Source organism: Argopecten irradians, chromosome 13 (assembly GCF_041381155.1).
Source record: "Argopecten irradians isolate NY chromosome 13, Ai_NY, whole genome shotgun sequence".
Classification (NCBI taxonomy): domain Eukaryota; kingdom Metazoa; phylum Mollusca; class Bivalvia; order Pectinida; family Pectinidae; genus Argopecten; species Argopecten irradians.
In genome coordinates, this window is record NC_091146.1 from 13,900,110 (window position 1) to 13,972,198 (window position 72,089).

General features: G+C 35.6%; 2 protein-coding genes and 1 long non-coding RNA gene across 3 annotated transcripts; 2 read left to right on the top strand and 1 right to left on the bottom strand.

The window, feature by feature from the left end:
* The first annotated feature begins 1,000 nt into the window (after nt 1–1,000).
* Nucleotides 1,001–10,377, top strand: LOC138305470 (peroxisomal membrane protein 11C-like). The gene is made up of 4 exons (XM_069245710.1): nt 1,001–1,232; nt 3,325–3,503; nt 4,953–5,033; nt 6,606–10,377. The coding sequence occupies exons 1-4, from the start codon at nt 1,011–1,013 to the stop codon at nt 6,850–6,852; spliced, it is 729 nt and encodes a 242-aa protein (XP_069101811.1). The 5' UTR covers nt 1,001–1,010; the 3' UTR covers nt 6,853–10,377.
* Nucleotides 10,378–37,352: 26,975 nt separating this feature from the next.
* On the top strand, nt 37,353–41,612 carry LOC138306042 (uncharacterized). Its single transcript, XR_011205764.1, has 3 exons — nt 37,353–37,883; nt 38,579–38,708; nt 39,324–41,612. It is a non-coding gene; the product is annotated as an uncharacterized lncRNA (long non-coding RNA).
* Nucleotides 41,613–53,638: 12,026 nt separating this feature from the next.
* LOC138305491 (uncharacterized) lies at nt 53,639–54,910 on the bottom strand. The gene has a single exon (XM_069245741.1). The coding sequence runs from the start codon at nt 54,840–54,842 to the stop codon at nt 53,643–53,645; it is 1,200 nt and encodes a 399-aa protein (XP_069101842.1). The 5' UTR covers nt 54,843–54,910; the 3' UTR covers nt 53,639–53,642.
* Nucleotides 54,911–72,089: the final 17,179 nt, after the last annotated feature.

Below are 72,089 nucleotides of genomic sequence, written 5' to 3' on the forward strand. Positions count from 1 at the left end.
GACAGTAAGGTAAAGGTCAAAGTGTAGGAAGTAAGGTAAAGGTCGAAAGTAGAGAAAGCGTAAGGTAAAGGTCAGAGTGTAGGGGAAAGTAAGGTAAAGGTCAAAATGTAGGGGACAGTAAGGTAAAGATCAAAGAGTATGGGACACAGTTATGTAAAGGTCAGAGTGTGGCGGACAGTAAGGTAAAGGTAAAGGTCAGAGTGTAGGGGGCAGTAACGTAAAGGTCAAAGTGTAGGGGACAGTAAGGTAAAGGTCAGAGTGAAGGGGACAGTAAGGTAAAGGTCAGAGTGAAGGGGACAGTAAGGTAAAGGTCAGAGTGTAGGGGACAGTAACGTAAAGGTCAAAGTGTAGGGGACAGTAAGGTAAAGGTCAGAGTGTAGGGGACAGTAAGGTAAAGGTCAAAGTGTCATAAGTAAATGTAGTGTAGGGGCAGTAAGGTAAAGGTCAAAGTGTAGGGGACAGTAAGGTAAAGGTCAAAGTGTAGGGGACAGTAACGTAAAGGTCAAAGTGTAGGGGACAGTAAGGTAAAGGTCAAAGCGTAGGGGACAGTAAGGTATAAGGTCAGAGCGTAGGGGACAATAACGTAAAGGTCAAACTGTAGGGGACAGTAAGGTAAAGGTCAAAGTGTAGAAAAGCTTAAGGTAATGTCAAAGGATATGGGACAGTAAGGTAAAGGTCAAAGTGTAGGGGACAGTACGGTAAAGGCCAAAATGTAGGTGACAGTAAGGTAAAGGCCACTTGCGTATGCGTAACAAATCGGATTAAATATGCAAAGTGGCCTGACTTATTGTCTTAGTCTCAATTGTTATAAAACCACTCAACTTTCTCTACGCCCTCCGTTAATTGTTGAAAAATGAGATAGTTTGTAAATTATCTTATAGAAATAAGCTAACCAGTCTTTGATTGGTGTTCATCAAAGCGTTTTACTAACATAGATTATCTTGCCGTGTTTTCTGTTGGCAGCTTTCAAACGCACGCATGATCAAGAACTTTGACCAGACGTAAACAAGATGGAGAGGTTAGTGTCGGTCCTAGAGTCCTATCGTGGAAAAGACAGAATCATTCGATTCACAGGTTATGTAGCCACATTTCTTGCTGGTACAACGAAAGGGAAGTCAGCCCTCCATTTTAAAACGATTGCCACTGAACTCTCGGCATGTCGTACGATCCTGCGTTTGTTCGATGACACCTCGATGCTGGCTCACAATCTAGTTTACGGGACTGGATCAAAGGTACAGTATTTAGCACGCTAGGTGGGTCAACATGTGGGTCGCTGAACTGTATCTGGGTCAGTCAGTCACGTCAGGGGATACATTCTAGGGTAGTAGAAAAATGGGTTATATTCCCACTGACATTACTGAAAAAATCTGAAATATGCAACACGAATAATCTGGAGAAAATACACGTAGCCCATTAGATTTCTTCAGGTCATTCATATATAGGCAATGTATATAGTTTGTCTCATCTAGGACGGTGACAGTTGTCTGATTCACAGACAGCCTGATAAGAACAGATAAATTTTATCTAGAATAAAGTTAGCATTTGCAATTTAACAAGGTTGCATTTCTTTTGTCAAAAATATACATGTTTGTAACCTGTATCAAGTGTTACATGTACAATGCAGGACTTCTTTGTGATACTCCTGATCACAACTTTATAGTATGGTATTTGGAGTTTACGGAATAGATCTGTGATGATATCAGGGTTTACATTTACACAGTCCTCATATCCTTTCAAGCATAAAGTAAATTAAAAGGACTCTTTTTTTTCTGAAACTATTTTGCACACTAAATTTAGTTCTGGAATTAAAAGGACATGGTATTTGTAATTTTAGGAAGTAACTTACATGGGTCCAAAACAGATAATAGTAAATTAAAAGGACTCTTTTTTCTGAAACTGCTCTCCTAAATTGTTCGCTTTATGCTTCCACGACACTCCAGGGGTTACAGTACTATCACTGACGTTATATCCAACCCTTGACTATCTCATAGTAAAACTGGAGGCAACTGAAGACAAAGTTAATGTCGTAATCAAATGACAATGGTTAAGTGTGTGGCTCTGAAGTCGGGTGTCACTCTCTCTGTTAGGAAGTCTCTGCAGGCCAGTGATTGGTCAGTTGTTTTCTCCTGAACTGCCTTCAGTTTTACTATGAGATATAGTTCAGAGGCTGATATATCATCAGTGATAGTAACCCCTGGAGTATTGAGGATGCCTTTATGGAACAATCACCACAAATGCTAGCTGTGATATCATTACAGTCGGTCACTGATCACCCCACCACCTTCACTATGTATTTGTCATCATCAATACTCCAGGAGTTACTTTCACTGCAGGTGTATCCACCCTGAACTATCGCAAAACTGATGGCAGTTTACAGAAGAAAAAAAACCAATGACCACATCAAAAGAATTGTATAACAGTACACTGTGGTTGACTGTGTTACAACTTACCTTGAAGTTGGGCACAGCTCTAGCTCTACTTGTCATCTACATCTTTGCAGGTCTGTTATTGGTCAGGTGTTTTCTCCTGAACTGCCTTCAGATTTACTATGAGATAGTCTAAAGGTAGATATAATGTCAGTGCCAGTAACCCCTGGAGTATCGAGGATGTACATTATATGTAATTAGTGGGATGACTTATTCCATGCAGTTTAGAGAGTATAATTAATAGTGAAGCATTACAATCCCTGGTAAACATGAAATCTCTGTTGGGGTGGACATCAATAGGATGGATATCAGACATTTATAAATAGATCTATCTATGTACGTGCATCTAGGCTCCAATTTCTGGGAAACAAAAGTGCAGACTTAAGTCAAAACTGACATTTTTCTCCTTTTGTAACTTATGTGAAAAAAGTGGCCAAAGTCAGTTTTTGATTTACGGTATGTTTGTTTCGACGGTGATTGGATGATGCTAAACGATAATTCCCACACTAAAGTCAATACAGCGGGAACTTATTACAAAGACTTATGTTCAATAACCAATGCAGATTGTGGTACCTAAATTAGTCCCATTAATAATAATTAATCTGATTAAGTCTCAGTCAATATTCTGATGTTTTTAAAGATGCTCCACTTCCGACAGAGCGTAAATGATATCATTTCAATGGTAGGCCTAGTAACGTTATAAAGTAAGTAACTTTTGTAACTGAAAAAAAATCCTTCTTTCATTTGAAGAGAAAAAATACCATTACCATTCCCCTGAGGTGTATCATCTTGATTAATTCTAGGAGCAATTTGGGGTGAATACTACATGTATCTACGTAATGTATCTAGGATTTCATTCACAATATCCTAAATATCTATTTTTCCTCCCTTATTTTAGGAGCCTGTGACTGTACTTAGAGTTCTCCAGTTAATCAGTAACTTTGTGAACCAGCTTTACTATCCTGTTGAACACATCGCGTGGCTCGGAGACAAGAAAATCCTCAACATTGAGACAGGCAGAATCTGGTTGTTAGGATTAAGGATCTGGGCCACCTCACTGCTGACAGAAATCATCAAGTACACAAAACATTTATTACTGCATATTTTAATATTTGTGTTTCATATGTTACACTCATTTCTATTGGATAGATCTTTGAGGTTATTTTTCCATAGACCAAAAGAATAATACGTCGTCAATTATTATGACGTCATACAAACAGAACATTTCGCGGGGAATTTTAAAAGCGGCACAGTCATTGAATTGGCCAAACTGAATTATTGGATAACATATCAATGCGCCTCAACTCCATTTGTTTTATTGTAAAAATGAAAAAAAGTCACGAAAATTTATGCCTAATAATTACCTGATTGAGTTATCTTAATTAAATTATAAGCATTATTCTCAATATCTTCTGGGGTTATGAAGACATAGACAAAAAATGGACGGATATTCTTGTTCATAGATGCTTTGCGTCTATGAGAATGTCCTTCCGTTTTTTGTCTATGACTTCATAACTCCAAAAGATATTGAGAATAATGCTTAATTAACATAATCAGCACCAAGGACACTAGAAAAAATGTAACAAAGGGGGCACGCAGGGATGTGATTCGTCCTCTTTTCAGAGAATTTCCTCTGAACAATATCTATGGGAAACAAATCATGTCAGATGACGTGATCTGGAATGATCTGGAACATCTTAAATTGATCATTTAAAACACTAGGGGGAGGGTTTTCTCTCAAAAATAGAGATATTTCCTCCCTAATTTATCTATCAGATAAATTACATCCCTGTTATAGATAATGAATATGTAAGATGTGGATGAAAAACTCCTCCAGGAGATGGGAGAGGGGCGCTTATTACGGCAAATACAGTATCAATTACAGATACAATGTATGTTAATCATTGACAGTTTTACATCTTTAAGACTATTTTACTTAAGATAAGACATTAAATGTTTATGAATTAAACCATCTCCATTCTATCCTGGCCGCTCTGTTCAATTCTGGTCCTCTTGATCATATTTTGATAGTTCAAGATCACAGGCTCAGAATTTATGATTTAAGACAATAGATCATTGTAATACATTGTATTTTGGATTATCAGTAATTAACCATTTTAATATACATACTGTATATGTTTTAAACAGTACATACTTCTCTTCAAATTTGAACACACATTTAAATATACATGTAAAATTTGTAACTCTGCATATGTGTTTCAGTGCATTCTTTAATATTTTGTCTGTAAGAACTTATTATAAAGATCGAGTTAAACGTGATATAGTGATATTAATTGACGACTGCAGAGGTCAACTCACAAGACAAGGGAAATAACTACTAGATACATACAACTGATCCTGAACTTTCTGTTAATTTTTAAGAGTTATCTCCCTTCCTTAACTAAAACTTACACTTATATGCAGACAGAAGTTCTCTTTTTAATTTATTATTTGTCTGTAAAATAGAAGTAAAAAGAATTTAATCATTCTGTTCATCATTGAATTAAATTCTTTTAAAAATTACAGGAGTGTGATTAAGATTCGTTTGGCAAAGATTGAAAGGAAAGGTTTGCAGAAACAAGAATTTTTGGAGGATTCAGCAGAAAGGTAGGTGTATTTGTATATTTTAGATCAGTGAAGGATTTTTTTTTAAATTTTATTTAACACCATCTGTGGTACATATCTAAATGATATATACAAAGAAAGCAATAATCTGATTTAATATCCCCATCCTTGATACTGCAGGGGTTCGGTTCATATATAATCCCTAAACCCCTTATATATATATGAATTATCCAATCAAATTTTCACACATCCTCGATGCTCCAGGGGTTCTGATCACTTAAGATCATTACACCCCTGGACTATCTCATAGTAAAACTGTAGATAGCTCAGGGGAACAAATCTGAACCAGTGTACAGGCCTGCAAACATTTTCTTTGAAGACTACAGAGAGAGCAATTCCTAACTTCAAAGCCACGTGTAGTCAACCATAGTGTACCGTTATATACGGCTCTTTTAATGTGCATCAAAAGGACTAAATTATCTGTTCTGTTCTGTTGCATCAAGTTTTACTATGAGATAACATAGTTGTCCGCATTACTGTTCGTATCTTATTATGTAATCGTGTTCGTTTTGTTTGTATTGATAAAAGGGCAGATCGATCGTCTTGAAAATTTGACAATTTTGTTTTGTCCACACTGTTGGAATTACTTCCTTGTCCCATATAAATCAATGTGTACAAAGAGTGGAGTTCTAACCTTCAATAGAGATCATTAAAAATGTCTTAAAAATGAAAGATGAAAAAGAACAACATGTTGATAGGACCCTTCAGACCAAGTTGATAATTTATTTTACTTCCAGCTTTTTACTTTTTTTGATAATTTGATTTTTTTTTTCGACTTGTGCTTGCATTTCTTGAAATTCCATATTATCAACTGAATTCAGTTTAAGAATTAGTTTTTTTAATGGTTTCTCTTAAAATATATCATTGTCTGTTGAATTCACAATAAATACAAAAAATAAATAGTCCTTGATATTCCAGGGTTACATTCAGTTTCATCATATCCACCCTTAGACTATCTCACATCAAAATTGAATGCAGCTCAGGAGAAAAAAAACCTGACCAATTCAGGCCTACAAAGTCTTTGTTTTAATAGTATGTAGAATATTATATAGAGAGATTGACACCCAACTTCAAGGCCATATACATGTATGTACAGTCAACCTCAGTGTAATGTTATTCAATTCTTTTAATGTATATCAAAGGAACAAAATACCTGTTTCATTTGTTGTCACACATGGCCTTCAGCAGTTTTACTATGCCAAAAGTCTGGGGATGGATATAACGAAAGTGATAGCAAACCTCTGGAATAATTATACTACATGCAACATGTTAAAGGGGGGGTGGGGGGTGGAGGGTATACTGGAATACTGGAATACTGGAATCGGTCCGTCAGTCTGTCTGGCAACCTATGTTCTGCAAACTCCTACACAGCTTGACAGATTTTGAAAAAAAAATTGGTACACAGTACCCTGACATAAAGTGGAGTTGAGTAAACTATATAGGGTTCTACAATCCCCCCAATAAATGGAGTTATTTCTAAATTTTTGTGCAGCGGGGGTATTAGTCGTCCACTCTGGCGATAGTTATTGCTATTTTTCTCTCCTTTCATTTCAGAAATGGTTTAACTGAGCAGTCACAAGCAATGTCTGAACAACTCAAGATTGTGAAAGCCAAGACCAGCGAGGCATATCTAATTCTCTTTCAGAGTCTATTTGATTTAATCAATGCAATTAGCTGGATGCCAAGTGGGCTACTATGGGCTGGTAAACTGTCCCCAGGTCAGAACGGAATCTGTGGGATGATCTCTACCGGGATTATGCTTTATAGAAGTTGGCCAGCGAAGAAGGAAAAGAAATCCTGAATATCACTGGTGATCTGTGTAACTGTAGGCTTTAATGTTACCTACACAAAAATTTTGTGTTGGACTTTAATTAAATCAGTTTTCAAGAAATACATAAAATAGTAAACCAACGTCTTTCGCGTGTGATTTATTTTTGCAAATTTCGCAATCTAGGTAAATTCGCGAAAGTTTATCTCAGCGAATCAATATCTTCAACAATTCTTCCATCATTGAATTCAAACGTACTTCCATTTAATTTTAAAAATCTGTGAAATTTGATCTCCGCGAAAACGTTTTGAAATAGAAATCACGAAATTTAGTAGCCGCAAAAGAAAGTTGGTTTACAGAAAGTGTAAGCTTTGATTTTACCTACACAGAAATGAGTGTTTGACTCTAATTATTTCAGCTTTCAACTTGTCTAAAGTAAAAACAAATTAAGTATTTTTTGTTTTGTTTTTTTGAAAGTGAGAGTGCAAATTGTGCAAACAGAACGAGGTTGGAGTACCACAGTCTTTTGATTGGTGTTGATTTTGGTGCAATGGAAGATTTATGCCATGTATACAGTGTATAACAATGATAATGTTATGTGCCATATATAATTAGACCACTCATGTATAAATCATTTAAACTTTAATTGCTTTTATTAATTAAGTTGTGGTCAAACCACATGCTGCCCGCTGTTTAATTGTCGAAATATTTCATTTGATATTCATTCAGTATTTGGAGAGTTGTATGATTGATAAGTTTGCAAAATTGTGTGTTAATGTGACTGAGTTGGTTGTTCTGCTGAAAGTACATGTACATGTATAGTATTTAATGATAGTATGATTCACTGAGGTAAAGCTATATTTTCAGCAGTTATTCACAAAGTGGAAGAATTGAAAAAAAAAAATATCCACAAGGTGGATAGGGTATGTTTCATATATGATGATTACACACAGGTCAATACCCATCCTCAATATTCCATGGGCTACTATCACTTATGTTATATCCATCCCTGGACTAACTCATAGTAAATCATGTTGCCTCCAGTTCTACTAGGGCATTTAGTTCAGGAATTGATATAACGTCAGTGATAGTAACCCCTGAAGTATCGAAGATGACCAATAATCTTAATTCTTGCCAAAAATATTTGTTCATGTTTCTTGTTTTCCTACTACATACTTTATTAAATGGGACCGACAATATACTGACCAGCACAAAGGATTCACTGAAAGTATTTAATTTCATTTGTTTTGTATATTTTTAGTAGAAAAAAAACAGAAATATATGAAATCAAAATAATAGAAAATTATTAATATGAAGATTTTGTGTATTTCAGATTAAGGGAAATAATTTAAAATGCTCAGCACAGCCCTTATTAAAAACATTTTTGCTATTACTTTGACACACTTTTGTAATATACAATGGTATCTGAGGGTACAATTGGTCAACAAAGTATTACTTATTAAGTTAAAATATGAAAAGTGAAAAGGATATCTTGAGCACCACAGAATTGCCTGATATAATAGTTGTGTAACAAATATGATTTCACAATCATATGTAATAGATTCTTCATTATAAACACAGTATTTTTATTCGGTCTTTGCATATTACAGAGTTACTTCCCTTGTCCCTCTATGTGTGATGTCATCTTTTTGTGAGAAAAATTCAAACTATTTTCTTTGAAAAGTACTATCAGATATAACGCTTACAAAAACATGATGTCAAAGGCAATACCTAACTCGGTGCAAATGTACAATCATGTAGTGGAAAGGGCAGATAACTCTGTAATAGCAAACAAAGAATACTAAGATATGAAGTTGGGATGGGTGCAGGTGTCCCACCCTCTCTTATTGGGTCCCACCCTCCTCCCATCCTGTTTTATTGGGTACAAGCAAGATTTCATATCCAGTTGTAGGTGCATTCATGTCTAACAGATATTTTACATATTTTGTTACAATACTCATAATTATTATTAAGTATTTCCATTAAAGCTTGTGTGCCTTAATTATCTTTATCCTTAGCTTAAATTTCCCCATAGAAAAGCATTACAAAAGTAAAGGAAAAAATCCTAAGTGATGGAGCCTTCTTATTTGAAATGCTTTCCTATAGAGAATTTTGAAGTTAAGGAATTCCTTAAAAAGGAATGTTTGTGAAACCGTGCCCTGGAATGGCACAGAGGAGAAAATGGTCAATTGTGTTATATTATACTAGCTTTTATCTTTTTGATTATTACCACAATGTTATTATGCACGTAGATTCGCATACATTAGCTCATTAAGACGTGTTCAATTTTATGAATAACGTTTATCACCTATTTAGAATATGATATTCATCTTTCAGTTATTTGAAAAAAAAAATATTGTAATACAATGTAATATCAACTGAAACTTGCTGTTAAGACTAATTGTAATGTTCTGTATTTGTATTTAACGCAATTGTCTGCCCCTGTACATATATTGGTGGTTATATCATGTTTTTAGTAAAGACAATGATGTCATAATCAATACCTACTTGCAAAAGGACAGATAACTGCACACACAACTTGGATGATATTTCAGGCAGTTTGCCTCAAAAAAGTATAATTTGATTTTATTTCAGAATATATATGTAATTGTTATGAACAGAATTACAGTTTGATTGTAAAGACTGAATTTATCAATCCACTTTAAATGATCTTTAAAATACTAGTGTATATTATATAAAAAAAATTCAATGGGATTGTGATAACTAAAGAGAAAACCTGTTTTTAACTTTTTTTGTTTCATTTTTGGGTCACTGACGAAATTTGCATAAATGTTTTGCCTTAGAGCTTTTCGCTTTCCAATGTAAGGTTTTAATCTATGTGTGACTTGAAAAGATGAAAGAATGTAAAATAAGAATAGTGACATTTACCCGTACAGTGGTAATGCTGATAATATATTTTATCCATTTGCAATTGACCCTGTCTTAAGGACCACCTCTGTATAAAGACCACCTCTGTATAAAGACCACCTAATTATAATAAGACCACTTTTTTAGGCTCCCATATATATGGTCAATTACAATATGATTTACCCTGTGTATAAAGACAACTTGTCTATAACAAATTTTTTCTTGATCCCAAAGATGGTCTTTATAGACAGGTTTGACTTTAAGTATCACTTTTTAACATTTCCACAAATGTCGGGTGTGCCACTAAATCATGAAAAGACTCTATAATTGATGTGTTAATCAGTTTCTATGGTAACTGCCTAATGTGTGATTCATTATCGACATTGTTCTAATTAATGCACTCTAGCACCTTTGATGGTGTTTCAGCCTAAGCACTATTTCAGTTAACGCAGTCTTAAATAATATCGTGAACAACCGGTGTGATTATTATAATTAGAATTAATTTGACTTAAAATGTGATTGAGTAACTACAGGTATATTGTATCCAAGATGGAGATTGTGTGTTGTACTTTGATTTATTTATGTTTATTACCTGTGCATTCTAATATCATTCAAATTGTTGTCTGTTGTGAATGGATGATTAAAACTTATTTTTTATACTATGCAGAATAAAAGAGAAATTGGAATTGATTTTCCCACTGTCTTATTTCTTATTTCTTTATTTGTTTCTTGGACAAAGGCATTGTACTGTACTGTATCTACCTTTACCTTTCCTGCGGGATCTATCTTAATTTTCATGTGATGACTCTCCTCGTATTATAGTCATAGATATTACATTTTAGGTCCAATCTGTCAATAAGATAGTAGACAGGCAGCCATCTTAGATTTAGATAATTACAGTTTTGTTACCGTTATTTATCAGAAAATATTGAAAAGATCTGTCTCAAAGAAGAATCGCGCTATATTGGCCCGTTTCGACCTAAATGGACCCTTTCCAAAATAAAAAAAAAAGAAATAAATACCGAAATATGAAGTTTTTGAATTGATATGCTTTATACCTTATACATAAATGATCTTGTTTGAGAAAATGCAGTAAGTTAATTGCGGTAGTATAAGCTAAGTCTCTTCCATAAGTAGATATGAAGGATATAGGGATGTTTTACCAGAGGGTCAAAAAATGTAAAACCCGAGGCTTGCCAAGGGTAGAATATTCCTGTCCTTCATATCCACGTATGAAAGAGTATTTTTCTCTCATACTTCGACGTTGTATTGCAGTTTTACTACTATGATTTTCCGCCATTTTGAAATAAATTCGGGAAAAAAACCATGACTGCAAGTTAATATTCCATACATGTACATGAAAATTGCGTGTTATTTCGTTGTTTTAACGTAATCCAGTATCGTTTCAGAAAAGAAAAATGTTAAAAATTATACCGATCAAACATGCATGCTTAATGCAAGCAAAGAGTGGATGAATATGTTACATGTAAAGTGATATTTAAGATTTACATTTTGTGTATATATATTTACAAAAGTTTAGAAATACAGTACTCTTCATTGAGATAGTATATATCCTTTAACATAAGGCATGTCAATGGCTATTGATAATAAGATTTTGACATTTCTCTGAGTTTGTCCATATATATATCATTTAAATCGTATTCAACCTGACCACCAACTAAAATATCCTTTTCCGGAAGAGAGTGTAAATACACATTTAACATAATACCAATACATTGTATGCATGCGATGGAACACCATAATCTCTTTTAGCTACAATTTAAGAAAACATGAATTAAAATATCGATGTAAAACTTGCCGCATTTGTGTCATAACTCTGTAATTCACTGGACAAATTAGAAACAATAATATCCATTAGATATAAAACAGATTTTCTGCAATGTAGATATTTCATTGAAATATGCCATAATGTATGTGGTTCTAATTTCTTATGAATAACTTTAAATCTCTCGAATTGGCTATCGCTATGCATTATCGCTCTCCACTCTTTTTCCTCTTTCGACATTATTGAGTTCTTAACTGATCTCAGGCGGAAAATTAATTATATAAATGGATGTTCTAATGACATCAGTCAGCTGGTATTTCTTTATAACTCTCATAATATCGTTTGCAATGTCACAGTTACTTTCAACAGTTCCACTTAACATATGCGCATAACATCTTCTTAAAATATTTTGAATGTTAAGGTATGTTTGTCTAAGCGACATATTCTACCAAAGAACAATGATTTCTTTAGATCCCTCTATGGAAGTTCATCCGATTAAACCTAAACATGTATACGAGTTCTAATATCAAAACATTGGATAGCTTTAGCAATGAATCTGCGCGCCCTCTCTAACATTAATTTTTGTCTTTAAAAGAATCCAGATTTCACATCCATTCCGAGCTGATCAATATACAGTTTTACATAATAAGCTTGCTAGCTATCACTGGAGTAAGTGCGCTAGGATGGGCACCGCTCCTTATTAAACACATTGTTCCACTTTTTCATTTAAAGCTGATAATGTAAGTTAAAACATATATATTTGAGATTAAAATATATAATAAAGTTTTTTTTTTCAAAATTCGATTCTGAGACAACCCTTTCTGTTTGTAATGAGGGGCAGTCACTATTTTGTTTCAACTCAGAAACGAGTTTTGAAGATTTTTTTTCATCTCAAATGTATATTTTTAACTTTTAACTAAAAATGTCTGATAGCAATTTAACGAATAATGGATTTTATGAAAGCTTTTCACAGAGGTTTCTAAAATTTCCGTCTAATGCAAAAGAATCGCCTCCGGTACGAATACTGTTAAATGGATAGAAACCGATTGACATTAATGGGTGGTTGTGAATGGATCCACGTTAAAATCACAGTATGTTTTAAGCGGGATTCCTAATGGTAGTGTTTTAGGATCTATAGTATCTGTTCTTTACTGTATAATAATGACATGTCAGGGAACACTACCTCGTCGTGCACTTTATCTGTCGACGTTACGAAATGATACAGCACGATAAGTAACAAAAAATATTTGAATAATCTCTAAATGTGACCCGTTGATTGGTGTATTACGTTTCACCCGAATAAACGCAAGGGATCATCGAATAATGATAAAAAAATAATTACCGCTTAGCAAGTCACACTAGTACTGGATAACTGGAAAAATCGTTAGTGAGAATGATTCAGGAGTAAACGTGGACGCCAATTTGGACTTTCGAACACACATTCAAAAATCAATGTTTTTGTTCACTTCTAGGCCAGATTCGGTCGTGAACGTAGAAACAACGAAGTATTTTTAAAGTCTGCTGTACAGCCATCAAATGGGGCAATGTGTACAACTACAATTACTAATATCTCAATTTTACTTAAATTGGCATAGTCTGTGTGATATGTCGCGTATAAAATGGGCATAAAGTCTATCCTACGTTCATATTTTTTTTCAAATAAATTCAATTGAATTAAGCTGAATGCCAGAAATTTTTAAATGACTTTCACCAATACCCATGTAATAAAGATAGGCAGCAAAAAGTACAAAAATATAAGAAATTCACCACAGAATAATGTATTCATGGTGTATAACAGATTTCAATATCTTAGGCATTGAATATGAAAATAGTATAGATAAGTTTTGACAAAAAAAAACTTGTTCAATTAAAAACTTTAATAAACTCAGAGAAAAGAAGAAATGGATCTTCAATTGGCAAGATAACCATCATAAAAGATATCCATATTTAATCTTTATTACTCTTTCAACTCCCTATGAATCTGATATGAATTTTTTAATGCAACGGAAAAACATATAAAGTTTTATGTGATCTTATAGATAAATCGTGCAATAAGGGTGGTTTGAAAATGATCAATTTTAAATATTTTATAAAACCTCTTAAGGCAATATGAGTAGGAAATATATATAAAGAGGGGGCTAGTCGGGTGTGCATTTTAGACCAATTTATTGATAGGTTATCATACTCTAATTGTGGAAAATAAATGGATTTTCCAATATATTTAGAATGGCGTCCTTGACGCATGGACGCCCACGATAGATTCATCCAAGATATACTATATGATGAACTCATATGTAAAAATCAATTATGGTGTAATCAGCATATCCAACTTAAAGGCCCACTGTATTTCCGAAATAAGCATTAAAAAACAATGATAACATAAGAAAAGACATATTTCATTTCAAAATATTTCATTAAATCGAAAAAAAAATGAATTTTGAATCGAGCAACAAGCAAAGGCTACATACGCCCTCTCCACCTAATTACATTCATGTACTATATAGAACCATGGTTTTAAGAACATATCTTTAAAGCATAATTGCATTAGACTGGATCTTTAAGATAGCATTCAATGATTGTTAGAATTAACACAAATCGTGCATGTTAAGAAAATATATACCGATGACCTAAGATAAGGGTACAATAGCAAACAAAAGCAACATTTCCTGCGTAATCTATGTTGAAAGTGAGATTAATTTCGCTTACGTTTGCGACTATTAAAAAATTACCAATCTCTTTTTATATTTACATTGTAAAACTTAAAATTCATTACGGGACGGTAGGGGACCTTTAATTTTAGTTTTTTAATGAATTGTTTAAAAAGATGTTTTATTCATATTGATATTATATTAAAGAAGCTTCTTCGTTTTCTGGTTTTGTGGATTTCAAGGATAACTATAATATTAGATTAATATTTGACGTTTTATAACATTATTAGAGTCAAGCAAAATACATGAACAACAAACAACAATCATTTCACTATAAAAGCCTACATACAAACACATCAACATATTGCCTACATGATGGACCGTCCTTAAGTAACTATGCCTATCTACTAAACAAAAACAATCTATCTGTTTACTTAATATACAATTTGAAAACCATACTGAGATGATCAAAGGGTCATAAGTTACTGTATATACATAGAGTGTTGTACATAATATGTATTATATTAAGATAAACCTACATCGCAAAGGAATTGGCCTTGACTTAAAGTCTTTATTTGAATGCTTTTCTACAATTTAGTTACCAAACACGGTGGTTTTCAATTGATTACTGAAGAAACAAATACATTTCAAAATTTTTCACCCAGCTACAGCACATACAACCAGAACAACTAACAGCCTCCAATTAAAGATGTGAGAATTTGATAAATATGGTAACGTGTTAAGGTAATTTGAACGGGATCTTACTGTCATTACCATTCAAATAACTTTTTACGTACTCTCGAGTAAATTACTCACACGATAACGCTACATTAAGTTATGGTGATAAGCCGAAAACTGTATAAAATGTGGGATAGAGAACTGTATCGAGGCCCGTAAGGCCGAGATCTGTTCTCTATCCCACATATTGTACAGTTTGAGGCTTATATCTAACTTAAAACATAGCAAGTCTTTGTGTTAATAAAGTACACTTTTATTTCTAATATAAGCCAGTTTTTTTTTGCCTTTGTCTATGAGCTAAGGTAACCCTACCATTGTGCATTCAACCATGAGAAATCCGATTTAACAATAGTAACATAGAATTACCTTTTGCCTGTGTTATATGTGATGGATAGCATTCATACAAGATACAAGATACAAGAAGCTTTATTTAGTGTCGTATACATACAATGAAATAACATTCAGCTCTGTAGAGCTATTCTTACGACAAACAAAGGTATAAACACTTTATAATAACAAAGGAGATTGTATTAATGTAAAAGATAGGATAGTAATAATGATGTCAAGTTATGAATAGTTTAAATTCATCACAGCATGCAGTTTAGTTTCAAAACAGAAAACACACAATATATAGGACATGTTAAAAAAGCAAAGCTAAACGAGATGCTGTATGAAAAGTTACATGCTACATTCTACCAACAAAGCTGAAAAAACCGCTGGACATGGTTCGTATATACATACAATACCAATATGGTATAGGTTAAAAATTGACAGAATACATGCATAATATAGCATAATCTAAAACAAAAGGAGCACGTTTGTAATACATACAATGTGGATAGTAAGAAGAAAACCTAAAAGCGCAGATTATAAAATAAGACAAAACAAACAGAGACAGGACAATAAAAAAAGTGAGCACTATAAAAGGATTTCAGACATAGAAAGTTAATAATTACATGTGTATGTGGTACATGAAAAAGCACTAAGAGTAGAAAATTATGTTTTCTCACAGATAGCACAAGAACACAGCTGGCTGTCCCAGGTGTGCAACATTCCGCGAAACGTCTGATAGTTATCGACCTTTCGGAGTTCATTCGGCAGACTGTTCCACACCTGGGCAGCCTCAAAACGAAATGATTTTTTTCCATTTCATGAACGGAATGCATGAAGCATTTGGTTCATTTAATGAACGGAATGCATGAAGCATGCTTTTTGGTTGGACAACTATCTGTAAATTCATTTTCATCATGTCCATCGACATTGATGAAGGGATATTATTTTCTCAATTTAAGCGATATACCCTGTTACACAAAAAGGACATTTCTTTCCAAAGTCTGATGATACATATAAAACTAGACTTGCAATTGAGCGTTTGTTTGAAAGCGTCTTGCTAAAACGATAGCATAAAAAAGTGCTTTCCAGGCCAGTTCAAAACAGTCGGTGCCCCAGAACTTTCATTTAATTCAGGGGATTTGAAATTTCAACCTCTCTAGGGACAGTTTTGGATTTATTCATACCATGTGCAATTTCATTCAACAAGCCAATGGGATTAAGATGAACTTCTGAGATATTGTTGAAACAATATCAAAATAAGTGTAAAACTACAGTGTAGATGATTTGGATATTTAAAATCAAAAGTGGTGTACAACAGCAACATGGTTTCAGAATTTGGAAATTGGACTTAATGTTGTAGATAAGTGTTAAATGGTGAATTCATAATAAGGAGGAAAACTCTATCTGGGAAATATACAGAAATTCTGTGGATGTGTTTAATTCCGCATCAATAGAGGGTTAAATTCTCTTCATATTCATTGTGTGGGAATATTTCTTAATTTGGATTTATAAATAATGGAATATTCCGGCAGGTAGTGTATTGTGTGTTAAAGATGCTCCACCACTGACAAATGGTATTTTATCACTATCAAAAAACAGGAGCAGACGATTTTGTATTTTTCTTCAGTTACAAAAGTTACTTACTTTACACCATTACCGCCATTGAAATGTTTGAGCTTCTAATTCTAAGTCAAGTTAAAAATATGAAAAATAATTAATTGCATCCCGAAAGAATTCCGACGCACTATATCCCATATGGAATGAAGTACTGATTGCGCATGCACCAAAGACAAAATGAAAACATATATATCATTTTATGTGTTAATTGGACATATATACACACGATTGAACACCAACTATTGTTCAAATAATGAATATCATTTATGCTCTGTCGGCGGTTGAGCATCTTTAACATTATTATGGGATTATGACTGGAGACATGTACTCACCCGTATTGTGTAACTCTCCTATATGCTACCTTTTACTGTCTTATAAGTGACTGTCTTATATTAGAGTCACATATAAGACAGTAAAAGGTAACATATTGGACAGTTACAGGTAATGGCCCGATAATCCGGGAGTTCAAGTACAGAAACAACAATATATGACATCACAACTATGTTTTAATGCAGATGTATACATTTAAGGTATGTGCTGTCAACAAGGAAAACGACCAACATTACATGTGCGAGTTTGTATGTTTTTTTTTGTTTTTTTTTTGTTTTTTTTTTTTTTTTTTTTTTGTGCAAACATGTATTGGTATATTGTACTTAAATCTATGACTATTAAAGACCAATATTTCAAAGGGTTGTCTTTGTATCGAAAAGGCTTCACAATCAATCACGACAGTTTTACATTATTGTCGGATCTATGTGTATGTTTATGTAGTAAAACTTCAATTTTGTTTTTCTTTTTCGATGAAATCAATTTATGCGACAAAAAATTACATAGCATAGGGAAAGGACAAATTTAAACGAATGAAAAATTAACCATCATAATTTGATACAAAAAACGCCAAATATTCCCAATACATAAATCTAAGTCAATAGGAAGTTGTTTTTTTTTCTGGGAAGATTTAAGCCTTTGTGATTTAATTATATATATTCTATAATGACTTTGTGGCATGGTCACTTAATAATTCAAATACTATCTTGGATTAACAAAAATAAAATCCTTTAAACTATACCGATTCTTCGTTGCGTTCATGACATCCATAATGGCACTGTTTATCATATTAATTTGTTGATCTGTAAATATGTCCGCCGTCTCTAATGAATAGGTTTGTTTCCGGTGATGTTGTCCCTCTTTGTTGACATCTGTACAGATATAATCCAATTCTGTCGGCTGGACATTAAGGAATTTGCTGATCTTCCTCAGTGTTGGGATGAGGTTTTCTCTCAGGTCCATATAACGCACCACCAAGGAACGGTTTTGAAATACATTCAGCCATGTTAGGTAGGAATCCCTCCACGCAGCACTTTGTCGTTTCACATGTGTGCACCAGCCTGGAAAGAGAGTTATTCCACTCGAAAAAGAATTCAGTGTCTGTGACAAAAATGCAAAAAAATATCAGACACTTATTTGTAGCTTTCATATCTCTATTCTAGAGACCTTATTTCTCATCTGCTTTATTTAACTCAGTTTTATATTGGAAACCAAATGTCTTTCGCGTGCGATTTATTTCGTGAATTTCGCTATTCAAATAAATTCACGAAAGTTTATCTCCGCGAATTTAAATCTACATAATTGATAATAATAGAATTTTTAAAGTTTTCAACATCAGCGAATATTTATATATCGTCTCGAAGTTGGTTTGAAATAAAAATCGAGAAATTAGGTAGCCACGAAAGAAAGTTAGTTTTACAGTAATACACAATTCATGGTTAAGTTTTTCAAGCATACTGTAACAACGGGATACATTTCTAGACTGGGAATCGCAACTGCTTATAGAAATCGGGTGGAAATATCAACTGTTGTATTGTTCCGACAACAAATCGCATATGTGAAACGATAGACTTCCGGTTAGAAATAATCTAATTATCTCCCTTACATTTAAGGTTTACACTATACCATTTATGAAGATATGGAATATATATATATATATGGTGTAAGTGAGTGTATGTGTGTGATTGAAAGTGCGAACGACAAATAAGTCTCCTCCTGTGAGAGGAGAGATGTGTATATTTTGTTGTTATGCTTCTTATAAATAAACACTTATTTTTGGGAAAAAGTGAACACGCGCTCTCAAGCCAGTACATAAGTCATGGTTACATTGATGCATTATCAACCAACAAAGTAGGGACCACAACCTCAATGTTTTCCAAGATAAAATGCATTTCAGAAAGTGTGCTCAAAAGATTGACTTTAGAAACATTTCATAATTTATATATATTTTCAGATTAATTTTGAATTGTGGTTAAGATATCCATAGTAATCAATTACCGGTATGTTAATTGGATATTATATACTTCACATACCGATAATTGATTATGTTTTCCACCATAGTAATAAGTATACTTAACTAGTACATTTCAATAGTAAAGAGATATAAAAGTGTGCCTTAATAACATCAAAGTCGCTTTGTGTCAGAATCGATGACGTCATCGACAATCCAATCCACATGTATTCCGCATTTATCGATAAAGTTTTTTTTTTCTTGAGCGTGTGACCTGTGATGTTAACATGACTGATAGACAACCAATATATATTTTGACAATTTTCTAGTTTCTTACCACTGTTCCGTATCAGAACCTACATTAGCGTATTTCTACCTAGTAATACATACACCTAATTTGGAGTATTATAACTTTTTAAAGCGCATCATATAGTACCAAAGAATACGCTAATGTATGCTAATAAAGTATGGCCGGGCATTAAAAAAGTACTGATGAGATTTTTTTTCATTATTCCAGCACAGACATCTTGATGAATGTATTATAATGTACGTATTATATGTAAAGTATCCATATTATCTAATGTTTTGACGGAAACTTAATATATCCCATTCTTTAACAAAATGAAGAATAAGTATAAATTACAATCATGTTTTTTCTTTACACATATGTAATTTGGTATTTCATAGATTTAAATATATCTCGGTAAGATTATTTGACTTGCTCACGGTATGTTTTACTCAATCATATACTAGTACATTCTTCGGCATGAGTTTCCTCCTTCATTATATTTAGACAGGGCGGCTTTTGTTATTTTGCATATACTAGGCTAATGAAACAATATATTTCAAATATCATTTTGACTCTTGTTTGTTAGCTTTCATAATAATGTTATGATATGAAGTATGTAAATTCTGAAACGTTCCATGCTTGAATGGACATAAAATATTAGTAGACAGACACGTCATATCCGACCCTAATTTGTACTACTGTTTTATATAAAGATGAAATTAAAAAGCATACCTATATTTATATTCATAAAAGTTATGTTATAAATAGAATCTTAAACTCGTGACTATGTAATATCAAATTTATCAAGCTTGTTGAATAAGTTGATATGTCGCTGGCCTAGAGGTTTGTAGCATATCAAATTATTGAAGTGGTATGGAAAATTTCATATCACATAGCTACCCATGTATGATCATCTACCGGTATTTCTTTATAATCGGTTGTTGTAGTTTTTTTGGGATAACAATCAGAGTTAATAAACTAACACTGTAATAACTGCCAATTTCTCCCAAACATACAACAGTCCTCAATGTAACTAAATAAACACACATATATGTCATCGGGCAAAGTCGGTAAAAATGGTGTTAAGAAATTCAGTATATCCTTTATGAAATAGAAAACTAAAAATTCCAATCAAAATCGCACTATATGCGAAAAAAATGATTTTCATTATAATAATCATAAAACGTCCTCCTGGCTGGCTATATTTGTTGTGACCTTTCCACGCAGCCTCACTTTCAAAGAGTTTGACTTTGCTTTTAGAACTGTGCTTTTACAAGCAGAACTTGACCGTCGTTTTGGTATGTAAAGACTTTTGGAATGCATTTAGACTGATTTCCTTTGCCCGACTCTTCATTTTATGCGGACAAATGATATCAAAGGCATCTTACCAGATGAGTTGAATCTCGATGGGTCCACCAAGGCATGGAATCGATCTTTAATAATTCTTGTTTGATTATCTTTTTGGGTTACTGCTTCATCCGCTGAATATTGAGAGCGTTTTCCAGTATTCCAGTTGAAGAAAGCTTTAAGAGCATCGAATGGGTTTCTTATCAGTATTATGGCCTTTTGGAATCCTGTGAGCTTTTCCTTCACCTTATAGTGACTTTTATATACTATACAACCTTTTGTCTTTGTACTAGGAAAGACACATTCTCCGGGAAATCCTTTTCTTGCTAAAAACTGATCACAATAAACTGTCCCAGTACAATAACCTGAAAAAATGATGCGATTGAGGTGGTTGATTATAGTCTGGCCATATCCATTTTATAAAGTCAGAATTATGGAGAAAAGCATTTATTATACCCGATAGTGACCTATTGGAATAGTCGTCGGTCATGCGTTAACTTTAACTTGTGAATATAATAACTTTATTAAAAATATTTACGGATTTTATTTTATGCAGACTAACATCAGTAAAATTATCGTTCAACAATTACTCGCACACGTATTTACACCTTGGTAATATTATGACGCAAAGTGAAAACGTTAACTTGCATAGATATTCACTGATTTTCTAAAAATCTTCACGCACCCTCGATTATATACATGTACTGGACAGGTTTTAACAAGGAAATTGTTCGCATTATCATTTGTAACGATAATTCCGTTTTATATTGTGAACACAATAACTTGAGTAGATATTAATTATACGCTCAATGAGAGTTACAGATGTACGGTAGTTATTAAAAAGGGGCAAGAGTTCAAGTATACAAGAAGACACAGCATTAATATACCGCAGTCTCCCAAAATACGCATCGCACATTACATACGCGCTACACACCGCATACATGAGAGGCCGTCCTTAAATGACCCTGATTGTTAATATAATAAACCAAACTAAACAAATAGATTTACATATGCCTCTATATAGTCAACGGGAAGGAAGTTTCGTTCAAATTAGCGTAAACGCAACAGTGTATGGATACAAGCCGAGAGTAGGATAGGACTACTTCTATTTCAAGCTTAGGTAAGATTGTGTCATATGATAATCTAAATAAACTTTAATTACTAGATTTTCATTTTACCTTTTCACCTATGACAGATTAGCTTTGAACTAATAATAAACTAAAAGACGATTTCGGTCTTCTATTTCTCTCAAGACTGATCCTTAGCTGGCACAGACAATATCAAGCTCGTCCGTACTCGTTTGACAGTAGGCCTACTGTATGAAGTGTAAACAAAGTGTCCTCGTTGTCGGATTCCAAAATAACAATTAAGAGTTGTTATTAGATCCAATCAAATATGTATATGACATCAAAACAGAAAATGTGTTCAGGAATGGTAAAGGTAATAAACAACAAAATGAATCGCTGGTTGGGGTTACAACCGAGTGGGGTTTCCTTAAGAATGTTCGGGGAATTCCATGTTGCGTCATTCACACGCCGTGCAAACACTTTTCTATCACCCGTACAATAAAATAAAGTCATAGCTATAAAGAATTTAGTCTATATCGCGTTCTTCGTCCGATACATGCATAACAAACATTCAGTAGCTCAACGGTCATACCATCAACATGCTATATCGCTGTTACTTTCCTCGGTTGAAAATCAAATATGGCGGCTCATTCCACTTCGGACCGCATCACTACCCTGACAATGATACATACCGGTAGTCCTTTCGCCTCAATTATCTCAATTTTTATTCGAAATGGATATTATTGATATATGATCAAATTGAAAAAAAAAACATATGTTAAAAATAATTGAAAGGTGTCATTGTTACATTTCAAAGCAAACTGCCGCTATAACATTAACAAGCGGAACATCCTGACTACCGTAGTTACCCAGCTTAGCAACCACTATCGTTTAAAATTTGATCACGAACATGTAAAAATACACAAACTTATGTAACTATTTAGACTGAACAGTGTTTTAATTGCGTTAAAGGTGGTACGAACGCAATGGGATACAGACATATTCTACATGTAGCGCTAACGCGCTACATTGAATATGTCTGTATTCCATTGCGTTCATAAAGTGTACCACCTTTAACGCAATCAAAACACTGTTCAATCTCTATGTATCTGCTGCTTAAAATCTATAAAATCTTAGAAGGGAAAATATTTGTAAGAAGCTAATGAAAACAAATGATGAAATAGTCTTGATGACTGCATCATATGTAATGATCAACATATCAAGCATTTCCAAGAAAGTATTTACATGCATACCGTAGACATGTTTTCCGATTTTAGATAACATGTAGGGATTTCCATTTTAGAAATAATTGCCGATGTCACTGATAAAGAGGATCTTACATGAGTGGCTATGTGATATGGAATTTATCAAACAAGTTCAATAAATTGATATGCCTCGAAATAATCAGTTTAAATGACGTGGCAAAGGTGATGTGTTTATTGATTACGGTTTCATTTGGTTTATAATATATTTTGTTTTGAATTTAACATTTCACAACATTTATTGTAAAGTAAAGATATTGAATGGTCGACGTACTCTCAAAAAACAAAATGACAGACAAGTTAATCAAGCAAGATAATTACACAAATATCGTTCTTTATCACATAAATGACCCATTCAGCTATGTCATACGGCCATGACACACGTGTAATACCACTATTGTGATATCACATGTAATGATGACGTCATGATAAAAATATGATTTGGTACGATTGTCTGGGTAGATGAAGACGTTAAATCCAACCCTGTGGCTTGTTTACCTAAACTTCATAATATTTAGCCATTCTTAAATAGAAACGAAATCGAATGTCTTGAAATAATTTCATAAAACAATATGTAATAAATATAATCTTACACTCGTGGTTGTGTAATGCACTCGTCAAATAATTTGATATGCCACTCAACTTATGGCTCATGGGATGTCAAATTATTGAACTCGTTTAATAAATCTCATATTATATATAGCCACTCATATATATGTCATATTTTTTCCATGCCTATGACATACACAATAGCTCCGCAATCACAAGGAGACACATCGCAATCACACCACAGTCTCCGGAAACAAACATGCAACATATTCATGAGAATCCATTCGTCAAACCCCAAGCCATCAATATCAATTATCATTAGGCTGTCATGCGTCTTTATAATTACAAATAAAACATAAATTAGCAATTTTTGACAGGTTATTAGACCAATCAATCTAGCCATAAAAATAGCTGAACCTCAAACTAATTTGCAACAGAAGGAACTATGCATTTTTCTTACTCCCTGATATGTAGTAAATGATGTATTAAAATTCCCAAATAATCCCAAAAGGGGAAAATTGAAAAATATTAGCTTTTCTAAGACCTATATAGCCTCGCAGATAAGCACTGTAGATTAAGGGGGTAGGGTAATAAAATTATTCTTTCTTGGAAAGTATTTATATGTACACAGTATATACTTGCAATATTACAATAAAGATAGATTAAACTTTGTTATGATATATGTTTCTGTAAAAATCATTCTATCATGAAGGTCAAATAAAGGTCAAAACTGACAAATAGGTCAAAAAATGATGAAAAACCAGCATTGTTTTCAGACTTATTCTCTTGTAGGTTTATAATGCATTATATCACTTATATCATTTTCATCTTTGCACAAAATTAAAATAAATTCATACACACTACAAAATATAACCATGGCAACTATATAATGTCCAATTATATTATTACGACGTTAATTTAATCAAACAAACAAGCAGGCAAACAAAGAAACAGACAAACAAATCAATTCCTCCAGAAGAGGGGAGGGGCGCCAATTACGTCGAATACAGTATGTATATAAAGAACTAAAATGAATAAGAAACGGAACCAATATATGAGGTCAAATTGTTTAAAATGTAATTAGCGGAGTGATGTGACAGTATTGTCCTTGTACCAATAGCTTACCTTCAAATAATACAGCCTCATGTATATTATGGTTTGTGTCGTGGGGATTGGTTGTGGTCTACAACATTATGTTGACGTTGTATAAAGTGATATTCTAAAAACTAAGAACGGCTTATATTTTTAGCGGGAACCCACTGGTTACATTATACGTTAACTTCCATATGTGTGTAGAAAAGCGGAGTTCAATTTTCATCTATACTTTAAAATAAACTTTAATCAAATCTAATTACAATCGGACTTGGGACCAGAGGAAATAATTCGTTATAACAGAAATTCGATATAGAGTTTCTGAAACTATAAGTTAATTAAAGTCATAGCCAAATTGCACCCCGAATCAACGTAGTTATCAAGCTAACTCACAAATTTCGAAGTCAGCAACAATGTCTTCTTTGGCAGATTTTCCATTATCGACAATTAATTGTACACTTGTTTGATTGTATTTGATTTTCTATTAATTAGTTCCCTTTTTAGAACCCAAGTTTCACTTTAAGACAAAGCTACATCCAACACTTTCTGGGAAAAAAATTGTTATAGAGCAAACATTTTCTTGAAGGGACCATGAAATCACTCCTATTAAAAGATAATTCGTTATAAGGAAATCAGCTCTACGTTTCTCAAAGAAGTATACATAAAGAGGAGGCAAAAACCCAGGATTTGAATTTACGTCTTCGTAATAAATAAAAATGGGTATCAAGCAGATTCGTCGTAAGGAAGTTTTACTGTATATTGACTTTATTCATCACTGTGTGTATTTACTACTTATTCAGAGCTACATCTATATGCCCTTTGACATTTATTTAAAATATTTATTTCATTTGCTTGATATTGTTGTTTCTGGTTATTAATAAGAAGGTGTAAAAGTCTATAACATGATGACTAGTTATACTGTACATGTACATCCCCAACCCGGCAAGTTCACTTTTTAATTCTGCTTCTTCCAGTTTCATTTCTAAATATTTCCTCAAATATATAAATGCTCTGATTGGACATTGTTTTACCATCTTTGTGAATTTGGTAACCGAACTCCACTAAAAGAGTTTATACAAGAGTTTTACCACACAAATTAGCAATTAATTGTGGTTTAAAGGAGCCCCATAGGTCTTTTTTAAATCGCAGATTTTAATAAAGCTTTATTAGAGCTTTATGCTCCGTTAACTTTAATGGACGTTTGTGCAACATCATATTTTCTGGAAATGACGCCATCAAGTTAATGACGGTTTAATGAAGGTTTAATCCTCGATTAACTTTAAATAGACCTTTGAACAACTGGCCCCAGATAAGTAAAAACATGGAACTAACTGACCATTAGTTTCTGTTATATGTAGAGCTATGACACGTATTAAGTAATAAAGTGCCAATAAAGTAAAATAATTACTAACATAAAAGAAAATAGTACAGATAAAATACACGGTTCAAAACAAAAACAATAATGAGGTCACAAAAAACCAAACCACTCTTCGGAATAAGTGTTAAATATTGAATTTTATCGCAAATATGTGTAAAATGGAAATTTTGATCAATATCGCGCTAGTACAAACAGGCTTCCATACTTTTTTCGTCAATGAAACAGGGTTATCAAAACTGGCAAACTTTTAAAACTTAAATAGAGTCTACATCGTAATGACAGAACCATTACTTTTTAAAGATAAATTAAAGCATACACTTACAAAATATTGAAATTAAGATATGTTTTATTTAACATAAATACAATTATGTCGTCGTCATTTTGTACTTCCTTCGGGTAAGTTACCGTCACCGATCGCTTACCATTTCAACACTTATAGACATCTGTGAAGCACATGGTATTATGTATATTCAATAATATAACTTAAATAATCATGAACTAGGCTCACACTATCATAAAACCTGCCAATAATGCACGATTGTCAATAATCAACGCTTTTGTTTATGTGAATTGTATTCGTGTGTCCACTCATGCCAACATTGCAGCTCTTTTCCGCCTCCTTTGTGGAACTCTTCCGATCTACGGCGGCCCATACGGGACACATTTACCGGCGGTTTAGATGGCTTTATAAATAGGTAAAATTAACCACTTTCCCCTTATGGGATTTTTTGGGAATTTTTACCAGTTACTTGTAGTCGAAATCTAAAAAAACATTTCCACAAAAATAATTTCTGTTGCAATTAGTTTGACGTTGAAACCAATTTTTATCTGACAGGTTATGTATTCAAAGGAAACAGATCGATATTTAAATATTTGTACAAGACATCAATTTTGATTTTTTTTTTTTCAGTGAAAACATTGGATTTGCGTGCTTTTATATAGTAGAATGGACTTTGTTTAAAAATGGATACCTCAATGAGAGTTTGAGCTGAAGTATTTTGTTTCTACATAATGTTATACAAGAACCTATAATTTAGTTATAGAAAACGATAATTGGATTTCATCTAGCAGTTTTAATAGCGTCAAAGCCTCAACATCGTGTTGTTCATTCAGTTGACTGGTCCCGATAATAGCTCTGTATCCATGTAAAAATACAGTTTATTGGTTAAGACTGAAGAGTGTAATTAAGAAACACTTCCATCACTCATTCACATTACTTACAGAAAAAACGATCCTCAAGCGATCTCTGTTTCTTTTTTGGATCGAAACAACATCAAATCTTTTTCACAGAAAAATAAAGTTCTGTTCAAGATTGATTTCGGATTGCCGACGAAAACATCTCATTAGAGAACAATTTCACACGCAAATATTATCAGAATGCAGAACTAAAACACGCAAATATAATCAGAATGCAAAACTAAAACACACAAATATAATCAGAATACAAAACTAAAAATAATGTGCAATACAGAGATAATGTATAATTAACAATATAAGAGAACAATGCATTCCATATTCATCTCGCTATAAACTATTACAGTTATTCTACAACAAATAATTACAAGTGACAACGTCGGAACTAATATTTAAGAGCAAGTGCAGATTACACTGAGCCCCGGTGTTAAAATGTCATATAAGCACAATTCAAAGGCATTTTTCTGAAATCAGGATACCTTATTATCTTGGAAAAAGTAACCAAACAAACTTTAAGATTTTTAAAAACAGTAATATAGCTACTTACTGTCATGTATCACTGTTGGTGCTCATTACTTAATCTTTATTCACGTAATCATTCTCTCCGAAGCCATACATGTAATAAGAGTAATAAGAGTCATAAGAATAATACAAACTATTTTAAACAAATGTCTGAAGAAAGCAATGGCCACAGTGAGATGATATAAAGGGGATTTAGACGAAACACTATAATAGTTTATTTTTCTTGTTTCAAAGTTGGAATTACCATGCATTCTGGCATACATATTGGAATTTGATATCGATTTAATATAAAAATTACACGGAAAACCCCTCTGTTGATTAAAAAACCGTTATCGCAAATGTATACACGTCGGACCAGCTGTCAAGACAATGGTTATGCAAAATGTGACTCTTATAAAGTATTCTACATTTCTACCCAACTCACAGACAAGTCCATATTTGTGGTAGGAAAGAGTCCAGCAGTGGCTATGAAACAAACAATGGTTGACGCAGTCGTGAAGTGTAAATGCCATGGCACTTGTCCTTGTGTAAGACAAGAGACGAGGAAGAAATTCTGTGTCGTAACACGCTTTATTAGTCATTATCAGCTAAAATCAAACACTGATAAACAAATGTCCTGATGACCTGAAGTTCAACGTCAATAATATGTAGAGCTCTGATGAAATTACATATTAAACTGATTTTTTTCGGTGTAATTTCTGTCACTTAGCAGTAAATTCATTCTACTAGCACCAGTGTCACGAAGTACAGACTGTGCATGTTCTGGTGATGAACAAGATAAATGGTCAAGAAACAGGTTGAAAAAATCATACGATTTTGGATTTTCTCAATCACGAGGCTTAAATCTTTTTTTCTAATTAAATGGTCCCATATCACAAATTTAATCAGGGGCCAGCGTGCTGTATTGTCCAAATTCAAGCCAGAAGTACACAATCATTATGTTAATCAGACTACCTAATTTGTGGCTGGAAACGAAACAGGTTTTTGTGATAGCCCGATCCAAAGATACATCGAGATAAAAGAGTACAAATAAGAACAAGAGGCCCAAAGGGCCTTAACGGTCATCTAACTACCTTGGCAATAGTAAAATTAATTATATATGGTGTCACTTTGTCAGGACCATGTCAGGATCATTTTCAATTTCTTTCAACAAATTTTATTTCTAACAAGAGGCCTTAACATATAGGGAATTAATTAGATATAGTGTCATGGTAGCCATCTTTGATTTGGGATCAACAAAGATGTAACGATAGTTTGTCGGGACCATGTCAGGATCATTTCATGCAAGTTTCAGCCAAATCGCACCGGCAGAACTTGAGAAGAAGTTCAAAATGTGTTTTCAAGATGGCCGCTGTGGCAGCCATCTTGGATTTCGAATTAAACCGAAAAATAACAACACTTTGTCAGGACCATGTCAGGATCATTTCATGCAAGTTTCAGACAAATCGCACCGGTAGAACTTGAGAAGAAGTTCAAAATGTGTTTTCAAGATCGCAGCTGTGGCGGCTATCTTGGATTTCGGATCGACCCGAAAATTAACAACACTTTGTCGGGACCATGTCAGGATCATTTCATGCAAGTTTCAGCCAAATCGCACCGGTAGACCTTGAGAAGAAGTTCAAAATGTGTTTTCAAGATGGCGGCTGTGGCGGCCATCTTGGATTTCGGATCGACCCGAAAAATAACAACACTTTGTCAGGACCATGTCAGGATCATTTCATGCAAGTTTCAGCCAAATCGCACCGGTAGAACTTGAGAAGAAGTTCAGAATGTGTTTTCAAGATGGCGGCTATGGCGGCCATCTTGGATTTCGGATCGACTCGAAAAATAACAACACTTTGTCGGGACCATGTCAGGATCATTTCATGCAAGCTTCAGTCGAATCGCACCGGTAGAACTTGGGTAGAAGTTCAAAATGTGTTTTCAAGATGGCTGCTGTGGCAGCCATCGTGGATTTCGGATTGACCCGAAAAATAACAACACTTTGTCAGGACCATGTCAGGATCATTTCATGCAAGTTTCAGCCAAATCGCACCTGTAGAACTTGAGAAGAAGTTCAAAATGTGTTTTCAAGATGGCCGCTGTGGCAGCCATCTTGGATTTCGGATCGACCCGAAAATTAACAACACTTTGTCGGGACCATGTCAGGATCATTTCATGCAAGTTTCAGCCAAATCGCACCGGTTGAACTTGAGAGAAGTTCAATATGTGTTTTCAAGATGGCGGATGTGGCGGCCATCTGGGATTTCAGATCGACCTGACAAATAACAACACTTTGTCGGGACCATGTTAGGATCATTTCATGCAAGTTTCAGACAAATCGCACCGGTAGAACTTGAGAAGAAGTTCAAAATGTGTTTTCAAGATGGCGGCTGTGGCGGCCATCTTGGATTTCGGATCGACTCGAAAAATAACAACACTTTGTCGGGACCATGTCAGGATCATTTCATGCAAGTTTCAGCCAAATCGCACTGGTAGAACTTGAGAAGGAGTTCAAAATGTGTTTTCAAGATGGCGGCTGTGGCGGCCATCGTGGATTTCGGATCGACCCGAAAAATATCAACACTTTGTCAAGACCGTGTCAGGATCATTTCATGCAAGTTTCAGCCAAATCGCACCGGTAGAACTTGAGAAGAAGTTCAAAATGCGTTTTTAAGATGGCCGCTGTGGCGGCCATCTTGGATTTCAGATCGACCCGAAAAATAACAACACTTTGTCGGGACCATGTCAGGATCATTTCATGCAAGCTTCAGCCAAATCGCACCGGTAGAACTTGAGAAGAAGTTCAAAATGTGTTTTCAAGATGGCGGCTGTGGCGGCCATCTTGGATTTCGGATCGACTCGAAAAATAACAACACTTTGTCGGGACCATGTCAGGATCATTTCATGCAAGTTTCAGCCAAATCGCACCTGTAGAACTTGAGAAGAAGTTCAAAATGTGTTTTCAAGATGGCCGCTGTGGCAGCCATCTTGGATTTCGGATCGACCCGAAAATTAACAACACTTTGTCGGGACCATGTCAGGATCATTTCATGCAAGTTTCAGCCAAATCGCACCGGTTGAACTTGAGAGAAGTTCAATATGTGTTTTCAAGATGGCGGATGTGGCGGCCATCTGGGATTTCAGATCGACCTGACAAATAACAACACTTTGTCGGGACCATGTCAGGATCATTTCATGCAAGTTTCAGACAAATCGCACCGGTAGAACTTGAGAAGAAGTTCAAAATGTGTTTTCAAGATGGCGGCTGTGGCGGCCATCTTGGATTTCGGATCGACTCGAAAAATAACAACACTTTGTCGGGACCATGTCAGGATCATTTCATGCAAGTTTCAGCCAAATCGCACTGCTAGAACTTGAGAAGGAGTTCAAAATGTGTTTTCAAGATAGCGGCCATCTTGGATTTCGGATCGACCCGAAAAATATCAACACTTTGTCGGGACCATGTCAGGATCATTTCATGCAAGTTTCAGCCAAATCGCACTGGTAGAACTTGAGAAGGAGTTCAAAATGTGTTACAGGCGGCCATCTTGGATTTCGGATCGACCCGAAAAATATCAACACTTTGTCAAGACCATGTCAGGATCATTTCATGCAAGTTTCAGCCAAATCGCACCGGTAGAACATGAGAAGAAGGTGCAGTGAGCCTTTTCCAAATGCTAACAAGTTTTCCGTTTAATATACACTGTACTGATATACATGTACGTGTACTTGGATAAGTTGGTGTAATACATATATCCGCATAGAAACACGCATAACATTTCGGTTTAAACTGTACTTAAGCGCATACAGTCCTAACTTTGTTTCAGCATGTTCGGATAATTACAAGTAGGTCATGATCATCTAGCCAACAGTACTAGTTAGGCTATATATAGATGCTCCACGCGCTCCCGAAAAAAAACGCTTGGGCCAGCCAATCAAAGTGAACAGACTATCTATAACAATGTGAAATCCCAACAACATGGCAGGTAAGCGACCGATTATAATGCTACTATCATGAGATGGTAGCAACTAGCCTAGGTGGAATTTTAAAAGTAATCATCAAATGTATTCACTATTCAATGACTCCAAATGCTTAATGAATCTTATTCGATTATTTCCTACTATCCTAAAAAAATCCAGAATAGTAATAAATATATATATCATTTTTTTCATTTAAAATAACACAACACCATTAACTTTATCACATTAGCTGCTGAAAGAATATTCAATAAACATCAACAAAAACAATGTAAAAGTAACTCCACTTGATACCAAACATTCACGAAAAGCAAACAAATCCCTACAGATACCCGTATATCTCTAGCTCACACAGACAAGCGATGTAAAACTGCAGTGCTGGTTAACTTTACGTAGCGACCATAGTGCCCTAGAAAACATTTGAATTCGATAAGTGTTTGTAGTGGAGTCTCTCCGCCGTAGATACCACATGGTAATTCGTCTCCCGTCGTGATTCCGTAGGTAGCATATCCTGATTTGAACAATACATCTGCAAGAAAACCGAACTTGATATGAATAATGTAATCTTATGGCAAACATACCAAAATGCATAATATTTTCATACAATCAAGAAGTCGAATCAGGTCGTTCAGCGATATTATAAGATAGCGGTCCCCCCGTAATTGAAACGAATTCCTCACGGTCTTGATTTTATCGTATATTTAATTGTATAGGTATTAGATAGCTGACATGCACTGAACAATGACGTGGCGTCATCAAGTTTTGCAGCGTCAGGGCCAAAATTTATTGTTTAAAACCTTGTTTAAAACCTTGTTAATTAACAAATAGAAAATAGATAACATTTTTCGTAGGTTTTGCCTGTAAATATTGGGTTTGTGAAGTTCAGTTAAAAAAACAGATGAAAAATTCAAAAAATGGATCACAGTGACCTAGTTCAGGATTTATTCTATTTTAGCATTAAAAACTTCAATATTAGCTGAAAGCTAGTATTTTTCAAGGATTTGAAATTTGTGTTTAATACTTCGAATGGATCATGACATGATCTGCTTAAGATGAATACATCCTAGGGTCACATGCATAAATTAGGTCATATTCAATGAATGGCATAAACTATCCACTAAGCATATGCTGTTTTCCCATGATTTAAAGATGCTCCACCGCCGACAAATGATATGTTTTCACAATCAAAAACAGGAGCAGACAATTATGTATTTTTCTCCAGTTATAAAAGTTACTTGCTTTACACAATTGCCATCATTGAAAAGTTTGAGCTTTTAGTTTTACTTCAAGTTAAAAATATGAAAAATAATTAACTGCATCCCGAAAAAATTCCTTGGCAATATATCCTATATGGAATGAAGTACTGATTGCGCATGATTTTTTGATTTCCATGTTTAAAGAAAGTGTATGGGCTATTTAAATTTGTTGTAAGAGAAAATATGAAGCAAATCCTACATTGTAGTATGATGTTAGAATTGTGCCTGCTGCCTCATTGTATGATCGAAAAAAGGTGACTAAATCTGGGATCTCAATTCTAGTGGCTACCTAGATCACAATATATTAGATTTCTGTCTCAAATATCATAGAGAAGGTTTATTTATCAAGAAAATGTTCCTGTCACTACCAACCAGTTAATAATAAGAAAACACTCTCTAATGGTGCTAAATTTATACAAACCTGTTCCCATTCCCCCGAGGATATTTCTTGCCAAATTTGGTTTCAATCCATGAAGAACTCTAGGACAAGTAGCGATTAATAAGATTTACCTCTATTTCTCCTATTGGACCCTGCCCCTCCTAGCCCCGGGGGTCAGAGCTTAAATTTATGCAAACCCTTCCCCTAAGGATGTCTTTGGCCAAATTTGGTTACAATCCATGCAGAATTTAATGACAAGTAACGATTTTTAGGACTTCCCTTTATCTATAAAATTTAATAAAAAAGAATACAGAAGAATTAATGAAGACTGCATTCTTATACAACATTCATCGTATTGAATTTCGGGTCAAATGTACACGGTTGGACTAAAAAAATCATGTGACAGTTTGTTAACACAAAATAACACAAACCTGGTTCACTCCTTGTGAAGACCACAGTATCCTGTAAAACGTATGCCTCGTTGAGATCAACTTTAAACCATGCCAGTAAGTCCGTTTTGGTCGTGAAGCACGCCTTCTCTATGTTGTAGGGTGTTGTAGCGTAACGTCTACCGTCAACAGCGCTGGCACTGGTTTATACCCTCAACAACCTCTTTGGTCGAGGAGGCTGACGTTTGCTTTCCCATGGCAAGATTGCCAAAGGATCCTGGTAATTCAAATACAATATTTAAGCATTATGTATTATTCAGAAAATGTTTGTTTGATTATTTTAACGTCCTGTTAACAGCTATAGGGTCATGAAAGAACGGCATTCCATATTCAGAAAATGACAAATATTTCAAAGATATGTTTTTATCAATATATCAAAGCTTAATTTCAAACCGCTTGAATTTTGTTCTCGTTTCCAATTTACCAAATTGTTTGATCTCGAAACAACCGGTTGAAGGATAGATTTACATTTACGTAGATTTCAACACTATAACAATGTAATTTCAATGCTACTGAATATATTCTTATTTAAATTGTATTGTCGATTTTCGTTATTTTAAAATACTGAATATAAAAAAGTATGTTTACTTTGGTTTTACATTTCTTACGATCCGTTTTAATCAAATAAAACATCCACCAAACTTTATCTTAGATACTGTATGTGTTAGAAACAACACGATTACAGGGTATAACCCTTGCTAAGGAAACAAATTTAATACGTTGAATCAAGTTGAATGTGTATTAACGGCCTTTCAATGTCAAAACAGTAAAACATGTTGATAACGAACATACTTACAACAAATCCAATGATATAACTTAGTACTACCATTCTCCGTTAAAATTCCCATGATATAATATCTGCACCATCTGTATAACGGCCTATGATAACAGAGAAATAATTATTTTTGTATGTGTTTTCTAACTAAATCCGACTTTCTGATAGCTTCAGATACTTTTCCTTCATACTACTATGAAGAAAAAAAATCCGAAAATGGCACAAAACACGACTTTTCATGACGGCACAATAGGGGATTTCAGAAAAGATGGCGTGACGTCACAGAAAGTTTACATCCGGGTCCTCAAAGGTACAAACACAGTATGGAGACTGATAAAAACAATAACAGATACGTACATCCCTGCTTCATAATCGATACTTTGTCAAAAGTTTACGCTTTCATACTTGCAAATTCTGATTTTGAAATGGTTTCTTATTGTTTCACAGGTTACGGATGTTAACATTTTTATATTTTCCATTTGTTTATTGCTAAATTTTAGTGTCGAAGCCACCTATCGAAGCGCTGCCGGGCCATCACACGTAGGCCTACCCGATTTTGTTCATACGTATAAATTCAGGTTGTGAAAAGGTGTTTATGAAAAGATGATCTATTTCAATTTATAATGTTTCTGTTATACATGAAAAACTGATCACAATACGTTATGATATAAACAAAACGTGCACCTGACCAGACCACGGCCGCTCGTGTATGGCTTCGTCGCTGGTAGATCACCGCAGGCAACAGCATTGTTGGGGAAATAAATCATATTAATAATTACCAACACTTTTATCTCAAAAAGTATTTGTTTAAGATATATATTCTTTATTTAATATGTACATGTTGTTTTAATGGAATACTCTTTATCATAACAAAATTACGAATAGTAATTAAACTACTGTTTTACACGTATGACTGCCGATCTCGTAAAATAATATGGTGAAATCGTTCAGTTTTCATGCTGCAGATTTCATTTTTAATATTTTATTTTCAGTCGCTTTTATGCCATGGACTGCTGTGTTAAGTCTCAAACTGAAGTGGTATTACTTTTAGATATTTGGAATACATATTAGGTAGACTTCATTTAAATTGATATACATGTAAATTACAGATCGTAGTACTGTAAATGCCGACCAGGATACATTGCGCACGACTTCGAGAATCCTAAATACTCAAAGTTTTGTTTAAAAATATGATAAAAAGAACCTACAAACTGACTCATTTGTATGTTATAAACTAAATCCCAAAGTTGATGACAAAAAATAACCAGAATACGTAATTTAATGACACTGAAAATGGACGAAATTCGGGTTCTCGGCTGTACTGTAATGGCTGCCGTGGGCTTGGGGTAATCTACGAAAGCAAATGTTTAATTTTGCACTAATCACACAACGTAAAGTGTTTTATCAAGAAACACTTCGAAAGCAGTAATTGCTTATAATTACATTTTGAGGGACTTTGAATTTAATTTGTAATTTCAAGTTGATATTTGCAATATATCTGTTAATGTTTATACGTAATGGCGACCGTGTTTTCTCGTAGCCGTCGAAAATGGAGTATAAACAGAGTAAAATATATGAATACTATATGTTTAAATTTGTATAGTATTATAAAATATTTTTATTTACACTTTTTGAAATGCAAATAACGCAATAGTTCTCGGATTGGCGTACTATTTATTACAATAAAATGTAAACAAACATCGCAAGCCGCTGTGTTCCCACAATGTTTATGTGTACAGATATAAGAGTTGTACCTTTGAGCGCCCGGATGTACCTTTGTGTGACGTCATCGCCATCTTTTCTGAAATCTCCTATAGAGACGTCGACGTTGCATATTGATGAAGAAAAATAATCCATTGGAAAATCGATGGAGTCGTACGTTTAAACTTGTCTGATGTTATAAAGTTATATGAATTTTTTTTTATAAGCATTGATGTCACTATTTTTTAACTTCATCACGAGGTATGAAAGAAATTTTGTTTGCAAATTGTGTGAATCCGCAGAGCAGTAGCTGATTCCCACTTAAGTTCTACTTACACTGTACGATCAATTAACAGAAATAAAATTGCTAAAAAAATACAAAATCAAAACATTTACATATACGCAATTATTTTTTGTTTGTTTGTTTGATTAATTAACGTCTTATTAACAGTTATGGTCATGTAAGGACGGCCTCCCATGTATGCAGTCCAAAACAAGTCGATTTAAATACAGAATCGCAATGGCCAATGTTTAATCTTTGAATTTATCTTTTTTGTTTGTTTGTTTGATTAATTAACGTCCTATTAACAGCTATGGTCATGTAAGGACGGCCTCCCATGTATGCGCTGTGTTGCGTGTATGTTGTGCGAGGTGCGTGTTTCGGGAGACTGCGGTATATTCATGTTGTGTCTTCTTGTATAGTGGAACTTTTGCCCTTTTTATAGTGCTATATCACTGGAGCATGCCGCCAAAGACACCAAGCAACACACCCCACCCGGTCACATTATACTGACAACGGGCGAACCAGTCGTCCCACTCCCTTTTTGCTGAGCGCTAAGCAGGAGCAGAAACTACCACTTTTATAGACTTTGGTGTGTCTCGGCCAGGGGACACAACCCAGAGCCTTCCTCACAGGAGCGAACGCTCAACTCAAGGCCAAAAGTGAGGCGGTGCCAAGGGAGGCATTAGGAAGGATAAAGTCAGTTAGGAAGAATAGAAAAGATAAGATCCTAAATTTAGTCGCCTTTTACGATCATGCAATAGGAGCAGCAGGTACAATAGTCCATTTTCCGTCATGACGGAATCGGACTCTCCGGTTTGGTTTTCGCCTTTATAATCGCCAACACCAGACACCAGACACTTCCGGAATTACTTTGTTTACAAATGGCAGCGAGCAATGACTTAATATATTTAAGCTTTACAACAATGTACCTTTCAGTTAGGGATCTCTACGTTCAATTTTTAAAAAGTTGAGCTTATTGAACTGTGTGAGGCAGTGAAATCACCCGATGTATTATGACATTAGGCTAGATCTAGATTTTACATCTCGATCTTGACTAAGCTTACCGTTTAAAATGAGACTCGGAGCATATAGGAGTTGTGAGGTCTGCCGATTATTTGTTGACGGCCGGCATGCTAAAAATTTGATCTTCAACATATACTGGCAACATTTGTATAATGTTTCTGGCTAAGGCGATATCAGATCTTCATGAACTGGCCAGTATTGCCATTTATGGTTTTCCATAAAGAAATCCACGGGAGAGGTCATGTCAGCCAACTGCATTTTTATTGACAGGTTAGTAAAAATGTAGACCGAAATAAAAAATATTTCGATTATCTGATAAAAACAATCATGTCGTTTTATAAACATTAATAAAGTATATGTTTAAGAAATCATTTGCAAAGTCAAAATATATGTTTATTAAATTATCAGCTTGGAGAAAAGCTCCTCAAACATAATAATTTCCTCAGGATGACTTTTGAAACCAGGCTGGAGCCTCTATTGCAGCCCCTTTTGTTGTATAACTTTTCCCAGTTGGGGGGTGTGGTGGTATAGTCATATGGAATTAGGTATTGATTGTGCAGACAACAATAGCAAAATAAATTATTGGTATATATTTATTTTTGTGTTAGTTAGATGTAATATAAATACACATTTAATCTGAAATTTTTGTCCAAATGGTAATAATTATTTATGCTCTGTCGGCGATGAAGCATCTTTAGTAACCAAACTTCATTTTCACAAGATTTTTTTATATAGGTCATAGGTTGAAAGTACACATACAAATTTACAACAAGTATATACATGTAGCTGAAATGGATTACATTGCATTACTACTGTACTAACTAGTACATGTACTATAAATTTTCTTGTTTTTTTCAATATAAGAAATGCATAACAGATGCATTTGGAACTAAAAAAAAACCATAAACCTGTAGAAAATGTATGCATAAGGTATGTGCTGAACTTATATTTATCATACTTTACAGGTATTCTAGCTGTATTGAATGATCTGATCATCATGGGGGTGAGAAAGAATACTTTGGACACCTACGATCCATGTCTTGCCTGTGACAGAGAATCTTTGGACATAAAAACTTCACAGCGAAATTGAAACAGGTACAATGGCGGTATATGCAGGATCTCAAATTGTGTTTTTTTTTATGCTAATAGTAAATGCTAAGAAAGAAGTTGCTAATTTTTCATTATTTGTTTTACTAAGGTTTGGATTAATCAATCAAACCAAAAGATTTGGTAACCTTATATGAAATTTTTTCATTATCAATGGGGAGGAGGGGGGTTGGGTGCAGTGGTCGAGTGGTTTATGTCTCGACATACTACTACAAGCCCTCTACCTCTGGTTTGCAAGCTAGAATCCCATGTGGGGCAATTGGTAGGAACTGACCACTTATTAGTGGCTTTCCTCCACATATAAACCTGACATGTCGTTACATGACCTTGGTTATTACCCCCGGTAATAGGGTGTCAAACTAATAAAACCCAACTGTGAAGGAATCACATGATCAAATCTATAAATCTACTAGCATGTTGTTTCATGGTAAATTAAAGTGCTCTAATAGATAATTTATATATGTAATGTAAAACTAGCTATTCCTTACTGTATTGCAGTAAGTGTTGTTCATACAAAACATGTTTGTATGAAAATGTGTTAAGTAGTGAATGTACAGATCTAGAAGGACAGCCTAAAATCAAGTTATTTTATTAATATTTCAGCTGCATCCAGACACTCAGAAAATGGATATATTGTATGAGAATATGGATGAATCATTTGAACAGTCACAGAGGAATTAGACCACTTCATGTCTTGCCTATTCAATTGACAATCAGATTAAGAACATGAGTGATTTTAATTCAACCTTAGAACAATTGATAGAGAATCTTGGAAATTATGCACCAAAAATTGTTCAAGATATCGAGACCAGCCCCTGTGGGAAGTCTGGAAATTAAGTCTGAAAGATGATGCAATATGGCCGACTGACAGCTTTTAACTTCCACAAGATTTGTGAAGCAATAGATTGTCATCACTGTCCTCAATCATTGCTGGAATCTATCATAGCAAAGTATGAAACAGGTGTCTCTGCATTTCAATGGGAAAGAAGGAAAAAAGTATCTAGTTCTTCAGGACCTGTATATAAAATCATGTAGGTCTATTAAAAATAGTGCATATAGAGGAAAAGGGTCTATATCTGATGTGAACTTTCCATATATTGGTTACAGTGTATATGGGATTTCCTCATGTAAATGACACAGAAAGAAAGTGATTGAGATAAAATGTCCACACTCATTGAAACGTATGCATTCAAAAGAGGTTTCATTGCATAAAATCGCATTAATAAGTTAACAATAAATCAATTATTTCTGAGAAAATTAATATTACCGTCATATGACCATGATATTTATAATACACCCAAACAGGGATATACTCATTGGATTTGATAGATTATTACCTTTTTTCAATAGCATTTATTTAAACATTTAGTGTTTGCTGTTACAAATAAGCAATAAAGCACACTATTTTTATACAAATAAGTGAATAAAATGACAAATTTATTACAATTGAGTGATTTTTTTTTATTTTTCCATGAATTGCTTGTCAAGATTGCACAAGACGTATTGCACCGCAAATTCAATTAGTTTGGTCCAAAATTGGCTTTACTTTAAAGGGTACAGCTCCTGCAAAATGTGAAAGTATTGAGATGTCACATTGTCTTTTCAACATGTACTGGATTCTAGCTTGGGCAATTTGTCATATCTAAGTAACAATAGCACTAGAAAGTTATTTATTCAATATAAATTGTAAATGGTACTATTTAAATGACAACCACTAGCTAGAATCACAGAAGGATAAGGATGTAGACTTGGCATTTTGCTCGATTCTTATAATATATATACAGTAGTTTGACATGTTATAATATCTAGCACAAATGTATATTTATCACATAACTAACCAACTGGCCCGTTCAGCAATGCCATTAATATCACAACACACCTGTAAATTAAAAATACTATTGAGACATCATAGGTACAAATAATGACGTCTTGATCAAAATATGATGTCACACAAGTGTCTCTGTTGACAGAAATGTCAAATCCAAGCTTGATTCCACCACTCTTGAAATGGAAAGTTGATAAGTTCTATCTAGATTTCCATAACACAATTGTACTGATCTGATAAATAGAATCTTACACTCATGGCTTGATAATATTAAATATATTAATCTCCTTAAACGCTTTGATATGCCACTTTCCACAGTGTTCATAGACACTCATGTCCAGAGAAGGGCATCAAAACTTATTCCGGGACTCAAAAACCTAACATACGAGGAACGCTTAGAAAGACTAAATCTTCCAAGTTTACAACATCGGAGAACTAGAGGGGACATTATAAATGTTTTTAAAATAGTTAAAAACATATATGATCATAGAGTAACTGAGAACTTTTTCCAAATGGACAGTACAGGCAGAACGAGAGGTCACTCTGAGAAAATTTTTAAGAAACGCAATTTAGAATTAAGAAAGAATTTCTTCAGTAACAGAATAGTAGACATATGGAATAATTTGCCGCAACATATTACATTTGTATAGATGCAGATACTGTATACAACTTTGAAGTAATGTTAGATACACACTGGAAAAATATTTGTTTTAAAATCCAATAGTCGATCGTCTATCTTGTAGGATCATAGCCATTGATATACTGGAATTTATTTATGTACTTATTTTATGAATGTACATGTATATTGTTGATATAGATATAGAGGCTTCCAGCCTGCATCCATCAATTGTCCTAATAAATCCTAATAAAAAATGTAAGTCTGATTAAGATCCTCTATTTATCATACATAAAACATTGTTATATATGTTATTGAGATATCATAAGGTACTCTAAAAGAGATTAAAATAAATGCTGCAGATATTACGATGCCTTAATTCAATATGAGAGTTACTAAACCCCTGTCATAGCTACATTTGTACGTCTAAGAGCTTATACAAGTAATTAGGCCTACATGTCCATGCATATGTAGATCAATGGTATAAGTTGATGATGTCTTGTTTAGGTCTCCGTTTTGCTGCTTTTATTGCAATACATGATGTTAAACATGCAGGTTGGGTATCTGGGTGTTTTGTGGTCCTAGTTCTCCTCGCAACATAATGTTTTTTAACATATTTGTGTCGCTTTAATTACACTTTACATCGTTCAAACTGCCGATTTGTCGCAGGGAAATTAATCAACGTGACCATGTGCATTTATTCTTTGCTACTAACCATGGATTCACTATTGCAGATGCCCCAACAAAGGTGTTTTACCCTATTTTTACTTCATTTCAGGCCAGGTTTCGGATTGTCTGCATGTAGTGAAAACCTACTTTCGCTTCGCGTATGTCTGGCATATCGCTTATGTCATTGAAGAAGATAGGCGCGCCGCTTAAGACTCGTATAATTGGAAAATCGACTATTCTTACGCCCTACCTGCAGGGCCAAATGAATTTATCTATATGTAACTACATGTATATAGTATAGGTATTTTGAAGTAATAGTTTGTGAAGCTTGTTCTATTTTAAAAGAAAAATAAATCATTAGTGTAAGCATTTTATGTATTGTTATTTTTCCTGCAATTACAGTAATAATTATAAAAAACCCAATAAGTACATCAATAACATAACACGCTGGAGATTGTTAAGGGTTTGTTATGCAAAGCACATTTTAAGTGGGACAAGAAACATTCAGAAAAGATAATGTGGTGAGTTTAACATTTTTTTTCTTATTGCAAATATGTCAATGCTGAAGTAAATTCTAAAAATTCGATATTTTTCCTCAGAACTTTCTTAAAGAAAAAATACACATATTGGTATATTCTTTATATGGTAAATATATAGGTAGTGGTAGATACAAGGAGTAAATATCCTCCTTTGATCGGGTGGTGTAGTGTAGTGGTTTAGTGGTTAAGCCACTCTCCTTTCACCTAGCCGGTCGGGGTTCGATCCCCGGCACGGATTTGAAAAGGTCAGGGGTCACCTGCCCGAACACGTGGGTTTTCTCCGAGCACTCCGGTTTCCTCCCACACTAAGATCCCTTGCGTGCTTACATCCGGGCCATCGAGAGTGATTTGCATTATTTGAATAACTTGTTTCGTAATCGATGTAAAATAAATAAAGTTTATATTTTATATTTTTTAGATTTTAAATATCCTCATGTAGCCCTGGAAGAACTAGGTATCATATATGTTGTATATGTATCAAAATAAATCAAAGTAACAATAAACTATTTTTAGAAGACGCCAGAGGGGATACGATCTACCTCAACCGTAATATCATTTTACATGAATGACCCATCGGTCAAATGAACCATTCAGTCTCATTTTTATGGTGGGTTGTGAAAGTAAAAGACATGAAGTGAATGGTAGATGGAAACAATACCCTAGTGTCGGCGGTGTGGTATTACCTGTGTCCAGGTTTAACAGGTACATGTTAATTGTTTGCATGCATCTCCTATTTTAATTTATAAATGCTATCTTAACTGTTCCATAATAAGAATAACGTCGCATAAAACTATTGCATCGGTTTAAAGCCTTTCTGAAGCATTAAACACTCTATAATTTTATGAAATAAATTCCAGATAACCCGTACTTTCAGATCGCCTGCGTGTTGACCACCGATATAAATCAAAAGTGGCCGTATCGGCCGTAGTGGTGAACATTAATAGTACGGAGTCTTTACGGTACATAAACATGTGTGGCTACCTTTTATATAATCATATACATATATTTGTTTTATTAATTTACGTCCTATTAACAACTAGGGCCATGTAAGGACGGCCTCCCATATATGCGGTGTGTTGCGTGTATGTTGTGCGAGGTGTGTTTTTTGGGAGACTGCGGTATAATCATGTTGTGTCTTCTTGTAAAGTGGAACTGTTAGCCTTTTGATAGTGCTATATCACTGAAACATGCCGCCGAAGACAACACATCCCAACCGGTCACATTATACTGACAACGGGCGAACCATTCGTCCCACTCCCTGTATGCTGAGCGCTAGGCAAGAGCAGAAACTACCATTTCTATAGGCGTTGGTGTGTCTCGGCCACGGGACAGAACCCAGAGCCTTCCTCACAGGAGCGAACGCTCAACTCAAGGCCAAAAGTGAGGCGGTGCCAAAGGAGGCATTAGGAAAGATAAAGTCAGTTAAGAAGAAGAGAAAAGGTAAGATCCTAAATTTAGTCGCCTTTTACGATCATGCAATAGGGGCATCAGGTACAATTCTAACTCCCTACCTGCAGGAATATGATTATAAATATATATATAAGAAGTGTGGCTACCTTTTATATGATTATATATATATCAAGTGTGGCTACCTTTTATATATATAACAACTGTGGCTACCTTTTATATGTACATGAAGGGATTGGATTTCGCTTTTATGTTAACCATGTTTGTATGGAGCAATTCTTATTGTATTTCTTAGAGGAATTGGTCCATACAAGTATGGTTAACATAATAGTGAAATCCAATACAACACGAATACACCGCAGTCTCCCAAAACACGCACCATATACACACAACACGCCGCATTCGTGGGAGGCCGTCCTTCCATGACCATAGCTGTTAATAGGACGTTAATTAATCAAACAAACCAATCCTTATATTTACACTCACACGACTTTTTTATATTTATTTTATGCAATAAAATCGTCATTTGAAAGTGGCGTAATTATTCAATAAAAGTCGGTCAAAAGTGGGAGGAGATTACTCAATTGAATAGAATTATTCATCCGCGACGACAAAAAATTTCAATAGTTTAGTGTAAAATAAACGTAGCAAACGAAGTTAATTTCATAGATAACTTTATTTAATCAGATCAGAACTTTCAATATATATCGAAACTCGGCCACATGTTTGAACTCGGTGACCGTTAAATTGTGCTGCGAGGCGAAGCTGACGCACGCTTACACAGTGGAGTTTGCCGTCGAAGTTGCTAAAACGCTGGTGTTCAAGTAGTTCAGTGTGTTTGAGATTGTCGTCTGACTTCACGATATTACATCCTTGGGAGCCATGTGATTATATAATCTACGCTTAGATCCATCGTCATCTATAGATGGAACAACTTCACTTGTGTTCGATGGATACAATGTATTTGTGGTGATGCGTAACTCTCAACACGTGGATTACTAGCGCTGCATGTTTATAATACACACGATTAAATTATCAAAGAACAAAGACAAGAGGATATGTTTATAACTGATCTCTGTCAAAGGGTCTTACGCCCGTCCACCACATTTGTGATCTGTTATTAATTATACTCTGTGGTATTATTACTGCTAATTAATTATCAACGTAAAGGCTAATAATTTAAAAATAGCATTTCAATTTAAATTGTGAAGCCCGACAAATCTCTTATGTGAAATAAGTGAAGACAAATAACATTTCAATTTAAATTGCAATGCCCGACAAACGTCTTCTGTTAAAACTTTTAAAGGATGAATGTTCATTAGAAAGGAAACTTTTCATAGAAAATATAATTGAATCATAACAATTTTCACCAACCTCTAGAGTGTAATACGGGATTCTCAACCGTATTGAAATAGCTATACCATAGATTACTCCTGAACCACACGTAGAATTCTAGCGCGTAGTGTACAATCATTGTGCTACACGCCTAGCTATTTTTAAAATGACAATATCCGAAATTACTCCGGAACCAAAAGTACAATTCTAACCAGTACTGTACTATAATTGTGCTTATACGTCTAGCTAATTTTTAAAAGGATCGTATTTGAAAAATATTAAGGTTTGTAAAATACATATCACATATCCATAACAGATGGAGTATAATTTTCAATTAAGTCAAGAAGAGATTGGAAATCAGCAGATATTAAAACTATATCTTCTGATTTTTACTAGTATTCTGTAATTGTTAGATTTATTCTGATTTTAACAAAAATTTCTATCATTTCCGAAACACATACGTGATACATAAACATAAAATCAACAATCATACACTCATTCATACAAATCTAACATTTTTCAAATTGTAATTTCTTATTTTATCTCTTTGTTATTTTACCTATTGTTTTTATAAATACTTTTTGCGTAACTATGGTCATTTTCATTTTATTATAACAGAGGCGAACATGTTAAAATATCACACTATTTTTGATGAATTTTATGAATATCCAACTTTTAGTCGATGATTTCTTATAATTATATAGAATTATATTTTTTTAAACGGTAGAATATCTTGATTATGTAAGCGTAAAAGAGAAAACTGCTCCTTGATATGCGGATATGTAGGATAGGGATGTGGTTTTCTCGAGACCACAAGACCTAAGCCAGGTCTCGTGGTTTTACATGTATTACAAAGTGTGGCACTCGGCTAGAATATTCTTATCTCTTATATCCACATATGCATAAACCGAATACACGCTATAGTTCAAATTATAAAATATCATGTTATAAGAAGAAATGTTCAGCCATTTTGAAATAGGATCTACTAGTAGTAGTCACTTCAAAATCCTAAAATTCACAATATATTGAACATTATATTATTTTCCGAACCAATCTAATTGAAATACAGATCAGTATAACCACTCCGGTCAATAGATGATTTGACAACATCCCATAGGGGGTCATGTTCGGATGACCACCTGTACTTCATATCACACGCATTTTCGTCATTTCGTCCCATTTTGCATATACATTTAGCTTTGTTGTGCTTTTTGGGCGAGATGACGAGATGACACGGAAATAATTTAGACATTTTTTTTCCAAACTACTTTGTCCCCTGAAATTCACATTCAAGATTCTGATTTGGCATTTCTAAAGTTCACCAGAACGTTACCCCTAATGGTATGCTGTTAGATCATCTTATCAGTGATAATAAGGACCTCTATTTCAATCAGTTTGCTTCCGAATGCTATTAACAAGGTTTTAATAGATTCTGTCCCTATCATGAAGGTAGGAAAGAGAAATAGTAATGTAATGATGCTAATATCTTGTGTGTAACGACCTGTTACACCGGACAATAACCGTACCTCGGTCGAAAAAAATTATCGAAATGATGTTACAACTTTAAATGGTCATTTTAGCGGGAACAATGTTAATCCAATGACGCGGGAATACATGTTGATACAATTCGCTTTATGTTGCTTTTGGGAAGAAATTATAAACAGCTCACATCTATATCTATCCGCCGATTATTCCACAAGGAAAGTTATGTGTTTTGTAATCCACATATATTATACGAAGTGTTCGTTTATTTTATTTTGACTTCCATGAACATTAAGACGACTATAACCGGAACACATTACGAGTCAACTTTTGACAGTAAACGTGTTACACCCTGTTTTAGCGCTAAAGAATTTGTTTTATTGAAATGCATACCTATCTCAGCAATGAGAGTAATTAAATCTTCAGGTTTGTTTGTTTGTTTGATTATTTTAACGTCATATTAACAGCTATGGTTATGTAAGGACGGCCTCCCATGTATGCGGTGTGTTGCGTGTATGTTGTGCGAGGTGAGTGTACTGGGAGACTGCGGTATGTTCGTGTTGTGTCTTCTTGTATAGTGGAACTGTTGCCCTTTTTATAGTGCTATATCACTGAAGCATGCCGCCGAAGACACCAAGCAACACACCTCACCCGGTCACATTATACTGACAACGGGCGAACCAGTCGTCCCACTCCCTGTATGCTGAACGCTAAGCAGGAGCAGAAACTACCACTTTTATAGACTTTGGTGTGTCTCGGCCAGGGGACAGAACCCACAGCCTTCCACACAGGGGCGAACGCTCAATCACTGATTATAATAATGTCCGATTAGTTCACACCAATACGGTTTACTAGTCTTATTCGATGAATTGGTCGACCTAATTTGAGTTTATCAGAGATAACATGTTCACGTCTCCTCATTGTTTGATACAATAATGTAAATTTTGACATAATGTTTAAAGGCTGGACTACAAAATGTGATGGACACAGCTGTAAACTAAACGTTTTGTTGTATTTTTCAAAGTGATTTATGTTCAGACTATCGTTATCATTAATAGCTCACCTGGCCCGAAGGGCCGGTGAGCTTATGTCATGGCGCGGCGTCCGTCGTCCGTCCGTCTGTCCCCCAACATTTCCTTTAAATCGCTTCTAGTCATAGAGTTCTGCATGGATTGCAACCAAATTTGGCCACAAACATCCTTGGGGGAGGGGAAACAGAACTTGTATAAATTTTGGCTCTGATCCCCCAGGGGCAGGAGGGGCGGGGCCCAACAGGGGAAATAGAGGTAAATCCTTTTAATCGCTACTAGTCATAAAGTTCTGAATGAAATATAACCAAATTTAGCCACAAACATCCTTGGGGAAAAGGGGAATAGAACTTGTTTAAATTTTGGCTCTGGTCCCCGGGAGCAGGAGGGGCGGGGCCCAATAGGGAAATAGAGGTAAATCCTAAAAATCGCTATTAGGCATAGAGTTCTGCATGAATTGTAACCAAATTTGGCCACAAACATCCTCGGGGAAGGGGAACAGAACTTGTATAAATTTTGGCTCTGACTCCACGGGGGCAGGAGGGGCGGGGCCCAATAGGGGAAATAGAGGTAAATCCTTTAAATCGCTACTAATCATAGAGTTCTGCATGGAATGTAACCAAATTTGGCCAGAAATATCCTTGGGAGAATAAGAACTGCGTTTGATTAAATTTTGGCTCTGGTCCCGGGGGGCAGGAGGGGCGGGGCCCAATAGGGAATTATAGGTAAATCCTATAAATCGGTACTTGAACTAGAGTTCTGCATGGATTGTAACCAAATTTGGCCATTAACATCTTTGGGGGAAGGGGAACAGAACTTGAATAAATTTTGGCTTTGGACCCCCGGGGGGAGGCGGCAATAGGGGAAATATTGGTAAATTATATAAATCGCTACTTGTTCTAGAGTTCTGCATGAATTGTAACCAAATTTGGTCACAAACATCCTTGGAGGAAGGGAAACAGAACTTGTATCAATTTAGGCTCTGATCCCCTGGAGGCAGGAGGGATGGGGCCCAATAGGGGATTTAGAGATTAATATTAAGATTCCGTCAGAAAAAAAAAAAAAAAAAAAAAAAAAACCTGTATTCAGAACATTACTTGGCATTACAAACCAGGTGAGCGATACAGGCCCTCTGGGCCTCTTGTCTATTTTTATCAAGCAATAATGCAGTTTTATTCTTACCGCATCATTAACGTATTCATAAATTGATTTGTAGATTATTCAGTTCCAATTATTGTATCCTCCCATGGAGATTCCTGATAATTAGATAACCACAATTAATATGCGTCACTCGATTGAAATATTGATGATTTTCAAAATTGAGAATAATTATTTGAATTTTATTTGGTGTCTGCGGCGGCATATGCATGTTTCAGTGTTTTATGCCTATAACATAGGCAACAATTCCACTATATAAGATGACACAAAACGAACATACCGCGGTCCCCAAAACCCGCACCTCGCACTTCACAAACGCTACACTACATACATGGGAGGCCGTCCTTACATGACCCCTGGCTGTTAATAGGGCGTTAAAATAAACAAAGACAATTCAACAGTAGTTTCGTATATCAACAAACAAGGGGGTACTCATTCTCCTACCCCTTATATACAAACATGGAAGATACATACTTCAATTATGTATAGATCAGGGGATAGATTTGTTTGTTGGTTTGATTAATTTACGTCCTATTAACAGCTATGGTCATGTAAGGACGGCCTCCCATGTATGCGGTGTGTTGAATGTATGTTGCGCGAGGTGAGTGTTTTGGGAGACTGCGGTATATTCATATTTGTGTCTTCTTGTGTAGTGTGGGCTCCCAAAATAACAAGGGACGCTGTCTTTTGTACAAATATATATATTTATTGGTACGAAGACCTGCAAAGCAGATAAAGTATAAAAGTATAAGTTCTCTCACACGTCATTCACACGATGATATAAATAGACGGAAATGGACATATTATATTTACATGATGAATACGTTTAATGAACACATTCATACAGATACTTACCAGGGCTTCTTGGCTCTTTGTGGCAATGGTGAATGCTGGGGTTGAGCTCGACAGGGACGTCCGTTCCTGTCGAGAGGTGAAGTGAGAGTGCGGTGGGGAGAGGCCGGTGATAGAGTGTCTATACTCCCCCGCTATGTTAAATGACACCTGTCCTGGCATTTCTCAATAGGGCATTTTTAAAGATAATTTAACGATAAAAATATCACGGAGACTACCACTCTAGAACTGGTAGTGCCCTACAAATAGGAACTAATATAGGTATGGTTTACTATTTAGGAGCAATAGCACAGGAGAGACAGGAACCATCTTTGCAGAAGGGACCTTTAAATGGGACATGCTAATAATAGAACATTTTACTGGCTTAAAGAATAAAGCAGTCTAAGTTCTGGATGGCATGTGTAACGTTAACAAAATGAAACTCACTATAATGCTTTCTGGTTTTACGACCGAAATAACACACCCACCATCGTACTACAACACACCACTGCTGACGGTTTGGGGGCCCCATACCTGACAACAGGTGGTGGTTGCTTGTATCTGAAAGGATACTAATACATAAAAAACATGGTATCATAAAAATGAGGTTGATCACAAGATAAAATATAATATGACATTTAAAAAAATACATTCCCACTCTGTAACTTAATCTCCAACGGTTTGGGGACCCCTACCAGTCGGTATCAACTTTCCAAGGGAGGCTACTCATAGTATTGGATATTGTGTAAGTTCTAATCACACAAATATTTCTCCTGACTCTTTAATCACAGATTCTAAAGAGGAAACCGAATAACCCTAACGCTCTGGAGGTTTAGATGGCCGAGTTGACCTCCTTGGAACAGGTTGAGAAACCATGCTCTCATCAACCTCAATCTCGTCCACAACGGTTTTTCACTGATGGCATCATCAATAGGGTGTTCCGTAGACTTTATCACCTTACTCTCAAAGTTACGCCATTGATCACTATGAAGCTGCTTAGGGAAGCTGTAGTAGGCAATGAACTTTTCGTACAAAGCCTTAGCTGTTGTGTGTGCTGTCTGGTTACGACATGGCACTGCCTGCGCATACCTAGTGAAGTGATCGGTTATAACCAGAATGTTTTCATAACCACTTGAGGATTTCTCAAGACTGAGGAAATCGATACAGAGTATCTGAAGTGGTCTAGAGGATTCTATTGGCACCAACTCAGCAACCGGTTTAACTGGAGTCTTACGTCTTATACAGCGGCCACAAGTGTCAACTTTAGTGTTTACATCCTTCTCCATACCAGGCCAGTAAAAGCGTTGACGTGCCAACCAAAGAGTTTTCTCCCTTCCCTGGTGTCCAACATCATCATGGACACCCTTAAGTGCTAGGGAATGATAATGCTTTGGAAGGACGAGCTGATTTACTTTCTGACCATCGAGAGAAGCGGTTCTATAGAGAACACCATCTCGCAAACACAATTTGTTCCAAGCTCTTAAAAGTTTTTGCACATATGGGGACTCATTCTGTAATGGTTTCCCCCTGGGATGAAAACCGGTTCTCACCAGATCGGAAACCCTAGCAATGTCCTGATCCAACTGTTGTTCCTGTTTTCAGTCTACTGTGCTAATAGTATCAGATTCCACCGCAAACTCACTGGCCACATGAGCTACGGCAACATCCGATACACTGTCCGCTAATGGAGGCAAGTTAGACACCATAGACTGGCATATGGCATGAACAGAATCGGTTTGGACCTGTGACACTCTAGAGAGACCATCGGCATCTAGGTTTTTTTCCCAGCTCGGTATCTCAGAGTGAAATCATAGTTGGCTAGCGCTGCTACCCACCTCTGACCGGTAGCATCCAGCTTGGCCTTACCCAGCACATAAGTTAAGGGGTTATTGTCTGTGACAACTTCAAACTTATTACCATAGAGATAATCATGAAGTTTCTCTGTAACCGCCCATTTCAATGCTAGAAATTCTAATTTATGTGCCGGATAATTCCGTTCACTGGGTCTAAGGCCCCGACTCGCATACGCAATTACTTTCTCCTTTCCCTCTTGTACCTGGTACAAAACTGCACCCAAGCCTAAAGAACTGGCATCTGTATGTACAAGAAAATCTTTTGAGAAGTCAGCATATGCCAGAACAGGGGGTTGCGTCAGTTTTTGTTTAACCAAATCAAAGGCCTCCTGCTGGGGTGTACCCCAAACCCATTTGGCTTTAGCCTTAGGCTTAGACTTTCGAGACTTAGCCGTTTTGGTTTTTTTCTTCAAGTCATGGCCTTGAAGCAGACTATTAAGAGGCTGGACTACCTTGGCATAATCCTTTAAAAATCGCCGATAATAGCCGCTAAATCCTAAAAACTGACGTAAATCCTTTACGTTCTTTGGCTCGGGCCAATCCTTAACAGCAGACACCTTTTCAGGGTCTGTTGCTATACCGTGCTCTGAGACGACATGACCGAGATATGTCACTGAAGACTTAAAAAGCTCACACTTGGATGGTTTAAGTTTCAAGCCGTGCTGTACGAGTCTTGAGAATACGGACTCTAACCTTACGAGGTGTTCGTCAAAAGTTTTGGAGAATATCAAAATATCGTCAAGAAAGATGAGACACTCGCGCAGATGCATATCACCCATGCACTTTTCCATTAAACGCTGGAACGTAGCTGGTGCATTGGTGAGACCAAAACCCATCCGCTTGGTTTCCCAGAAACCCAAATTGCCCACGGAAAATGCGGTTTTCTCTCTATCAGCTTCGTCTACCTCGACCTGCCAATAACCCGAACGAAGGTCTAGCTTCGAAAAATATCGCGACCCGCATAAAGTATCCACGGTGTCGTCGAATCGAGGTAACATATATGCATCTCTGCGCGTACGAGAGTTCAACATACGGTAATCAATACAAAAACGTAGACTACCGTCTTTCTTGCGAACAAGTACCACATTACTAGAGAATGGACTTTTACTCTCCGTAATAACATCAGCTTCCAGCATATCACGTATATGCTGTCGCACTTCCTCATACATGCCGGGAGGTATTTTCCGGTAAGGCTGCTTAAAAGGCCTTTCCTCGATGAGGTCGATCTTGTGCTTAACAATGTTTGTACAGCCGATATCAAAAGCACTGGTGGAAAATGCATGCTTCCAATTACCTAAAACCTGACGAACCCTCAACAGCTGCGCCTCAGAAAGATTTTGTGTGTCAACATGAAGACCCAGTTCCTCAGGTAAGGACACTGGAGAGTCAACCTGTAAATCTGAAGCCAGATTATCTACAATTTTAACCTCATTAGCAAGACAGAGGGTTGCCCTCGGGTTAATAACTATTGGCTTCGCTGTAATATTACAGATCTTCACAGGTAACTTGACACTAGACACATTCTGTCTAACCCTAACAACTCTGGGGCAGACTGTATACTTAAGGTTAGTATCATAAAAGTTTTCTGTAACGAGATTTGAAGTACCCGGGTCAATACCCCGGACCATACCGTTAACAACCATGGACTCATAAGGAGCCAGCTTGACAGACTTCCTGTTAAAAGATTTCACAGTGTAAGAACAGGTAATACTATCGATTGCTGTTTGCCATGATGTAGGTATACTTGAATAAGTTTCATCAACGTTTAGATCTCTAACTAAACGAATAACATTTGTTCCTAACAACACAGGACAAGTCTTGTTATAATCAGTGTCAGGCACGATCAAAGCTAGAATGCTGAATGGTTTGTCATTTATGAAAGGTATACACAAATCTAACTCAATATATCCTAAGTAATTTAACTTAGAACCATTGGCCACTGTTATATCTACAGCAAGTGTATTCAAATCCTGTAACTCAGGTTTATTGGACAACTTCTTATAAAATCCATATGACATAGTGGAAACCATAGAACCACTGTCTATCAAACACTTGACTTTGTGTCCCTCAATGACCACATGACATTCGTTGGATACTCCTACCAAACGATTCAAAATATCAGTGTGACCTTGACCTTGACCTTCATTGACGGTCTCTACGCGGCCACTAGCAGAGACCGCTAGTTGTTTGGGTGCTCCTTGGACTTACCCTTATCCTGACCTGATTTAGGATTGTTTCGGTTACCCCGGTAACCACGACCTCTATTTGACCTCTGTCCTTGACCCTTATTATGACCTTGGCCTGATTTGCCATGCTCCGCATTACCAAGTTTGGAGAGAATCTGATCAAATTTTTGATCGATTCTAGCCGAGAGTCTGTCCTCAACATCTTTGAGTTTATCCTTAAAGTCCTTGCTAATCTCTGAAGGATTAGTAGTTACCTGTTGCTGTTCAAGTTCACAAGTAACAGAGTGACTATGACTCTTAACCTTTTTCTTGTTATCAGTGGAATGTACAGTATCCTGTTTAGAAATATTGATTTCTTTTTCCACCATGCGGATTTCTCGCAATAGTTGGTCATAACTCGTAATTGAGTCATATTTGTGCCTAGTCTGACTCCGTAACTGATCCGAGTACAATGACGTCCAAAATTTGTGACGCAAGAGATCATTTTTTGCTGACCTGTGTAAGGAACCATTATCTATCGCTGTCTGTAATAGTGATTCCAATCGACACCCAAAATTGACAACACACTCATCAGGTCTTTGTTTTGAATTAAAAAATTCCTGCATGACCATACCATGAGTTGATGTATCGCCAAATAAAGAGTCTAATTTGGACAAAATCTGTGGTACAGTAGACCCCTCCCCTAACGTCATAATCATACGTCGCGCAGTACCACGCAACGACCGACGGATCGCCTGAATCAACAAGCTGGGAGAGACATCTGGGTCTCTGTCCAAACTCCTGATCTCAAATCTCCACTCCATATAGGATATGTCCCCTTTCATGGGAGGGTCATCCCCAGAAAATGGTGGAATCTTGGGTACAGTATGGGACCTATTACCCGAAAATGATGAAGTGCCATCATTACTTGTGCTATTTAAAAATGAAATAGAACTAGATCTCCCTCTATCCAAGGGGGGAATAACTGATGGTTTAACACCAGTTCCATCCACAGTACCCTTAGTGGATATAACATATTTCCCTTTGGATAAGAGATGTCTAATCATGTCATCATCAGACATTGTAGGTGATTCGGGATCAACTTTGACCCCAGGTTTAACCTGTTTATCCCCTGGGCCGCCAGAAGCTACTCCAGCTCCCTTCCCATCATCCATACCTACTGTATCATGATCCATCTTTATTGGACTGGACATAACTGCATATATATATACAGGTTATGTCAACATACAAGCTTACAATAAGTAATAAATGCAAAATAAACAATCATACACAATCATGAAAAATTTTAGTGACAAAACGCTTCATCCATACCCGAGCCAAAACTCTGCCGGGATGAACACCGTCTTTAAATAAATCAAAATTAACCACAGGTTTCCTGCCTTTTCTCTTGTATTTCAAAAGGTCTGCTCTAAAATTTAGAGATTTTACACCTAAATGTTGGTCTACCTCCTGAATGTAATTGTTTAATAAAGTAATTCTGCCATCCAGAATCCTATCCTGATCTATAAACAAATCAGGGCACTGGTGACCCTTATAAGTATTCCAGGATACAATTGAATATGGAGGAATATCTAAAAATATTAGTTTGACTGTTGAAAAGTTCTTAACAAATGATACAATCCTATCAATTTGAAAATGAATAAATTCCTCACACTCATTGTCGCTGTTTTGAGCGAGATCTATAAATTTGCCCTTCTTGCTGGTTAAGTCACACGTACCTATCCAGATGTATAATGTGATATCCCCATAATTTCTTTGTTTACCAGCAAGATTTGACTTTAGCCAATTATAAGTTTGATTGAAATTTGCTCCAGGCCAACAATTTATTTCTAGTTCAAACCCTAAACATTTGATTAAATCCAAATTCCTTAATAAAGAAAAACCTTTACTACTAGTTACAAGTATAGGTCTACTAGATAACCTTTGCGGGGATTCAATTGGTTTATCTAAATACTTCTCCAACTTACTCAAACTCATTAGAATTATCTGAGGTCCAAAATGACAAAAGTGGATACAAAATATATATTGCCCCTGTTGATAACACTAGTTATAGATATCAATGACAACTATCAACAGTAAACAACAATTACAACATTAATATACAAGAATTACCAAGAGTAGGCAGCCAGGTGCAAATCAATGAATAAATATGACAATATGATGAAACACAGTTGAAAACAGGATCAATGCAGATATACATACATGCTTACCTTACTCCATGATGTGCATTTGGGAATCAGGGTATAGTGCAAGGGAGGTAACCTATCATGATGATGAGTCAAATGATGATGATGATGATGATGGTGATGGTGATGGTGCTCAGTGACAGTGATCAAATCCTTCCAGCCCTGGCAAGAAAACTAGAACAATGAATACATGAAATATCACTCACAAACCCACACAAGCATCCTGACAGTTATGCAACTTATGGTCATAATAATCATACAAAGTACATGATAAGCTGAGAAACACGAGGACAATTTAAGTTAACTAGCAAAATAGAATGTGAAATGGAAATTAGGCTACTGAAGTCAATTTTGAGATCAACAACAGTTACAAAAAAATTAATGTGTAAATGTGTCAAAATTTATAATTAATTCTAATGACTATATCAATTTAAAGTTATATATGATTTACGAATAATTATTGATACATAATAGCAACATAGAAATCAAATTATTAATCACAATAAAGTATTTGAATGTCTATAACTTCACACGTTAGCAATGCCAACAACAGTCACTCGCGAATCATCAATTATCAAATGCACATATGCGCAAGCACACGTGGCGATATCAAAGTCATCCTGTCACAAGTACAGTCTGTCTTCAACCAAACTTGGTACGATACACGTTATACAACCAATGCAAACACTAACGAACTGCCGTATTCTTGGCGTCGAAACAGGACGATACGTAAACACACACTAACACAAAGGTCACTTCCGGGTCACAGATCCTCCCAAACGGATCGCGGATCGACCGCCATGGCGGGCACCTGCTCCGGTTTGTCGGCGCAGCCCTGGTCTTCCTCAAAATACCAAACCACGTTGGGCGCCAATTTGTAGCATGGGTTCCCCAAAATAATAAGGGACGCTGTCTCTTGGTACAAATGTTTATTAATTGGTACGAAGACCTGCAAAGCAGATAAAGTATAAAAGTATAAGTTCTCTCGCACGTCATTCACACGATGATATAAATGGACAGAAATGGACATATTATATTAACATGATGAATACGTTTAATGAACACTTTCATACAGATACTTACCAGGGCTTCTTGGCTCTTTGTGAAGATGGTGATAGCTGGGTTGAGCTCGACAGGGACGTCCGTTCCTGTCGAGAGGTGAAGTGAGAGTGCGGTGGGGAGAGGCCGGTGATAGAATGTGGACAAGTGGTCCGTGCCGCACGTGCACTTACATACATTTAAATGACGAATGGCGCGATGATTTAAAATGATGTAAACAACACCTGGCTACATATGTATACTTAATTATCACTAGTGGTGTTCCGATTGATCAAGTTCGTCGAGTATCGTTGGTTTGGGGTATTTGACCAATTAATTGAGTAAGAAATGTGTAATCGAGTTATGTCGGGATTGTCCAACATCAGAATCTTTTGTATGAAATTCTTATTTGCTAAAGAGAAAAAAATAACTTTCACAACTTTTGCTAAGCAAACTGGAAAGTACTCCTCCACGAACACAAATACGTCATTGGTGTCATTTTAGACTTACTAGGTACAGACTTACCCCTCCCCCCCCTCCACAAGGGTAGATAATATGACTGACTGTATCCATTAAATACAAACAAATTATGTACAAACATGTATATAATAATATTTATATGTTTTGATAGTGAAAACCAGCACATCCATACCCCCGAGTGTGAGGACCTGTTACTGGACCTGTATGTGTTCTACTACCTAAGGATGACAGATCTACCAGTAGAGTACGGCCTAGCTCTCCATAGAGTCATGTTTAGGATTCAAGACTTATACAGAGAAAAATACGACCGTAATCCTTTCAAGGTTAGTCATAATGAATAATATGATTTTAGGCAAAGCCCATCTGAGAGCGCAGTAGTTAATCCATTGAAAAATTCTTATGAATGCAGTTTAGCATTTTAAGCCTATCTGAGAGTGCAGTAGTTAATCCATTGAAAAATTGTTATGAATGCAGTTTAGATGATAGGCAAATATATTTAATAAGGATTTCCAATCGTCAAAAGAGTTATCTACCCTCACTCATCAGACGGTTATTGATGCCAAGTGTTTTGTTCAGAATTGCATATTGTGTTTTGACTTGCTGTACTACTAGAAACAATATTTATATTTAGAATGGTAACCTTTCTGAATTCCTGGCATTGAATTTATAACAAGAAAAACTATATATTATTGAATATTTCTAAGCAAAAATATGTGACTGCAGCTACAAAATATATCTCAACATCATTCTTTGTTGCGAGGTGGAAAATTCCGAAGCTGTATAGAGTCACATAAACGGCATTTAAGTTAAGATTTAAAACAAAATGTCAAAAAGATTATGTTTAAAATCTCATTTATGGGTTTACCTTTTATGAATGATTTTATTTCTAAAATGTGAATATTTTGTAATCTCCCGTGAGTGTGACTTTGGATATGGTCTTGCCCAACACTGGATCTTGTTTTGACTTCTGGTTTCTGGTTACTGAGACAGTTTTCCAACCTTACATATATTTAGGGATGATTTACATACTAGATTACTGTTGCTGAGACACCACTATCACAAAAATTTGCTCTGCGAACAAACAGGCCTTTGGGCTGCATTTTCTATAACCAAAAATACAAAGGTGTTTACAATCTTCACAAATTATATCTTAATCCAAATTGTCTGCATGCGTCCACCATGGATTGAAGGGGCATTACATTATAAACTCGAAAACATGAAGACAAATAATGCCTAGATATACTATTACTAGGTAATCTATAACGCCATAACAAAAGTGATAATGTGACGTCATCATTGCATATATTATACAAATATAGCATTTTGATGAGGTCGATACATGGTAATATCGACGAAAGAAAAACATTGACCGAGGACGATATTTTTTCTGTGGTCGATATAACCATGTATTGACCGAAATCAAAATGCTATAATTGTTTTATTATATTTCTTTTTTTTTATGTTTTGAAATGAGCGTGAAACTAAATAAGCATCGCATTGTAAATTCTGCATCGTGATGAGTTACAATCTTATGATTTTGTAAAAAGTTTAATTTAAAAACAGCATATGAAAACAGTATCAATTGATGCACTTCACCCGTTTATTACATGTAACCGGTGCATGCGTGTTTGTAAATTGCATACATGTACATGTGCTCCATTAACCTGCAGCTTCATGTCTTAAGGACACATTCAATTAAATGTATAGTTTGTCCTCCGTTGAAATAATACACTTCGACATCAAACATAAATTAACAGATTCAGATTGACATTAAGATACATTATCTTAAGCTTAGTACTCCATTCCGTAAAATAAAAATTGTATACATACAGTAGGATTAGCCTAGGCTCAATGTTATAACAAGTATTAGCTTCCCAAAAAGCTTAGAAGGCTACCATACAGCATTATTTATTAGGAAGCAATTATAGAAAAGCTTTTCGCATTGTTCTGTTCATAGTTAGCTGCCATAGTTCTTAGGACAATTCATTTTTGAAGAATGATAATTTAAATGCTTTCGCATTCAATGTAAAAGATAATCAGCTTCATGATATTCATGAAACACCACTAGGCTACCTTTCCGAAACAAAACAAAAAGTTTCTTTTAAATCACCACAACATAATATGGCCAAAGATGAGGTTACAACATCAAGCTCTCTTGCGTCTGGCGCAGAAATATTCAACTAACGCGTTATAATTATGACGACGTCGGGAAATATAATACGACCTGCGTTATATAAATGAACGCAAGTTTGTTTATTTTAATAAAGTTGTTCAGAAGGTGCAGTGAGCCTTTTCCAAATGCTAACAAGTTTTCCGTTTAATATGTACTGATATACATGTACGTGTACTTGGATAAGTTGGTGTAATACATATATACGCATAGAAACACGCATAATATTTCGGTTAAAACTGTACTTAAGCGCATACAGTCCTAACTTTGTTTCAGCATGTTCGGATAATTACAAGTAGGTCATGATCATCTAGCCAACAGTACTAGTTAGGCTATATATAGATGCTCCACGCGCTCCCGAAAAAAACAACGTTTGGGCCAGCCAATCAAAGTGAACAGACTATTTATAACCATGTGAAATCCCCACAACATAGCAGGCAAAGCGACCGATTATAATGCTACTATCATGAGATGGTAGCAACTAGCCTAGGTGGAATTTTAAAAGTAATCATCAAATGTATTCACTATTCAATGACTCCAAATGCTTAATGAATCTTATTCGATTATTTCCTACTATCCTAAAAAAATCCAGAATAGTAATAAATATATATATCATTTTTTTCATTTAAAATAACACAACACCATTAACTTTATCACATTAGCTGCTGAAAGAATATTCAATAAACATCAACAAAAACAATGTAAAAGTAACTCCACTTGATACCAAACATTCACGAAAAGCAAACAAATCCCTACAGATACCCGTATATCTCTAGCTCACACAGACAAGCGATGTAAAACTGCAGTGCTGGTTAACTTTACGTAGCGACCATAGTGCCCTAGAAAACATTTGAATTCGATAAGTGTTTGTAGTGGAGTCTCTCCGCCGTAGATACCACATGGTAATTCGTCTCCCGTCGTGATTCCGTAGGTAGCATATCCTGATTTGAACAATACATCTGCAAGAAAACCGAACTTGATATGAATAATGTAATCTTATGGCAAACATACCAAAATGCATAATATTTTCATACAATCAAGAAGTCGAATCAGGTCGTTCAGCGATATTATAAGATAGCGGTCCCCCCGTAATTGAAACGAATTCCTTACGGTCTTATTTTATCGTATATTTAATTGTATAGGTATTAGGTAGCTGACATGCACTGAACAATGACGTGGCGTCATCAAGTTTTGCAGCGTCAGGGCCAAAATTTATTGTTTAAAACCTTGTTTAAAACCTTGTTAATTAACAAATAGAAAATAGATAACATTTTTCGTAGGTTTTGCCTGTAAATATTGGGTTTGTGAAGTTCAGTTAAAAAAACAGATGAAAAATTCAAAAAATGGATCACAGTGACCTAGTTCAGGATTTATTCTATTTTAGCATTAAAAACTTCAATATTAGCTGAAAGCTAGTATTTTTCAAGGATTTGAAATTTGTGTTTAATACTTCGAATGGATCATGACATGATCTGCTTAAGATGAATACATCCTAGGGTCACATGCATAAATTAGGTCATATTCAATGAATGGCATAAACTATCCACTAAGCATATGCTGTTTTCCCATGATTTAAAGATGCTCCACCGCCGACAAATGATATGTTTTCACAATCAAAAACAGGAGCAGACAATTATGTATTTTTCTCCAGTTATAAAAGTTACTTGCTTTACACAATTGCCATCATTGAAAAGTTTGAGCTTTTAGTTTTACTTCAAGTTAAAAATATGAAAAATAATTAACTGCATCCCGAAAAAATTCCTTGGCAATATATCCTATATGGAATGAAGTACTGATTGCGCATGATTTTTTGATTTCCATGTTTAAAGAAAGTGTATGGGCTATTTAAATTTGTTGTAAGAGAAAATATGAAGCAAATCCTACATTGTAGTATGATGTTAGAATTGTGCCTGCTGCCTCATTGTATGATCGAAAAAAGGTGACTAAATCTGGGATCTCAATTCTAGTGGCTACCTAGATCACAATATATTAGATTTCTGTCTCAAATATCATAGAGAAGGTTTATTTATCAAGAAAATGTTCCTGTCACTACCAACCAGTTAATAATAAGAAAACACTCTCTAATGGTGCTAAATTTATACAAACCTGTTCCCATTCCCCCGAGGATATTTCTTGCCAAATTTGGTTTCAATCCATGAAGAACTCTAGGACAAGTAGCGATTAATAAGATTTACCTCTATTTCTCCTATTGGACCCTGCCCCTCCTAGCCCCGGGGGTCAGAGCTTAAATTTATGCAAACCCTTCCCCTAAGGATGTCTTTGGCCAAATTTGGTTACAATCCATGCAGAATTTAATGACAAGTAACGATTTTTAGGACTTCCCTTTATCTATAAAATTTTGCTCTGACCCCCTGGGGGCAGGGGGCGATTTAAAGGAAATGTTGAAGGACGGACGACGGACGCCGCGCCACAAAAGCTAAAAACGTTGTTGAACAGTTGCCGACCTAAGTCACATGACCGTAGGTGTCCGTTGTTCAGATATCTTTACAACTAAACTCACATAGTGGTGTTCATTTAATTGACCACGGATATTATATATCCTAACGTTTAATCCCATGCTTCGCGACGGACGTGGAAGAATGCTGTCCACAGTCTTGCGTCGTAAATCAATAATAAAAAAGAAAAGGGAAAAGAATACAGAAGAATTAATGAAGACTGCATTCTTATACAACGTTAATCGTTTTACAAACGCTGTTAATGCAAAACCTGATAAGCATTCATCGTATTGAATTTCGGGTCAAATGTACACGGTTGGACTAAAAAAATCACGTGACAGTTTGTTAACACAAAATAACACAAACCTGGTTCACTCCTTGTGAAGACCACAGTATCCTGTAAAACGTATGCCTCGTTGAGATCAACTTTAAACCATGCCAGTAAGTCCGTTTTGGTCGTGAAGCACGCCTTCTCTATGTTGTAGGGTGTTGTAGCGTAACGTCTACCGTCAACAGCGCTGGCACTGGTTTATACCCTCAACAACCTCTTTGGTCGAGGAGGCTGACGTTTGCTTTCCCATGGCAAGATTGCCAAAGGATCCTGGTAATTCAAATACAATATTTAAGCATTATGTATTATTCAGAAAATGTTTGTTTGATTATTTTAACGTCCTGTTAACAGCTATAGGGTCATGAAAGAACGGCATTCCATATTCAGAAAATGACAAATATTTCAAAGATATGTTTTTATCAATATATCAAAGCTTAATTTCAAACCGCTTGAATTTTGTTCTCGTTTCCAATTTACCAAATTGTTTGATCTCGAAACAACCGGTTGAAGGATAGATTTACATTTACGTAGATTTCAACACTATAACAATGTAATTTCAATGCTACTGAATATATTCTTATTTAAATTGTATTGTCGATTTTCGTTATTTTAAAATACTGAATATAAAAAAGTATGTTTACTTTGGTTTTACATTTCTTACGATCCGTTTTAATCAAATAAAACATCCACCAAACTTTATCTTAGATACTGTATGTGTTAGAAACAACACGATTACAGGGTATAACCCTTGCTAAGGAAACAAATTTAATACGTTGAATCAAGTTGAATGTGTATTAACGGCCTTTCAATGTCAAAACAGTAAAACATGTTTATAACGAACATACTTACAACAAATCCAATGATATAACTTAGTACTACCATTCTCCGTTAAAATTCCCATGATATAATATCTGCACCATCTGTATAACGGCCTATGATAACAGAGAAATAATTATTTTTGTATGTGTTTTCTAACTAAATCCGACTTTCTGATAGCTTCAGATACTTTTCCTTCATACTACTATGAAGAAAAAAAATCCGAAAATGGCACAAAACACGACTTTTCATGACGGCACAATAGAGACGTCGACGTTGCATATTGATGAAGAAAAATAATCCATTTGAAAATCGATGGAGTCGTACGTTTAAACTTGTCTGATGTTATACAGTTATATGAATTTTTTTTTTTATAAGCATTGATGTCACTATTTTTTAACTTCATCACGAGGTATGAAAGAAATTTTGTTTGCAAATTGTGTGAATCCGCAGAGCAGTAGCTGATTCCCACTTAAGTTTTACTTACACTGTACGATCAATTAACAGAAATAAAATTGCTAAAAAAATACAAAATCAAAACATTTACATATACGCAATTATTTTTTGTTTGTTTGTTTGATTAATTAACGTCTTATTAACAGTTATGGTCATGTAAGGACGGCCTCCCATGTATGCAGTCCAAAACAAGTCGATTTAAATACAGAATCGCAATGGCCAATGTTTTATCTTTGAATTTATCTATATGTAACTATATAGTATTGGTTATTTTGAAGTAATAGTTTGTGAAGCTTGTTCTATTTTAAAAGAAAAATAAATCATTAGTGTAAGCATTTTATGTATTGTTATTTTGCCTGCAATTACAGTAATAATTATAAAAAACCCAATAAGTACATCAATAACATAAAACGCTGGAGATTGTTAAGGGTTTGTTATGCAAAGCACATTTTAAGTGGGACAAGAAACATTCAGAAAAGATAATGTGGTGAGTTTAACATTTTTTTTCTTATTGCAAATATGTCAATGCTGAAGTAAATTCTAAAAATTCGATATTTTTCCTCAGATCTTTCTTAAAGAAAAAATACACATATTGGTATATTCTTTATATGGTAAATATATAGGTAGTGGTAGATACAAGGAGTAAATATCCTCCTTTGATCGGGTGGTGTAGTGTAGTGGTTTAGTGGTTAAGCCACTCTCCTTTCACCTAGCCTGTCGGGGTTCGATCCCCGGCACGGATTTGAAAAGGTCAGGGGTCACCTGCCCGAACACGTGGGTTTTCTCCGAGCACTCCGGTTTCCTCCCACACTAAGATCCCTTGCGTGCTTACATCCGGGCCATCGAGAGTGATTTGCATTATTTGTATAACTTGTTTCGTAATCGATGTAAAATAAATAAAGTTTATATTTTATATTTTTTAGATTTTAAATATCCTCATGTAGCCCTGGAAGAACTAGGTATCATATATGTTGTATATGTATCAAAATAAATCAAAGTAACAATAAACTATTTTTAGAAGACGCCAGAGGGGATACGATCTACCTCAACCGTAATATCATTTTACATGAATGACCCATCGGTCAAATGAACCATTCAGTCTCATTTTTATGGTGGGTTGTGAAAGTAAAAGACATGAAGTGAATGGTAGATGGAAACAATACCCTAGTGTCGGCGGTGTGGTATTACCTGTGTCCAGGTTTAACAGGTACATGTTAATTGTTTGCATGCATCTCCTATTTTAATTTATAAATGCTATCTTAACTGTTCCATAATAAGAATAACGTCGCATAAAACTATTGCATCGGTTTAAAGCCTTTCTGAAGCATTAAACACTCTATAATTTTATGAAATAAATTCCAGATAACCCGTACTTTCAGATCGCCTGCGTGTTGACCACCGATATAAATCAAAAGTGGCCGTATCGGCCGTAGTGGTGAACATTAATAGTACGGAGTCTTTACGGTACATAAACATGTGTGGCTACCTTTTATATAATCATATACATATATTTGTTTTATTAATTTACGTCCTATTAACAACTAGGGCCATGTAAGGACGGCCTCCCATATATGCGGTGTGTTGCGTGTATGTTGTGCGAGGTGTGTTTTTTGGGAGACTGCGGTATAATCATGTTGTGTCTTCTTGTAAAGTGGAACTGTTAGCCTTTTGATAGTGCTATATCACTGAAACATGCCGCCGAAGACAACACATCCCAACCGGTCACATTATACTGACAACGGGCGAACCATTCGTCCCACTCCCTGTATGCTGAGCGCTAGGCAAGAGCAGAAACTACCATTTCTATAGACTTTGGTGTGTCTCGGCCAGGGGACAGAACCCAGAGCCTTCCTCACAGGAGCGAACGCTCAACTCAAGGCCAAAAGTGAGGCGGTGCCAAAGGAGGCATTAGGAAAGATAAAGTCAGTTAAGAAGAAGAGAAAAGATAAGATCCTAAATTTAGTCGCCTTTTACGATCATGCAATAGGGGCATCAGGTACAATTCTAACGCCCTACCTGCAGGAATATGATTATAAATATATATAAGAAGTGTGGCTACCTTTTAAATGATTATATATATATCAAGTGTGGCTACCTTTTATATATATAACTGTGGCTACCTTTTATATGTACATGAAGGGATTGGATTTCGCTTTTATGTTAACCATGTTTGTATGGAGCAATTCTTATTGTATTTCTTAGAGGAATTGGTCCATACAAGTATGGTTAACATAATAGTGAAATCCAATACAACACGAATACACCGCAGTCTCCCAAAACACGCACCATATACACACAACACGCCGCATTCGTGGGAGGCCGTCCTTCCATGACCATAGCTGTTAATAGGACGTTAATTAATCAAACAAACCAATCCTTATATTTATACTCACACACGACTTTTTTATTTTTATTTTATGCAATAAAATCGTCATTTGAAAGTGACGTAATTATTCAATAAAAGTCGGTCAAAAGTGGGAGGAGATTACTCAATTGAACAGCGAATGAAGACTCTTCGCGTAAGATAGAATTATTCATCCGCGACGACAAAAAATTTCAATAGTTTAGTGTAAAATAAACGTAGCAAACGAAGTTAATTTCATAGATAACTTTATTTAATCAGATCAGAACTTTCAATATATATTCAAATTTGCTAAAAGTTTATATATAGCGTAATAACATAAAGTATCGAAACTCGGCCACATGTTTGAACTCGGTGACCGTTAAATTGTGCTGCGAGGCGAAGCTGACGCACGCTTACACAGTGGAGTTTGCCGTCGAAGTTGCTAAAACGCTGGTGTTCAAGTAGTTCAGTGTGTTTGAGATTGTCGTCTGACTTGACGATATTACATCCTTGGGAGCCATGTGATTATATAATCTACGCTTAGATCCATCGTCATCTATAGATGGAACAACTTCACTTGTGTTCGATGGATACAATGTATTTGTGGTGATGCGTAACTCTCAACACGTGGATTACTAGCGCTGCATGTTTATAATACACACGATTAAATTATCAAAGAACAAAGACAAGAGGATATGTTTTATAACTGATCTCTGTCAAAGGGTCTCACGCCCGTCCACCACATTTGTGATCTGTTATTAATTATACTCTGTGGTATTATTACTGCTAATTATCAACGTAAAGGCTAATAATTTAAAAATAGCATTTCAATTTAAATTGTGAAGCCCGACAAATCTCTTATGTGAAATAAGTGAAGACAAATAACATTTCAATTTAAATTGCAATGCCCGACAAACGTCTTCTGTTAAAACTTTTAAAGGATGAATGTTCATTAGAAAGGAAACTTTTCATAGAAAATATAATTGAATCATAACAATTTTCACCAACCTCTAGAGTGTAATACGGGATTCTCAACCGTATTGAAATAGCTATACCATAGATTACTCCTGAACCACACGCACAATTCTAGCGCGTAGTGTACAATCATTGTGCTACACGCCTGGCTATTTTTAAAATGACAATATCCGAAATTACTCCGGAACCAAAAGTACAATTCTTACCAGTAGTGTACTATAATTGTGCTTATACGTCTAGCTAATTTTTAAAAGGATCGTATTTGAAAAATATTAAGGTTTGTAAAATACATATCACATATCCATAACAGATGGAGTATAATTTTCAATTAAGTCAAGAAGAGATTGGAAATCAGCAGATATTAAAACTATATCTTCTGATTTTTACTAGTATTCTGTAATTGTTAGATTTATTCTGATTTTAACAAAAAATTCTAACATTTCCGAAACACATACATGATACATAAACATAAAATCAACAATCATACACTCATTCATACAAATCTAACATTTTTCAATTTCTAATTTCTTATTTTATCTCTTTGTTATTTTACCTATTGTTTTTATAAATACTTTTTGCGTAACTATGGTCATTTTCATTTTATTATAACAGAGGCGAACATGTTAAAATATCACACTATTTTTGATGAATTTTATGAATATCCAACTTTTAGTCGATGGTTTCTTATAATTATATAGAATTATATTTTTTTAAACGGTAGAATATCTTGATTATGTAAGCGTCATGAGAGAGAAAACTGCTCCTTGATATGCGGATATGTAGGATAGGGATGTGGTTTTCTCGAGACCACAAGACCTAAGCCAGGTCTCGTGGTTTTACATGTATTACAAAGTGTGGCACTCGGCTAGAATATTCTTATCTCTTATATCCACATATGCATAAACCGAATACACGCTATAGTTCAAATTATAAAATATCATGTTATAAGAAGAAATGTTAAGCCATTTTGAAATAGGATCTACTAGTAGTAGTCACTTCAAAATCCTAAAATTCACAATATATTGAACATTATATTATTTTCCGAACCAATCTAATTGAAATACAGATCATTATAACCACTCCGGTCAATAGATGATTTGACAACATCCCATAGGGGGTCATGTTCGGATGACCACCTGTACTTCAGATCACACGCATTTTCGTCATTTCGTCCCATTTTGCATATACATTTAGCTTTTTTGGGCGAGATGACGAGATGACACGGAAATAATTAAGACATTTTTTAGGTCATCTGACCGAAGGTCAGGATGACCTATTGTCATCGTGTTTTGTCCGTCGTCGTGCGCCGTCCGCCGTGTGTCGTGCGTAAGACTATTTATACAAAAGCCTACTCCTCCTTAACCCTTGAGCGAATTACATCCATATTTGGTGTGAAACATCATTGGGGGAGGACAATCATTATTTTATATAAATGAGCCTGGTCGGACCCCTTGGGGCTGAGGGGAGAGGCCCCAAAAGGGCAAATTTTCTTAATTTAAGCTTTAAAATCCTACTCCTCTTTCATCCTTGGATGGATTTCATCCATATTTGGTGTGAAACATCATTGGGGAAGGACAATTATATTTTTATATAAATGAGCCTGGTCCGACCCCTAGGGGCTGAGGAATGGGGCCCAAAAAAAGGGCAAATTTTCTTAATTTTAGCTTTAAAATCCTACTCCTCCTTCATCCTTTAATGGATTTTATCTATATTTGGTGTAAAATATCATTGGGGAAGGACAATCATATTTTATATAAATGAGCCTGGTCCGACCCCTAGGGTCTGAGGGGTGGGGCCCCAAAAGGGCAAATTTTCTTAATTTAAGCTTTTAAATCCTACTCCTCCTTCATCCTTTGACAGATTACATCCATGTTTGGTGTGAAACATCATTGGGGAAGGACAATCATATTTTATATAAATGAGCCTGGTCCGACCCCTAGGGGCTGAGGAGGGTGGGGCCCCAAATGGGCAAATTTTCTTAATTTAAGCTTTAAAATCCTACTCCTCTTTCATCCTTGGATGGAATTCATCTATATTTGGTGTAAAATATAATTGGGGAAGGACAATCATATTTTATATAAATGAGCCTCGTCCGATACCTAGGGGCTGAGGGGTGGGGCCCCCAATGGGCAAATTTTCTTAATTTTAGCTTTAAAATCCTACTCCTCCTTCATCCTTGAATGGATTTCATCCATATTTGGTGTGAAACATCATTGGGGAAGGACAATCATATTTTATATAAATGAGCCTGGTCCAACCCCTAGGGGCTGAGGGGTGGGGCCCCAAAAGGCAAACTTTCTTAATTTTAGCTTTAAAATCCTACCCCTCTTTCATCCTTGAATGGATTTCATCCATATTTGGTGTGAAACATCATTGGGGATGGACAATCATATTTTATATAAATGAGCCTGGTCCGACCCCTAGGGGCTGAGGGGTGGGGCCCCAAAAGAGCAAATTTTCTTAATTTAAGATTTTAAATCCTACTCCTCCTTCATCCTTAGATGGATTACATCCATGATTAGTGTGAAACATCATTGGGGATGGACAATCATATTTTACATCAATGAGATAGGTCTGACCCCTAGAGGCAGAGGGGCGGGGCCCCAAAAGGGCAAATTTTCTTATTTAAGCTTTTAAATCCTACTCCTCCTTCATCCTTGGATGAATTTCATCCATATTTTGTGTGAAACATTATTGGGGAAGGACAATCATATTTTATATAAATGAGTCTGGTCCGACCCCTAGGGGCTGAGGGGTGGGGCCCCAAAAGGGCAAATTTTCTTAATTTAGCTGGCCCACTTCCTGTTTTCAGGTTTCGGTCTCTGTTCTCAATGAAAATTAGTCTATAGGGGTTTAAATTGATGCCGAACAACATGCAAACATTTTCGTAAAGATTTTGGTATTCCAAGATGGCTGCTGACCCACTTCCTGTTTTCAGGTTTCAGTCTCCGATCTCAAGATAAATTGGTCTATAGGGGTTTTAATTGATTCAGAAGGGGGAACTTCAGGTGAGGACAATCATATTTTATAAAGGACCGAGCAAAGACCCTTGGGGATAGTACGGCGGATGTCCAAAATGGAAGCTTTGCTGTAATTTGGCTTTAAAATCTGACTCCTCCTTATATTAATCCATGAATGGGTTACAACCATATATGGATGAAGGGCTACCAAGTTTGTTCAACAAATGACATTTACCTATTAAAGAAACTGACATATTCAACTAAGGAGTTCCTCGTATTGTTTATATTAATCTTTAACCAATACTTTATACTGTGACTTTTTGTTTTGCGCAATGAGTCAGATGACCGTTAAGGCCAATGGGCCTCTTGTTTTCCAAACTACTTTGTCCCCTGAAATTCACATTCAAGATTCTGATTTGGCATTTCTAAAGTTCACCAGAACGTTACCCCTAATGGTATGCTATTAGATCATCTTATCAGTGATAATAAGGACCTCTATTTCAATCAGTTTGCTTCCGAATGCTATTACCAAGGTTTTAAGGTAGGAAAGAGAAATAGTAATGTAATGATGCTAATATCTTGTGTGTAACGACCTGTTACACCGGACAATAACCGTACCTCGGTCGAAAAAAATATTGAAATGATGTTACAACTTTAAATGGTCATTTTAGCGGGAACAATGTTAATCCAATGACGCGGGAATACATGTTGATACAATTCGCTTTATGTTGCTTTTGGGAAGAAATTATAAACAGCTCACATCTATATCTATCCGCCGATTATTCCACAAGGAAAGTTATGTGTTTTGTAATCCACATATATTATACGAAGTGTTCGTTTATTTTATTTTGACTTCCATGAGTATTAAGACGACTATAACCGGAACACATTACGAGTCAACTTTTGACAGTACACGTGTTACACCCTGTTTTAGCGCTAAAGAATTTGTTTTATTGAAATGCATACCTATCTCAGCAATGAGAGTAATTAAATCTTCAGTGTGTTGCGTGTATGTTGTGCGAGGTGAGTGTACTGGGAGACTGCGGTATGTTCGTGTTGTGTCTTCTTGTATAGTGGAACTGTTGCCCTTTTTATAGTGCTATATCACTGAAGCATGCCGCCGAAGACACCAAGCAACACACCTCACCCGGTCACATTATACTGACAACGGGCGAACCAGTCGTCCCACTCCCTGTATGCTGAACGCTAAGCAGGAGCAGAAACTACCACTTTTTATAGACTTTGGTGTGTCTCGGCCAGGGGACAGAACCCAGAGCCTTCCACACAGGGGCGAAAGCTCAATCACTGATTATAATAATGTTTGTTTGTTTGTTTGTTTGATTAATTAACGTCCTATTAACAGCTATGGTCATGTAAGGACGGCCTCCCATGTATGCGGTGTGTTGCGTGTATGTTGTACGAGGTGCGTGTTTCGGGAGACTGCGGTATATTCATGTTGTGTCCGATTAGTTCACACCAATACCGTTTACTAGTCTTATTCGATGAATTGGTCGACCTAATTTGAGTTTATAAGAGACAACATGTTCACGTCTCCTCATTGTTTGATACAATAATGTAAATTTTGACATAATGTTTAAAGGCTGGACTACAAAATGTGATGGACACAGCTGTAAACTAAACGTTTTGTTGTATTTTTCAAAGTGATTTATGTTCAAACTATCGTTATCATTAATAGCTCACCTGGCCCGAAGGGCCGGTGAGCTTATGTCATGGCGCGGCGTCCGTCGTCCGTCCGTCTGTCCCTCAACATTTCCTTTAAATCGCTTCTAGTCATAGAGTTATGCATGGATTGCAAATTTGGCCACAAACATCCTTGGGGGAGGGGAAACAGAACTTGTATAAATTTTGGCTCTGATCCCCCAGGGGCAGGAGGGGCGGGGCCCAACAGGGGAAATAGAGGTAAATCCTTTAAATCGCTACTAGTCATAAAGTTCTGAATGAAATATAACCAAATTTAGCCACAAACATCCTTGGGGAAAGGGGAGTAGAACTTGTGTAAATTTTGGCTCTGGTCCCCGGGGGCAGGAGGGGCGGGGCCCAATAGGGGAAATAGAGGTAAATCCTAAAAATCGCTATTTGGCATAGTAGGTTCTGCATGTAGTTGGTAACCAAATTTTTGGCCACTAACATTCTCGTGGTAGGGAAATCATAACTTGTACTCTAATTAAGGCTCTGATCCCATGGAGGCAGGACGGGTTGGGGGCCCA

Coding starts and splice junctions, on each gene's coding strand:
- LOC138305470 (XM_069245710.1), top strand. CDS start 1,011: ATGGAGAGGTTAGTGTCGGTCCTAGAGTCCTATCGTGGAAAAGACAGA. Junction 1,233..3,324: donor TTTACGGGACTGGATCAAAG/GTACAGTATTTA, acceptor CCCTTATTTTAG/GAGCCTGTGACTGTACTTAG. Junction 3,504..4,952: donor CTGCTGACAGAAATCATCAA/GTACACAAAACA, acceptor TAAAAATTACAG/GAGTGTGATTAAGATTCGTT.
- LOC138305491 (XM_069245741.1), bottom strand. CDS start 54,842: ATGTCCAGTCCAATAAAGATGGATCATGATACAGTAGGTATGGATGAT.